The 71,496-nt window shown below is 51.0% G+C and overlaps 1 protein-coding gene across 1 annotated transcript; it reads left to right on the top strand.

Moving 5' to 3' along the window:
- Positions 1-43,907: 43,907 nt before the first annotated feature.
- On the top strand, positions 43,908-51,779 carry LOC132246604 (short transient receptor potential channel 2-like). Its single transcript, XM_059719932.1, has 7 exons — positions 43,908-43,929; positions 45,884-46,084; positions 47,348-47,561; positions 48,092-48,184; positions 48,932-49,124; positions 49,863-49,990; positions 51,572-51,779. The coding sequence occupies exons 1-7, from the start codon at positions 43,908-43,910 to the stop codon at positions 51,777-51,779; spliced, it is 1,059 nt and encodes a 352-aa protein (XP_059575915.1).
- The last annotated feature ends 19,717 nt before the right edge of the window (positions 51,780-71,496 follow it).

The raw sequence follows: 71,496 nt of genomic DNA, 5'->3' as shown, positions 1-71,496 counted from the left end.
GCATATAACTAACCTCGTCTCCCAAGAGTGCATCACAAACTGCTGGGGATCAGGCTGGGACCAGGCAGCCAGTGAACAGGGACTGCCAACAGTGGAGCAGTTTGCGGCAGTTCACAGGCCAGTCGTGGGCAGGAGCACGTGGGGGCTTATGCCAGAGATTCAGGGAAGTGAAGGAGGAGGGGTGCTACTATGGGGTGACACGGAGTGCAGCCAAGGCCCCTGCCCTGCTGCTGCCTCCGGCCCACAGCTCCTGGGAGGCCTCCACCGAGACAGGCCCCTTGGGTGGGTCGGCAGTGCCCTGAGCCCTGTCTGCGGAGGTTGCTGGGCGGGACCTCTGAGGCCTGGGGGTAGCGTGGGGGCCGGGAGTCTCTTGCCTGTGCCACCTGTGCCCGGATTGAGGCCCTGGAGGGGCAGGAGAGGGGACTCCAGGCAGAGGTGAGCAGGCTGAGGGGCATCAGGGCAATTGAAGAAGGGATTGATGGTTACTTTCATTCTCCTGGATAAGGGAGGAGCACCAGGAGGTATGTGGGGGTGGGACGGAAAGGGGCTGTGGGATGGGAGTGAGGGGCACCGGCAGTGCTGGGGGGGCAGGGGGAAGGGTATATACCCCTTCCCCCACCTGGGTGTCTGCTTCTTTGCAATTGCAAAACCCTACCACCATCCCTGCCTTGAAACAAACCTCCCTCCCATTTTCCCCCTATCCCTCCCACTCCTTGTGCCCAACATCCCTCCTGAACATAAATTATATTTGCTTCTGCTCCCCATTCCCACCTGACCCCATCCCTCCCATGCCTGCACCCCAACCCCCCACAGGTTCCCAGTGTCCCCCAGCCTGACGGTGTTATTTATGTCAGCTCCCTTTTAAAAAGCTTTCATTCAGGTCTGAGCCTGCTGCCTCTAAAGAGGCGAGGTAGGCGCCTCCTCTTTTTCTTGATTTCAGCAGGCCCTGGGGTGACAACAAAAGCTGGTTTTCTTCTTATACTGAAGTCTGCATTGCCCTGGCTGTTCATTTCAGAGAACACGTTTGCTCCCTGTGGGAAGACTAGCTCTGCAGAAAGAGAAAAGCAAAGAAGCGTCGAGTGATTTACTCTGGATAGTAGCACTGCAAGCAAGCGTAGAAAACTGGTGAGCATTCAGAGGTGCATGCTGGCTGGACACGTACCACTTTGAAGTCTAAATAAGGTTCTTTCATTTGGTTTTTACTAGTTATAACACCTCCTTTCCCACCAACAGCAAAAGTATGAGAAGATGTTGGACCATCCAAAGTCATGCTTCTGGAAGTCTGAGAACACCAAACTTACCTGTGCACTAAATGAAACAGTTTTCTGGCTCGGAGATCATTGACTACAGACAGTAGCACGATGTATACACACAGGGCTGTACATTTAGGTTGAAAGGCAACCATTTGATTTGCTTCCTTAATGCATCATTTCCATCTGTGGTTTTCTACAGCTTGCATGTGTTGGGTTCTTTATTCAACAAAAAGGTCAAGGCAAATTCCTTTCCATTCAGCTGAGACAACCCCTTTACCTCCTCATGCACCAAGAACAGGGGTTGAACTTTGCCTTTTGGCAGCAGAGGAGATTGCTGCTCCCGGAGCTCACAGATACCTGTCTGCTAGCAATGGGAGACAGCTGTTTTCCAAAGAGGTGCGTGTGTGGGGAGGGGGGACACTGGGATGTTGGGCTGCTGGGTGCCAGAGGTGAGCAGAAAGAAGCCTGCTCAGCCTGGCTTTCTCCCCTCCCTTTGCGTCTTCCCTCTCTTCACTGGCTCTGAAAGAGGGCTGGTAAACCCAGGGCAGGGCCTGATACTGCTGCTGATTTGACGGTGATGATAGTTTGACCTTGCAATGGTCAGGGATTGATGGTAGACTCAAGATACCCAGCAGGTTTAGGGCTTGCCAAACACTGCAAGTGCAATGCCTACAATCCAGTAGCCCTCTGTGAAGGTGAAGCTGTTCTGTGGGGAATGCTCTGGATTTATACAGTGCTTTCCCCAGTAGGGTCTTTGACCATAAGTATGGCTTTAGGCATGACAAGAGTACAAATAAGTAGTAAAGGTTAGCACGGGCATGCAAAACCTCAAACAACTGGTGGCCAGGATCCCAGGGACAGTACATTTAAAGAAAAAAGGAATCGGGGAATTTGGTTGTACCTTTGAGGGAATATTAAGGGCCCGAGGATATGTCATCCCTGTGTGAGGAAGGTTAAGAATCACGTCAACGGACTGGCTTGGCTAAACAGCAAATGCTTTTGTGACTTGAAACTTAACAAGGAATCTCTCAAAATGTGGAAGCGTAGCTACAATACTACAGATGGCAATAAAGGAAAAACCCGGGCAGACCAAGGCACTGTAATACAGCTACTACGAGACCCACAAGCACCCTTTGAAGTTAGATGTCAAGGACCAAAGGAAGTGTAGGTCCATTACTGATTGGGGAAAGGGAATTAAAATTGCTCAATGTGGAAAAGGCAACGTGTTTAATGACTTCTTATCTCAGTCCGCATAAAATGTGTCCTAGAGGTATCAGGACACACCTGATAAGAAGTTGCGTTCATGTTCTGTTCTTGAGCCTGAAGCAATCCAAATCTATAAAACAGGATTCTGGCATGGCGCTATTCTGGCTTTTATAATGTTGGGTTCCAAAATGAGGAACGTAACTATATCCAGGGGATTTTAACTTAATTCTTCTCCTTAACAAATGGATGTTTTTCTCTGGTGTTCTTTAAAACAAAATGTCCTCATTTGAGATGTCAAAACAAATGCATGATGGGGTTGAGGGAAATTCTATCCTAACCCATAAGTCGGAAAAAAGTCGATATTGTCCTCTGTAGAATGAAAAGGAGAGTTATAATGAACTTGATGTGAGAGGGGCTGAAAGGGAGGAACACAACATGCCACTGTTCAGGTCCAGAAAGCCAACAGATAGAACAGGGGCTGGCTACCTGTGGAGAATTGCATCCTAGGCCAGAAACAGATCCTAGACCCAGTTTGACTGTTTGACTTCCAGTACACAGATTCTGGATAGGGGAATGTCTGTGCTTTCTGCTTCTCTTCGTGTCTGTTCTTCATATTACAGAATCGGACCAAGAATGTGCAGATGATGTTTCAGAATGGCTACTACAATCTGGCCATCACAGAGGAACCTGAGATTCAAGTGCTCGAACTCCCCTACGGTAAAAAAGGAGAAGGAGAACTGAGTATGTTCATTTTTTTACCAAAAGATATCAAGGATAACTCCACTGGCCTGGAACAGGCAAATCCTCTGATCTCTGAGGGTGTGTATAAAAGGCTTATATACGCTGCCTATGAATGCACTGATATCTTTGCTCATCTTCAATTACCTGGGCAGTACAGACAGAAGAAAAGGCAATAGTAAAGGTTCTTTATATTTTCTCCCATTTACTGTGGATTTTGAAGATGCCCGTTATTAGACCGAGAACATTCTATTTCATTTCCTTAGACAAAATATACATGGTAAATTGCTAATGAATAAAACTTTGGGGATTTAAAAAAAATTCAACAATTAATCCTGAAAATATGACTTTTTAGTGACAATCTAAAAATGTTACTTTGGGAGTGCGGCAGGATTGAGCATCAGTTGTGCTGGTTAGATATTTCCCACATTTCAAATACAATTTGATATCTTTATCTCAAAAGACACAGGAAAAGATTAAAATATATTTGGAAATGGTCCTACTTCCCATTCTTCATTTGATTATGAGCTGTGTTCTGGTAATCCATTTGTTTTTTGTAATTAAATAAGCATACTAAACATGAAATTGAAAACCAGATTCACTCCACTTGCACAAATTCAGCTCTTTGGTCTCTTTGTTTTTTCATCCTAAGTTTTCTATTCTCCTGTTTTTGCCCCTGTAGCTTGACAGCGCACTCACCTATAAAAAATTTGTAGAGTGGACCACAATGACGGAGATGCATAAACAAAACGTGAATGTGTACCTGCCCCGATTCAAGATTCAGGAAAGCTATGACCTTGGGAAAACTCTGCAGGCTATGGGGATGCTTGATTTGTTTGACACTTCAAAGGCTGATTTATCAGGAATGAACGGAAACCGTGATCTGGCTGTGTCCAAAGCCATCCATAAATCTTACGTGGATGTTAATGAAGAGGGCACTGAAGCAGCTGCTGCTACAGGGGTTGAAATAATTTATACAAGTCCTGGGATGCCTTATGAGTTTAAGGCTGACCACCCCTTCCTCTACCTTATCAAAAACAATGTAACCAACAGCATTCTCTTTTATGGCCAATGTACCTCTCCTTAACTGGAGGGCACTTTGAAACAATATAGGAAGACCTACAACCTTGTTGTAGTGAGGATAAAAGATAATATTTCTCAAGTTTTTTGAAATTTTGCAAATTTGAAATGAGAGATTTTTGAATGCAATGGCTTCTAAGAAAAGTCTCCTAATACAGTGGCTGCAACCATACGGCTCCAGTCTGGTGTGGACCGAGTGCCTTTAGCAGCACATTGGCAGTGGGGAGTTTTTCCTGAGCCCAAGCCAGGGTCAGGCATCTAGGAGCTGTGCCTGTGCCACTGCCACTGCTTCTCTCAGCCCCCTACCCTCTGGCTGGGGGGGAGAGTGCAGCTTCCCACTGGCTGAAAGCTTTGCCTATGCTACAACTGAGGGACGGTGGTGGCGATAAGTGGCAGAGGCCCGGGTGCAGCTAGAAACTGCCCAGCTCTTGCACAACCCCTTGCTGCCTGACCTTGACATGGGGGCAGGTGCAGGCACAGGCAGAGCTCTCCACCGCCAGTGGTTCTGCAGACTGAATCTAAATATGTTGCTGGCCCCTCTTCTATTATGTTATTGTCTTTTGCCTTTATATTACTTAGAACTTATTGTCTTTATATTGGTTATTATAATGTAACCAAAGCAGCTATCTCCTAAATTTGAAATCATTTTGACTCCATTACGTGTTCTTGTTTCCATGTGTTTTAAACTGAGGAAAGTCTGAGTAAATCAGGTGGCCAAGTTGATGCCCCTGTTCATACAGAATGTGGCTGGAGACATTTCCCACAGTGAGTGAGCTGCAATCCTATTTTCTGGCTCCCTGGAGCCTTTCTTATAGAAAACCCAATGTTATGCCTTCCCTCACGTCCTGGCATTACTCCTCCAATATAATCACATCAGCACTGCTTTAAAGAAGGGGTGCTTTCATGTACACTGAAAATTGGCAACAGAAGTAACTGGATAAACCCTCAGGTTTATGAAGTTTTGTAGTCACTCACCATAACGACAGCTACCCGGAGACCTTCTCCTTCACCATCATCCCCGTCCCCACCCTGGCCTTTCCCTGAGCACAGGGAAGGGGGAGATACTGTTGCACAGGTAGCTGACCTTCTTGCTGTGCACATGAGTAAAATCTCCTCCTTCCTTCATCAATCAGGGAGAGATCTCGGGAAAATTCTACAAATGTGGCAAGCGTTCCCATCTCTCTGCCCAAACCCTGGGAAGCAGGATGCCGCCTTCAGAATAACCCAACTTTCTGTCTGAGGACACCTGGGCATAAAGGTGCCTAGACCTAGACAACAGGAACCAGAGGGTTGTCTCTGAAATCCTGCTCCTCCTCAGAGCCCAGGTGCCTGACTCAGGGTGGTACGTCTGGCACTAAAAGGAGCCTACCTCTGAGGGGAAGCTGCAGTCATGTCCACCTTTTGCATAAGCTTAGTGGTTAGAGCACTCTCTCAGGAAGTTGGAAACCTGAACTCGAGGTCCCCCTCAGACTGGAAAGATTGCACCCTCCATTTCCTACTTCCCACAACAGTGAGCTAAGCCCTGACCACCAAGCTGTAGGCAAGGCTGGGATGGGAGATTGGTGACACCCTCGACATCTCCCGAATGTGGCCAATGCGCTGTCTCTAGTGGGTTATGGAATAGAGAAAATCCCACACAATTTACTGATTCGTTTTGATGCACTGGCTGGGGAAGTAGTTAACTGATTGCACGATTTCACAATGATTACACACTTAATTTATACAACACAATTTTATTTTAAAACTCTTTGCTACGTATATAACACTGCTTAGCTTTAAGAAACACCACAAACATTAAAAACACAATAATTACATATATCAGAAACAATGCTCTGAATGCACTTCCTTCCTAAACAATACTATAAGAATTAGTGTTACAAAAACAACTACAATTACAACTAAAAGTTAAATTTGAATCAATACTATTATTTTCATAATATACTTACAATCCTAGAATTCCAAGAAGCCAAATACCAAAATATGGTTTCATTCCTCAGTAGTACGATTCAATGGGTTGGCCTCAGTAGTACAGTTCAATGAAATGGGCTCAGCAATACAATTCAATGGGCTGGCCTCAGCAGTGATAGGACTAAGTCCCCTTCCTTCAGTCCTTTTCAGGTGCTCCGCTTCTTCAGCGTGAACTAAGAAATTCGTGTTCACGGAGAGGGTAGTTTCAGGTGATCAGTCTGAACCGGGCTATACTTGCGATTTTTCCTTCGTTGTTCTACAAGTATAGTCACCTCCAAATTGGGACAGCAAGTTACCGTTTTTATTGAGCGAGTTGCCATCAGCGGGCTCCTCCTACTCAATATATGGTTGCTCCCAAATTTGGGCTCGGATCTGACTCAACAGATTGTTTTACCTTTGTTGAGCATTTTAAATTACCTTTGGGAAACTTCCATATCACTGCAAAAGCCCTTTTCTTACCAACCTGGTCAAAAGGCCTCAGGGTTTGATCTCTTGGAACTCAGGATATTTGCTCTCTTTGTAAAAGATTTCTAAAAGATGAAATTTAAATTAAGACTTTAAGCGAAGTCAGGATCTTTTGCACGTAGTCCCAAAACAATGAACTAGATAAGGAGATAAATCTTATCTTCTTCCTGAAACTGGCTAATGGGCAACCTTTACAAACATTCAAACTATTTCATTCAATATGACATGCGCAGAAAAGAATTCATGAATGACAGGATGGGAAGGGGTCACAGTGTAGAGAGCACTCATCAGAAGCCCAGTGTTGAGCACACGTCTTGCAGAATGGAGAGACAAAGGTTTTTGCCTGTTCCAAGGAGTGGTCGAGTATTATACACTGGAGATTCCCTGGATAACATGGAGGGAAAATAACTTGCGGAGCCTCCCTCCACCCTCGAACTTTTCTGGAGAGCTCCAGCCCAGCCCAGGTGGTATGCAGGGTTTGGGGCTGGACCGCGTGGCTCCGGGGCCGGGGTGGGGAGCGGGCTGGGGCTGCAGGCAGCTCATCCAGGAGGCAGGGTGGAGCTGGCTCCCCACATCTGTGCGCGCTCCCAGAGGGGTATGGGGGACACATACTCCCAGATTTGTGTGCAGGGTGGGGGCAGGTGAGAGTCGATGATTCGGACATAGACACAGCTTTATATATTTTTTCTACATACCTCAAGGTACCAGGTGGCTCGTGAACATCGGGATGGTGGGGCTGACGGAGCATCCCACGGGAGCGCAGGGGGGTCCCCAGCACGCTCAGCGGTGCACCCAGAAGTGGACAAGAAGCACTTTCGGTTCACTTCCAGGTCTGCCGCGGAGCGTGCAAGTGACCCCCCCTACCCCTGGCTTGACAACGAGTGCCTCCTGGGTTGGGGGGGCACCCGGGGTCTACTTGCAGCTGCTCACCGAACTGGGAGATGCGGGGGAGAGGGGTCCCCCACGTGCTTGGCGGCGGACCCGGAAATACTTCTGGTCCACTTCCAGGTCCGCCGCTGAGCACGCGGGCCACCCTCCCCCACGCTCCTGTGGGACGCCCCATCTGCCCCACCATCTCGGCGTTCACAAGCCGTGCCTGGTACCTCGAGCTATGTAGAAAAAACATTTAAAGCTGTGTCTATGGCTGAATCGCTGATTCTCCAAATCAGCACTGAATCTGCAGATTTGGGTTCAGCCAAATCAAATCGGGACAATGATCCAAATCAACAAATCGAATCAGTGTCCCCTGAATCAGGCCGAATGCAAATCCAAATCAAATATGGCCTGCTTCGTACACCCCTAACAGCTAACCTCTGGGATGAAATCCTCAGGGCTCCTTTAAAACAAATCACCTAATTTTCCCAAGGGGTCTTTGTCCCCTCAGTGATTCAAGACCAGAAACAACCCTCTGCTTGGTGCTACCAGTCCATTCCTTTTTTTGGCACCCTCGCCTTTTGGGTCCTGAACCCCCCCAATTTCTTCTCTCTGGCTCCCGTACCTTCTGGCTTAACTCTGGGAGGGGACTTTCCCTCTTCAAGGGGACGGAGCGCACCCAAAGCAAGCGGCTCTTCTTCTTCTTTTCTTTAAAGAGAAAGCAGTGTGTACTGGTCAGCTACAATACACCGGGTGAACCCTTGGGCCCCAAACACCTGGCTACCTTGCAGGCAGTCTCTTTCAGGAAACATCCCTGCTGGCTTCTCACTTGTGCTCTCAGCTTCCTCCCCTGCTGCCTTTCTCTCTCAGTCTCCGTTTGCCTCTAGCATCTCCATTTTCAAAAGGGTCTTTTTTCACTGCCCTGCCCTTCTCTCAGGTGCCTCCCAGGCACAAGAAACAGCGAGGAGCAGGGATCCTAGTTTTCTCTGATTTACAAAACATCCCCAATTTTCAGTTTAAAAAAAGGAACTCCAAATCCACATTTTTCCGTCATTTAAATGAAACACCACTAATATAGAGATGTGTACACAGTGGTGTTGCATTTTAATCATGGAAAAATGTAGATTTGGAGTTACTTTTTTTTAGCTGAAAATTGGGATTTTTTTAAATCCGAGAAAATCAGGATCCCTGGTGGGAAGACTCTTACGTGCAGTTAGGTGGTGGCTGAAGTCCACTTGATGTGGCAGCATTGGCAAATGAGCTCCTTGTTGCTTGCAGGCCCGTTACCTACCGAACACCTAGGCGTATCTCTACAGCGCTGGTTCGAAACACAATTAATCCCTCTTTTCCCTGTGCACAAGCTACTTGGGGAAACTTGCATTTTGCCAGCTACAATTGAGCACCAGTTCACCATTTCCCATCCCCCCCGCCACCTATTTGTCTCACACTTATTGTCCCCCATCCCTTCTGATCCTCGCTGCCACATATTCGCATATTCACAGACCTGCAGTTTGCATATTGACTTCTTTTCCACCATGGAGAACACAAAGCGCCAGCAGATTGTCCCTATGCCTGAAGAAGGGTGTTTGTGCCCGAAAGCTTGCAAAGAACAGGTTTTCCAACTATTTAGTTGGTCGAATCAAAGATCAAGCAGCGTCCTTCCATTCGCACCGCAGCTCAGACTTACCACAGGAAACACCAGTAGCTGGTCTGCGCCTCCATGCAAGCCCCAGGTAAGTACCTGGGGTTTACCCTTTCCCAGGGGGAGTCCATACTCACTGAGAGAGGGTTGGTACTCCTCAACCCCGTCACCCGCAGGGTCGTTTTGCCGACCCCTTTGCAGAGCACTCCTCGATGGCATCATCATCACCGTTCTCCCCCGCGTGTCCCAGGCAGCAAAGTTGTTGGGCTCCTGCGCTGCATTCCCGTCACACTGCCGCGTGGACCAGGCAAGCCTCCCTGGCTTGTGAGGGACAGCTTCCCCTCCATTTTGTGCGATGCTGAGAGGCAGCGTCCCCTCCGTTTTGTGAGGCCGCAGAGCAGGCAGCTGCCCCTCCGTCTGGGAAGCCTTCACAACCCCTGTTACTGAACAGGACAACTCTTGGGCTAATTACCTGAGAAGAAGCCAAATCCAGAATATCTTCATTTTAATTATACAAGGACTCTTTAATTAGTTGTCATTAGTCAGTTATACGTATAGCGAAGGCCACTTTAAATCTTTTAGCAGTTAGGAGATAGATTGTTGTTTCCTGAAGGCTGAGGTGCTCAAGAGGTTGGCTATATAGTAACATTGTTTTTACCTCTAGACATTTCAGCACAGGCATTCAGGGAAGTATATGACATGACATGACATGACATGACATGACATGACATTATTACCACTTGCCTTACTGCTTTGGTTAGTGGATTTTCGTACCTTAGTGAAATTAGTAATATTAACACATGGTCGATGGTGCAATAACAATCTGTTGTAACTATTTAGCGTGTGGAGCGGTGAGTGTGGTCGTGTTAGTTGAAGCCATCAGGGACCTGGATGTGACCAAGCAGTGAGATATTGCTCTGGGGGTTTCTTGGTTACGTCTTGTCTTTGCTATGTCTTGTCCCTCTTTGTCCCCAGGAGCTTGGCAACTTCATTCAATGTACAAAGGGGAGAACTAATGACAATGACTGTCATGTCATGCAATGGGAGAGCACTGAATGAGCCCACCGAAGGGATGAAAATGCTCAGACCGTTACCATCTCTGGACAGTCGGATTGCTTTGTTACAAGGAATGCATTTAAAAGCTGAAGATGATTATAGGCTAAAAAAGCAGTGGGTATGGTCTGTATCCCACTCGTCACGCAATTCTTGAAGCAGAGGTACAGCTATATTAATTCACAAACAGATTGCTTTCACATTCATTAACAGATGGGTCGACTCTGAGGGGAGGTTTGTACCACTAAGAGTAGTGGAGATGCTACCTTTTTGTCATACAGTACCAATATGTCAGCAACAAAGTCCAATCTTTTGGGTGGTGATTGGAACTGCGTATTGGATACGGTGCTTGAAAACTCAGTTACTGTTAACAGAGTCTATCAGAAAACTGAAAACAAGCCCTCTTATTTATTAAAAAGACATAGGATTGGCTGATATATGGAGGCATAACCACCCAGAGGTGAGAGACTACACCTGCTTCTCCTCAGTTCACTTATCGTACTTCAGGATTGATTATTTTCTTATACCCAGTCTCTGGTTTCTGCCCAGTCTCTCGTTCCTTGTTTAGGTGCAGAAATACATAACATCTTAATTTCTGACCCTGCTCCCACTATAAGAGCAATTGATTTAAATCATTGTATGAAGAACAAGGGAAACTGGAAGCTTCATACTTCATTGCATAAGGATACTAAAGTCTGTGAGCGATGGAGAAATGGATCGCTTAGTTTATTGAAGAAAACAGGCATTACCTGTCATCTGCTGTGATCATTTGGGGAAGCTCAAAGAGCTACTTTTAAGGGGATAATGCTTTGACCAAATACTGCTAAATGATTTCTTTGATCAGCTTCTAAAGATTGTTTTTTTTCTTCAGTCAATTCCTTTTTCTCTCGCTTGCCTGTTTGGCAGTCTGTCATGTTCACGTTCGCTAGATGGACTTCTCAGTGTTCTAGACATTTTAAATGTTCTTTCCCAAAATCTTCTTATTCCAAAACTTCAAATGTTTCTATTATAATGACATGCTTATTCTCCCTGCCTGTTGTGATTGGCTTCCAAGAATCGATAGTCTACTGCAATCTGTTACTGGCGGGGACGGTGCATGGGGCGCTGAAAGGCCGCCAAGGCCGAGCTTCCCTGAGCACGGCCAGGCTTTCAGCGCCGCGTGCACCATTGGACCCAGTGGGTGCTGCCTGTGAGCTGGCGCTGCACCAGTGCACCTAGCTCTCAGCCGGGTGGCTGCAGGGGAATCGCTGCCGCCGAGGGAAGCACCTGGGCCCCCGCAGCGCATGTGTTACTTGCTTTGGTGTGGTTTCTTTGGTGTATTTCTGTGATGACATGAAAGGAATCTAGAGTTTTACTTCTGTTTAAATATTGCAGTAAGAGCCCCAAGGGTGTAAATTAAAACAATAATAATTCAGAACTAGATGAAACCAACAAAACATTTGCGATTAAATTTTTATTGCAAAATTATTACTTTAAACACAGGATTTTAGGGTATTCACTGACCAAATGCTTTAACAGAATCAAAACTTCTCACCCTTCAAACGGCTACATGAAGCTGTCCATGTGTAAACACAGGCTTAGGAATACAAACACATATTTTGTCTGACCTTGTGACTTGGTCATAGTCATAGAGTAAGAGGGCCCTTGTACACGTGACTAACAGCTCTTGTATATGTGAGGAAATAGCCCATTTAAGTGGCTTCGTTGCCCATTTTTAAACATTTAAATGTGTAATAATGTACAGGTTGGGTAGCATGTTAAGATTTAAATGAGTTTTTACATAGCAAAGTAAAACACATCCCATGTGTATTAGTTTTCTTCATAACATATTACAGCGCTATTCCTCACATGTACAAGGGCCCTATCTGGAGGAGGCGATGGGGATGGTACATGGGGTGCTGGCAGCCTGGGGGTGCTGGAGGAAGCTCGGGCTTGGTGGGTATCCAGTGCCCTGTGGCCCATCCCTGACACCTTCTCCAGCTGCCATCACACCCAGCTGCCATCCTGTCACCTTCCCAGGGCAGCCAGCCCATTTCCGGGTGGTCCCGGGTGGCAGGAAGGCAGCAGGGACGGTGCATGGGGTGCTGGAAGCCCACCAAGCCCAAGGCTGGGGAGTGAGCTGCCAGTGGTTCATGCAGCCCCTGAGCTGCACGGGCCTCCAGTGCTTCCCTCTGTGGCGGTGGCACCCCCTGGGCAGCACCCACCTGCTGGCACCCCTCCTGGGCAGTGCTGGGGGGGCACCACCACCATGCAGGGAAGCACCAGGGGCCCCCAGCAGCTTAGGGCCCACTGGCACCTCACAAATGGTCTTATTCTGTGTGTCCAGAGCACTTTTGGTTGTTTCAGTTGCAGCATTGTGATTGCCTGCCGAGACAACCAATCAGAGTGCTCGAGACAGACAAAATAAGCCTCTTATGATTATACATGAACATCTTTAACATGAGATTGCATTTCAGCTCAAGAGACTAAATGTGATTATAAGTGGCGTGACAAGGCAGGTAAGGTATTGACTAAAAGACTTTAGGAAGAGACATCAAATAGGCAGATCTCAGCAAGAAATACCTCCAATGATAAGACGCTATTAGATTAGAAGGTATATAAATTGCAGGAAGTTATGGAGGAGATGCATTCCTTAAAGTGCGGGAAAACTCTGGGGCCTGACAGTTTTCCATCTGACTTTTAGAAAACTTTCCTGTACAGTCTGGCAACATTTATTATAAGCTGTGTACAATGCTGTGTACAAGAAAATAGTTGAAAATAGTTGAAAATGGAATTCTGTCTGGAGAAGCAAGAACAGCTTTATCTATTTTTCTACTCAAGAAGTGAAAGGAAGACTTAACATGTGGAGCCTACCGCCCAATCTCATTACTGAATGTTGATAACCAGTTTCTCACAAAATGATGAGCTCTAAGACGTAGTAAGGCGATTCCATTCTTGATACATGCTGTTCAGGTAGGTTTTATAAAGGGTACTTTGGCCTTGGATAGTTTATGCAGCTGCCTGTCTCACCAGCAGCTGTTCTCTCACTACACGCTGAAAAAGCATTTGACAAGATTGATTGCAAATATCTGCTCTTAAATTTACAAAAATTTGGTTTTGGTGAGAAATCCATAAACTGGATATCAATTTTAGCCACAGCTCCCTCCCAGCAGGATCCCCGAATGGTGTGATATCACCTTCCCTCTGCTTGGAAGAAGGGATGCGTCAGGGATGGCCTATTTCTCCACTCTTACTCAGTGTAGCATTGGAGCCTCTGGCAGCAGCTATTAGGCAATCAACTTGCATTGAGGGGATCAAATGCTTTGACATGCAGATGATATCCTAGTTCTTTTGAAAAATCTAGGAAATTAATTATCTCACCTCTCAGCTCTCTTCGAGTCAGTTTGGTGCCTATCAATGTGCTGGTTTGCATTGTAATGAGAATGCTCCAGTGTGGCCTCACCATCACCTGTATCAGCCTGCACAGATTTAAAAATGAGGCCCCTCATTGAATGAGATTTGGATAAAGCATCCTGTGGCCGTTTCTAAACCCACAGAGCCTCAGTGGACATGACTGCAAAGTGTTTTAATATAGCGGCTCTCCAGGAACCGCTCTAATTAAAACGCCCCCTGACTGCCCGCCGCCAAGCACATGTATAGGCATCCTGTGTCTTTAAGCATATATGCTGGGCAGTCTACAAATGGCCTCAGATAACTGGAAAAAACGGGATATAGATACAATAAAATCTATCATTAAGGATGGTAGCCTTGCATCTTATGCTTCTATGTGTGATATGTTTCAGGTACATAACGAAGAGGAGAGATTCTACAAAAACTATGTGCTCAGGTGAATAAGACATGTAGGAATATATGGAGTAATTTATCACAAGGGATCTGAGTTTTCCATTTCCCATGCGAAGACAGAGTATAAAGCGGATTTCCCTCTTTACTGGCATACCGCATCCACCCAGGAGTGCACACAGTGGTGGGGATCTGCCCACCCGCCTGCCTGAGCCTGCAGTAGGCAGGCAGCAGGGGGGGAGCTGGGCTCTGCTCTACTGCAGCAGCCGCTGCCTTCTGTTGGGGCAGGGGGCTATGAACCGAGGTCCCTTGCGCAGGACCTCTGGCAGCTGGTGGCCCCTCCATTAGGGCTGGGGGTCAGGGGCTTTGGATGGGGGTGAGGGACACCAGCAGGACTGGGGGCAGGGAAAGTTGTGGCAGGGCCTTACATTTTAATCATGCTGTGGGAGGTGGGAGCGGGGGCGTGTTTATCAGGGAATTTGAATGTTTCTTTTCAGGGAAAACCAGGATCCCTGTTTGTCTCATCCCTTTCCAATTGTGTATGTGTTATCTTCTAAGGATAGTTCTCACTTTGTTGGTAATGCATACAATAATAATAAAGTTTAACATAGTATAATATCCAGCAAATGTTATCATTAAAGGTAAATGGAGGCAGGATTGAGAGATACTGTTAGCAATTGAGAAATGAGGGTGCGTACAAAAGTGGTCTGTGCACATTTTACAACACTGTAATTTCAAGCATTTTTATAGCACTCTAGAGTTACAGCACCCTTAAACATGACAGACGGGCAGTGTTTGCTGCGGGGATCTTCTGATCCTCTCTGCACTTTCCAGATTTGCAGGTAGGGGGTGCTCCGCACCCTCCTGGAGCTTTTCTGCTGGTCAAATATTTGACATCAGCGTACAAAAGTTATTTAAAGTGCGGTAGCTTGTTAAACTACCGTATAATACAGGGTTCCAAATTCAGCAGCTATTTTTAATGTGCGGTAAAGTCACGCGCTTCTGTTAAATGACAGCAATAAAGGACTTTAAATGGCAAAAAAAGCAACCTCTGTCCACAGCCTGGGATAGTATCTGGAAACCCCTTTGTAAAACGTTTAATTCATTGCCTTAAGGCACAGACAGAAGTGACAATTCTTGCCTGAACTGGGCCCCTGGAAGTGCTCTACAGCCATAACCAAGCAGAAGCGCACAGCTGCAGAGCGCTTTCAAAGGGCCTGATCCCGTGAAAATCAGAACCTTCATTGTATAAGGGTTCAGATGGAGACACTCCAAAACGGAGCGCCCTCCGTAACTTTTGTCTGCGCTGCCTCCCAGCCCTGCTGCTGTTTTCAGAAGGGGAGGGGGAAATGGAACAGAGGGAGTTTGGTATGGGGGGTTTTCAGGCGATGCTAGAGGATGGGGCAGGTGGGTCGGAGCCCCCTGAGGTGTGGGGGCTCCATTCCAACCCCCCAGCCTCCAGCACTGGCTGGGAAACCCCCGAATGATCTTCTGCTCCCTTTCCTCGCTCCCATTAAGAAAACCATGCCAGGTCTGGAAATGGGGGAGTCGCGTTGTGACGGAAGAGCGGATGAATGCTTGCAACCAGCCTAAACAACAGCTGGCTTCTCCAACCTCGGGACTTCTGTTGGGTCTAGGAGATTGTTGTAACTCACGGCACTTCCTGGAAAATGCCATGAGTTAAAACAAGGGGATGATCTTCTGTTTACATCTCATAAGATATTTGTGGAAAGGATTGTTTGTTTGCAGAAAAAGGATTGTTTCAAGCAAATGGTAAACTCCCAGTGTACCTGCATTCTCGGAAGGGTTAAAGAACTTCTGCATGTTGCGTAAATGGAAAAGATGACATATGCAAATAGACATAACTGGGCTCAGCATGAAGAAATAGGGTGCAATATGAATCTTCTCTTAAGTTTTTCAGTTGATTTCTTTTGTGGTTTGGTATCCCTGAAAAGCTAGATGTATGTCTGTTAGTTGTATATAATGTGAAGCTCTCCCCTTCCTCAAGTCTCTACTAAATTTATAGCCTGTACGCTTCATTATCTATTTTTGTCTTGCTTTCATATGGCTTTCTTATTGTACTTTATTTATTAGTTCATATTATCCCGGAGGGTTTTTTTTGGTTTCATTTCATTGTTATAACAGGGAAAGTCATCTTATCATTACAAAAGGAAAGCCTGGGTATGCGCAGATGGGTCAGAGTGTCTGGCAGGAAAGTGTGATTGAAAGTGATTGACAGCTTTTACCTTGGCTTGATTGGCAAAAGTACTATGATTGGAGTTAATAAAGACCCACTGTTTGGGCGCTCGTAGCATTCAAGGGAAGGATGAATGTGAGAGTGCGGGTCAAGTGTTGGCGTGTATGCACAGTTTCTGTATGGTGAGAGGGTGCGTTTGCAGGATTGCTGTGCCTGGCTGCCTCTGATTCTGTGAGACTGGCGAGTATAATTTTCTGTGCTCCCCATGGAGGGTGAGAGGCAATAAGGCTGAACAACCCAGTGCCAGGTGACCTTCCTGCCTATTTGAACCTCCTTGGATTGACGGCCTGGTTTCATCCTCTGGATTGCCATAAATTTCTGCCCCATTCTTAACTGTCTGTTTCCTTGATCCCATTTGCCATTTTCCTGTTATTTCAACTGGGTCTTCCAGTTGATTGTGATATTTAGTAAAGTACTGCATCGGTATTATTGTGTGTGCTTCCCATTGTTTACCTGCCTTGTCATTATCACCCTTTATACTCTTTATTCTCATGTTCCTCTTAGTCCTAAAGCAGTCCCTTTTATGGTTTTGAACCTTAATCTAATTTCAGTGCGTCTCTCGCAAACACCAACCAAATTCAGAGGGGTGTCCCAACCAAGAGGCCTTGAGCAAGACCAGTGCTGCTGGCCAGTCTGATTGAACCATAATCCTCCTATCCACTTATAACATGTGGGCATCCTGGGGCCGGTCAAATCGTTGACCCACCCACTTGTCTCAGGGCTAACCGCCCACCTCCCTCACCTGCCACAACCTTGATGATACAGGTGAAAGATGAGAACATGGCAGGAAGCTGCCCACTTATTTGCACTGTGTAACAGGAGGCCCTTCCTGCCCACCTATTTCTGGGCTAAGTGCCCACCTCTCTTTCCTGCCACACCTTGGTGATACAAAAAGATGGTCTTAATTAAGCGGGAGGCTGTCCATCTCTGGCCCCGATGCCAGGGGATGTTATCTGCAGCTCCAAATCCTCCCCTATGCTGCAGTTCATGTCTCACAGCTGGCATCCCAGTTCTTAGCATCTTTGCCCCATCCTGGGCCCCATAATCCTCCAGTCTGGACCCCAACTGGCTCCTTCCAATCAGGCAGCCTACTCCGCCCTCATTCTGGGCTGTCTACCTCCCTGCATTCTTCCCCCTCTCAGGTGTGCCCCACACCCCGGGACCTTTGGCCACACAGGCCCTGGCCTCCCCTCCAAGGCCAGTCAGAAACCCCAGGCCCTTGGCTCTGGGCGTCCCTCACAGTGGGCCCCTGGCCCTTTTGACCCTTCTGGTCCTGGCCCCAGCACTGACCAGCTGAGGGTGCCTCAAGTCAGGATTGTGAGCATCTAGTCCGCTCTCTCACAGGGGTCCGCCGTCTCAGGCCTACTATGGGGTTACCCACCTGGTTGTGGGAGCTGGGGTTATTAAGGCGCCCCGACCCGCCTTTCACCGGGGTGGTAACTGGCCTGGCATTTCCTGGGGGCTCCCACGCCACTAGGAGCCCCACCAGGACACCCATTCCTGGCAGGGTGCAGTTTTCGGTCGTGCCCAGGACCAAGAGCCTCCTAGCCATCCCCATAAGCTCTTTCCCTTACCGCCTGGTTGTTCCTGCTGCAGCTCAGCGAGGCAGTGTTTCTGCCTCGGCTGGCAGCAGCAGACTGCAGCCTTTATATACAAAGTTGTCAAAATGACTGCTGCCATCAGGCACTTGCTGGATGCCTGACCCAGCCCTGAAAGTGGCAGGCACTAGCAGTATACCTAGGGCTTATATACACGGCTCCGACCTCCCCTACACCGTGTCCCATGCCTCGCAGTTGGCATCCGTGGCCTCACACCCAGCCTTTGCTTGCATCAGGATGGATGGCGCTGCTGCGGAGAGATGGGGATCCTCGAGGCACTCTCCAGATGACTGTGCCTCTGCAGCTCTTTGGGCAGCTGATGGAAGCATTTCAGGATTAGGAGCTTCCTCAGTACCCTGACGGGAATTTCCTTCTCCTGCAAGGGTAGAAACCAGTCAGGGACTCCAGGGCCACCAGGGACAGTCAGGTAATGACATTGGAGCCAGCACAATCCCAAACCAGCCCGGCTTTCAAAAACAAGAATACTATATAGTCAGTCACAATAATTACAATACTATATAAAGAATAATTATGATATAGCAGTACTGCAACAATAACGATTAGCTGATGCCCAGCCCAGGGTTTCTAGCGCCCATTCAACTGTTTTAGAAGCTGGATATGCAGAGCGCGTTTTGCAAGCCCAACAGATTTTAAAAGTCATTTCATTAATGTCATAATACTGTTAAAAATCATCTTATTAACGTCAGGATAATCATGCACCGTTAGAATGAGAAATAATTAGACTAGTAAGCAACATGAACGTTAATTAGCAATATGTAGACGTACGATAATTAGTGAATAGCCACGTGTACAAGGTAACTCCAAGCATCCAGGAGGCGCTGAGAAGGAGGGGTCCCGGCTGTTCTGGGACTGGGGTCGGGAGGGAAGGAGCAGGCGGCCCCGGGGCTCCTGCATGCCGGCTCGGGGCACGTGCAGCGCCGTGTGGGCGGGAGGGCGGCTCCGCGCTGCCTCCCCGGGCGGATCTCAAGCCCCTCCTCCGCGCCCGCACAGCGGGTCCCGCGCACCCTTGCCTAGGCCACGCCCCCTGGGACGGAGCTCCGCGCTCCTCCGCGGCCGCTCCTGCACTGCGTGTCCCGCGCACGGCGCAGGCGCGCCTTCGCCCAGGCCACGCCCCCGGGCCGGCAGGGCGGGGGCGGGCCAGGGAAGGGGCGGGCGCTTAATCTTTCCATGCCGGCGTTCACTGGCTGGGAGGCGCTGCGCGGGCCGGCAGCCGATTGCGTGCGGTGGACGCCCGTCTGGGCTGAGAGCTTTTAAATACGACTGTAGGCCGCCATACCACGCCACGCAGTCGGGGAAGCTGGTTGCGGGCGGTTGTTGGAGGTGTGCTCCAGCGGCTCCGGGGCCCTCGGCTCGAGATGGGCTCAGGCCTCCAGGAGCAGAGTGACCAAGTGTTTCCCCAGCGCTTGAGCGTCCCCCAGCCCTGCTGCGGCAGCGCGGCTGTGCGGAGGGCGCTTTCCTTAGTCACCGCTGCAGTTAATTTGTGGATTAAACTCTTTACTCCCGTTAGATGCTGCGGCCCGGGGGGGAGGGGCAGACGACAGTCGCGGTGTCAGCTCTGCACGCCCAATTCGTGAGCTGGGCTGTCTCGTAGGAGCTCAGAGAGTTCAAATTGGTCTGAGCTGTCGGGGCTTTCTTTTCCTTGTCAAAAATTCAAGTGAAGCGAGTGGCTTCCCTTGAGCCGCAAAGAGGGGATGCCCTTGAGCTACAAAGCTGCGGGGGGCGCTGGCTGAGCCGCTGCTGTGGAAACCCCCGGTTGCTGTGGTGCGCGAAGGGACTTTGCTCTCCACTTCCGTGATTTGAAAGAGACCCCCTTGACTCTTAACCGCTCGCTCCAAAATGTGCGTGCCAGTGTACCCCAGCCGTACAGGGACTGTTTTGCTTGTGCGTCGCTCAAAGGAAAGCTGCTTTTAAGGGAAGGAGCCATGGCTTCAGTGTGCAACCTCTAACACAAGGCATTGCTATTAATGAGGACCTTGAAGCCATACCATGAAGCAAATCACAGATAGTAACTTACGCTCTGAGAGGGTTGATTTTTATTTATTTATTTACTATTTTTAAGCATTTCTTTTCAAAATGTGGATTGGAAGTTTTATCTAAACCAGACAGGGGCCAGAACGTCCTGTTTTCCCCACGCCGAGCTGTAGACGAATAAAGAGCAGCCAGGAGAAAAATGACTTTGTGGGGGGATGGGCAATGGAGAGTGGCATTCTTGGTAGTGCCAGGGACTAGTACGATCAGAGAACCTAGATGATAAATGCCTTCGAGGTAATGACTGCAAGCTCTTATCAGGTGTAACGGTGAAGCAGTGCAAAGCCTCTAGGGAGAGAGAATATGGTCAGGGTTACCCAAGCAACAAACCTTTAATGCCAGAAAGTAGGAGGCTGCAGTACATATTGGGCCATGAAGACCTAGACACCAGTCAATAATGTGGGTATCAAAGTAAAAAAAAAAAAAGTTTTAGTGATTACTCCAAAGAAGGCAGCAGGTTTTGCCATGATCTGATACAAGGGTCCAGAACGGCAGTTCTGAACCTTTTTCAGTTGACGTACCTCTTGGTATCAGAGTGAGACTTCACGTACCCCCTTTCTATGGGAAATTAATTTTTATGTCAAACTACGTCGTGGAAACACACACAGAGTACTTTTGGGTCAGGTCAGCAGAAGCTTTTATTCAAAAGAAACTACAGCTGTAGGGGGAGTTCCAAAGTGACATGGATTTCCCAAGCACTTGGAAGGGGTCCCCCCCCAACAGCAAAATCAGGAGGCTTATATACTTTTTAACAGTCGCTTACAACTCACGTGATCATAAGTGAAATTAGCATGAAAAGCGGCTATAATATTACTTCATTATTTCTTTGCTGTTATCAGGATGGGAATTATGGGGGAGATAGGGTTAGTTCACAAACCTCCTTCTTGCACCTGGAAATCTACTTTGTACATACTTTTTTTTTTTTACCTTCAAGGCCGCGGTGAGCGAAGCATTTGCAGAAGAGTTACAAAGAACAAACACTTGCCCTTATCTGTTCTACTGTACCGAGCCAGCAATTCTACACAAAGCGGTTATGTCATCTTATAACTAAAATAATCAAAGTTTAAGGCATATATTTTTTCTGATTCCACACCACAGACACACTCTGACACCTTACAGACACATTCTAACATGCCATAGACACACAATGTCATGCCACGGCCCCGGGGCAGCTCCTTCAGGTGTCAGAGCATGAGGAGATGTAAGGGTTGTGTGAGCACAGGGGATTGCAGAGGTGGCAGAACATCCCCCCACACAGCAAGGACATGCCTTGACATATCATGGACATGCTATGAGGGCACTGGGACATAATGGGAGATCCTGAGGGCACAGGGAGATACTGGGAGGGTATTGGGAGATAGAGATACTAGGGCTGGCATGCAACTCATAAGCAATAGTTTAGAACTATTTAAAAGAAAAGTTTCTTCTGAGTTATTTGTTTTATGAGCAAAGAAGCAGGAGGATGCGTGCAAGCCCCAGCGCTCAGGAGGCACAGCTGGGCAGAGCGATCAGACCACTATCCTGCCTGGCACTGATGAAAATACAGAGGGGAAGGGAAGGGGGGCCAGCCCCAAGGGAAAACATTGCCCTTATTTTGTGGTGGACCCAGCACCAGACCCATGCTCCGTGGGTGCCTCAGGGTTGAGCTGGACCTCTGCTCTCACCCCCCAGCCCCCTCCCTGTCCCCTGCCAGCGAACCCAGGCATCCCAGCCCCCACCCCCCTCCCCTATAGAGAACCCAGGCATCCGAGACCCCAACCTGCCTGCTCTCTCCCGCACCCAGCGCCCCCAAGAGAACCCAGGCATCCGGCCACCCAGCCCCGCTGCTCTCCCCCCAGCCCCTCCCTGCACAAAACCCAGGGGTCTGGGCTCCCAGCCCCGTCCTCTCATCCCCAGGCCTCTCCCCTCCCAGAAGAGCCAAAGGTCTTGGCGGCTGTGTGTGCGTCCTCTACACACTTTCGTTGCATGTATGAACATTGAGCCACTCGAGTCACAGGACACTGAACGGTTGTGCAGTTTCTGCGGTACTCTCAAAAACCCACAAAACCAGGTGCTTGTTTCCTGGTCCATGTGCAACAGAAACACATTTCTGTGCAAACACTGAACACAGGTCAGCTCTGCAACCAACACACACAGACACAGAGACCAGTTCCCTGAGACGCACACGCACTCACACACAACCCAAGTCTCTCTCATGCACCCCCAGTGTGTGTCTGACACCCATACATCTCTTCTATTCTCCCTCCAACTCTCTCTCTGTCTCCCTTTCTCTCTCTCTCTCACACACGCACACATGGATGCACAACTGTTTACGGCTGGAAGAGCCCTGGTGAGATCATCGGGTCCAGCCCCCTGCTCTGGGCAGGAAAGGCTGCGGGGATCAAATAACCCAGCAAGGTGTGCGTCCAGTCTCCTGTTGAAGCTCCCCAGGGCAGGTGCCTGCCCCACCCCGCTGGGAGACCAGATAATGTCCGCTAAGACCTGGACTCCTGAGGGCCCTGTTGCCCCACAGCTCCTGCATCGTTACCTCACAGCCGAGACTCCTCTCGCTCTGTTGTTTTCCATAGCAATACTCCAGATTTCCAGGCAATACCCCCTGCATGGCCAGGAGGACCCCTGGCCCCATATCTCAGTCCATAGAGACCATGCACAGGTCGGCTACATCAGTGGTACCATTTACTTCTGTGCCAGGCCTGAATGCCAGTCCTTGGACCCAGCAGTGGGAGAATTGCTGAGATATCTGTAGTCCATCTTGGATGCGAGAGGTGGGATTACAGGGAGATTCAGGGTGGTGTAAAATTCCTGTCCCAGTGAGTGAAGCCCAGCAGGGGATGAGTGTCAGGGGCCTGGTCAGACAAAGCCGAGGGGGAGCTGGTGCTTTGTCAGCCCTAACCTGCGGTGAGACTGTGCCAAGCTGGGTGCTGTGGGGACAAGCCCATGGGCAGACCCCACTTAGCAATCCCAGGAGCTGCCCCAGGCTTGTGTGTGTGTAGTTGTGAGATAACAACGGTCAGACACACAAGCACCCAGACACGCAGAGGGGCAAGTCTGGGCTGCTGGGAAGGGAGGGCTGAGAACTGAGGCCCCAGACGCCAGGGCATGGAGAAGTGATGGCTCCACGGTGACACCGACTCCCCTGGTAAGCTGCAATGTGACACCAAAAGCTCACCAGAAAGGACCACGGCCCGGACTCCCCCTTGCCCCAGCTCCGGGCAGCCCCAGGGGTTTGGTCACTGGGAACAGCAGGCCTTGCCTGTGTCTGTGCTGGGTCCTGCTGTGGTGTCTCTGCTGTGTGAATCCTCACCTCTCTGCTCTTGATTGCAAGATAAGAAGAGTCTGAGGACACGCAGGTGAGTGACCCTCACCCCGTACCAGTGACCCCAGGCCCCTTCCCTGGAGAGCTGTGCTTCCTGCAGCCACTTCTCCCACCACCGCAGTGCCCCACACATGGACTTTGAGCCTGTGTTGAAACAGAGTCACCACATTTCTGCTGCCTTCTCCCCTCCACCATCCCTGGACTCTGGGACTGGCACAGACTTAGCCTACAGGGTCCCCGGGTGGTGGTCTTGGCTGCTTACCCCTAAAACCAGCCCAGATGGCTGTGGGTGTGCAGAGGTGCCCCTGCCTGTTCCCTACATTAGTGTGGCCAGCCCATGCATGCGTGCCATGAGGGGCATGGGCAGTGGCTGCGTCTGGCATGTGAGCCTGGGTGCAAGGTAACCGGAGGTGCTGGGACAGAGGCAGAGACACGGGCATCGCAGGGATCAGAGCAGCACTCAGGGAAGGTCTAGGCCAGAGTGTCTCTAGTGGGTTATGGAATAGAGAAAATCCCACACAATTTCCTGATTCATTTGATGCACTGGCTGGGTGAGTAGTTAGCTACTTGCACGATTTCACAAGGATTACACACTTAATTCATACAACACAATTTTATTTTAAAATTCTTTGCTACATATATAACACTGCTTAGCTTTAAGAAACACCACAAACATTAAGAACACAATAATTACATATATCAGAAACAGTGCTCCGATTGTACTTCCTTCCCAAACAATGCTATAAGAATTAGGATTACAAAAACAATTACAATTACAACTCAAAGTTAAATTTGAATCAATACTATTGTTTTTCATAATATACTTACAATCCTAGAATTCCGAGAAGCCAAACACCTAAATATGGTTTCATTCCTCAGTAGTACAATTTAATGCGTTGGCCTCAGTAGTACGGTTCAATGGGCTCGCCTCAGCAATACGATTCAATGGGCTGGCCTCAGCAGTGATAGGACTAAGTCCCCTTCCTTCAGTCCCTTTCGCGTGCTCTGCGGCTTCAGCGTGAACTAAGAGATTTGTGTTCACGGAGAGGGTGGTTCAGGTGATCAGTCTGATCCAGCCTACACTTGCGATTCTTCCTTCGTTGTTCTCCAAGTGAGGTTACCTCCAAATTGGAAGAGTAGGTTACAGTTTTTATTAAGTGAGTTGCCGTCCTGGGCCCCTCCCACCCAAACCTGTCACTACCCCCAAATCTGGGCTCGGATCTTACTCAACAGATTGTTTTGCTTTGTAATCAGTTTCTTTTGTTCATCATTTTAATTACTTTGGGGAACTTCCATACCACTGCAAGTGACCTTTTCTTTCCAATTTTTTAAAAATGCTCTAGGGTTTGATCTCTCAGAATTTAGGATATTTGCTTAAGGGTCATTTTTAGGTTCTCTTTGTTAAAGGCCTCTAAAGATAAAATTCAAGAGTGAAGACTTTGAGCAAAGTCTGGACTTTCCGCACGTAGACCAAAACAATGGCCTAGATAAGAAGATAAATCTTGTCTTCTTCCTGAAACTGGCTAATGGGCAACCATTACAAACATTTAAACTATTTAATTCAATATGACATCCCCCCGTGCCCATTAGGCAGTTTGATTACAATTATATTTCATTACTAAGCCTTGCAAACTTATTACAGTAATTCCATGACAACATACACAACTTTAATTTTCCTAAAATGATTAACCCAAACAATCCTATGATACTTACTATAACACATATCACCCATTTTCCCGAAAATACAATCTTTATGGTGTTCCATAGTTGTTGTCCTATCGATCCTATTTCATGTACAGTAGATTTAACACCATTCCCCACTGCATTTTATGGTGTTCCATAGTTGTTGTCCTATCAATCCTATTTCGTGTATAGTAGAATTTAACACCATTCCCCACTGCATTTCCAATCATGGCTAGTCATTTAATTTTACTTGGTTGGTATTTACTTGCGTGCAATTATGCTTGGTACACCGCATGGTGGGTAATGTACCTGTATGTTTTCCCCCAATGCGGGTATGTACTGTCCAACCCGTTAGTGGGTTCACTGAACAGAGCCATTGTACACTTCCCTGATTTTCATGACTAAATAGCATAATTATTTGACTATGACATTCTACATGAGGTATATGTCCAGCATCTGTGAATTTCTTCTTTAAATTTGTTACAATAAGTTGTTCAAAGGTGTTGGATTCATGAAATTGTGTACAGGTGATGAACTGTAATCTAGCTTGGATTTTCCTCATGTCAGAATTAGTGATATTTTAATTTTGTTCAGTTAATGTTAGGAAATTTTGCATTCTTTGTGTAATGTTTTTTGTAATGGTCACGTGTGTAGTGGCAAATCCCAAAAGTGACATGAATTCAGGTTTTACTGTTTCTTCCCATTCTCTATCTTGATTTTGCTGTGCCCAGTCTGTCCAGACTGACCTGCGCTTTCTTTGTGGTTGCGTGCAGTTAATGTTATATGTAATGCGCATGGCAGTGCGGGAATATTCAGGAAATTTTAAATGCCAGGCTACTGTGCTTTGTTCTTGGTGCGGTGGATCCCTTATCATTAAGAGATAAGGTAATATCCCTTTTCTAGTATGTCCTATAGTCCGACACCAAGTGCTAGTGGTAAGCCAGCCACTGTTCTGGACAGTGTTAGGTTTCCAGAAAAGTTTATTCCACTTACATTGGATGATACCATAGGGGTCTATTGTAGCATTTTCAAATAACCCTACTGGGATAATAGTTAATTTTACCCCAAATACACCCTTTTCTGGGTGTGTTCTCACAAAACCCCATGGTGTTCGATAGTACTCAGTTTCATTTCTCCCTGCTTCTGTTAACTTAATGCCATATGGATATGGTCCATTAATTATATCCCGAGGATTTAATAATTTGGAGGGGTTCCATGGTCCTTCCCAAGGAATATTACATTTAAGGGAATAAACTGGTATTATGAGATTCCATACGTCAGCATTATATCCCAGAATCACATTGGGTGGTCTAGGTACTGGTCTGCATAATGTTGCATTGGTTAGCCACATCCAGTGCTGTCCTTCAATCCAGTTGGGCGCTGTTTGTGCTGTGTGCTAGGGTGCAAACCTCAGTTCTGGATTTGGACAGATCCCAGGCAGGTGACATGACACGGGCTCTTTAATGTGCCTTTTCTAGTGCCCTCCCCACACAGGAGAGGACAGTTAATCTGAAATAGGCCTGCTCGGGCATAATTGCAGCTACCTAATAACACTCCTGTCTCAGTTCCAAGTACAAAATAACCATCGTACGGTCATTGTCTCGGTATGCAAAGGTCCGTGATGAGAGGCAGGTCTGTGACTAGGGGCTTCAGGTAATGGCTAGAGTGTGCCCCTGTCGCCACTCACCCATCACTGTGGGACTTGCTATTGAAGCAAGAGGCTTGTGCATGTCTTCTCTTAACGTGGGGATGAAATGGCACAAAAGCAACCAGACAGTACTTCTCAGGAGGGAAACCTGAATCCCATGCCAAGGAAAACCGAGAGCACTGAGGATATCTTCTGCTGACACCTACATCCGTCTCTGCCATCGTGAAATAGTCTCGCTTCATCGGCATGTTCCACCATCAATCACTTTTATCTTGATTTTTGGATCACTCTAAGCCTGGCAAGCTCGCTCTCCACTTTGCGAACATGGGTGACCCAAGAAGAAGTACAGAACAGCAGACAGCATCGCTCTTGATGTCAACGATAGCAGACAAGCCTCTCTCCATCACATCACAGTAGCGATCATTGTGAGGATGACTCGGCAGGAGAGACCTATGCCTATAAGCGAGAAAAAGAAAGCAGAACAAAAAGCCCACATGAGTGAAATCCCCTGCGATTTCCACATCAGGACAATGAAGCTCTTTCTGCAAGGCACTTGGGTGGGCTCATTCTGTGCAGCTTTCTTCATGTAGCCATTGTTAATAGCCAGCGTATTGCAGACTACATGGACACAGACACTTTGCCCATCACTCTAAGCTTTGGGAAAGGCTCTTGTGGGGTTGGTGCTTGCAGGAGAGGCCAGAACTGGAGCAGGATACTCAGCAAAAGGGAAAAAGTGAAAAACACAAGCTCCTCTCCCACGCCAGCCACAGCCTTCCCACTGTAAGCTTTGGTCACAGCTTAAACAGTGCCCCAGTGTCCCTCCCCAGCCCACTTGAGGGATGAATGCATGCCCGTGTGCAGGGTGGGAATGGCGGTGGCAGGGCTAACTGCCCTGCCCAAAGTCTGGGGCCTTGAGTTGCAGCACCCCACTATGACTGGGATTTCCTCCAACTGCCCATGCAGCAAAGTGCATGTGAGGAGAGAGCAAAACTGACAGAGGATCAGCCTAGACCCACTGTGCTCCTTCAAGCTCTCCAGCCTACTTGGGAAGACCTGAGATACTGGGCAACACTCCCTCTCCCCAGCAGGTCCTGTCCTCCATGGTCACGTCCATGTTAGTATGTCAGCCTAGGAAGTACTGTATTTTTCAAAATACAACATACCCACTTTCCAAACAAAAAACAAAAAAAAAACCACTGCTGGCAATCCCACTGCTTGTTACGTGCAAGCCAGAGGGTGAGAACAGTTCCTGCCAAAAGCAAAAGTCCACTCTTCATGTGATCTACGGGGTGCGGAGCAATGAGTGGGCTCAGGCTCCGTACCGTGCTCCCCACTTAGGTACTACAAGTCACGATTTTTTTCTCTTCCTTCCGACTTTCAAGAACAAGGTGTATTTGACATGTTGGTGCATGCTGTATGTGGCGAACTATGATATGCACCTTTTATTTGCACCATCCTGCCCGACTTGAATGTCACTCATTCTGTACGTGAACCTTTCCAAATGAAAAGACCAGTGTCATTGAAACACACTCAGCATACTTTTGGGTCAGGTCAGCAGAAGCTTTTATTCAAAAGAAACTACAGCTGTAGGGGGGATTCCAAAGTGACATGGATTTCCCAAGCACTTGGAAGGGGTTCTCCCCCAAGAGCAAAATCAGGAGACTTATATACTTTTTAACAGTCGCTTACAACTCATGTGATCATATAGTGAAATTAGCATGAAAAGCGGCTATAAACATTACTTCATTACTTCTTTTCTGTAATCAGGATGGGAACTTATGGGGGAGGCGAGGTTAGTTCACAAACTTCCTTCTTGCACCTGGAAATCAGAGTTGTACATACTTTTTGCTATCTTCAAGGCCGCGGTGAGGGAAGCAGTTGCAGAGGAGTTACAAAGAACAAACACTTTCCCTTATCTGTTCTACTGTACAGAGCCAGCAATTCTCCACAAAGCGGTTATGTCATCTTATAACTCAAATGATCAAAGTTTAAGGCATTTATTTTTTTCTGATTTCACAGTCTCTGCCTTTGAGACTCTTTAGTCTCACTTGAGCCTTAAACTTCCGTTCTCATGAGCCCCTCTATTTCCTCATGCAGCCTTTCATGTTTACTTTCAATCTGCTCACACTTTTGTAACACCATTATTCTAGACTCTGCCGTGGGTTTTCTTGCTTTGCTAAAGCTTCTATTGTGGCTGAAATGTTAATTATGGCTAATTCCAATTCTCTTATTTCAAGCCACGGTATGAAGGCTCTCACAAATTGATGGAACCCTGTGTTTCTGGTAGCTAAGGGGTTAACTGCCCTTTTCATGTGATGGGTGAAATTTTTTACTTGTTCCAGATATATTGCACTATGCATTTTAAAACCACGGATAACACATCAAAGAGTGCATGCCCCCACCCAATTCCAGGGCAAGATTTTATGAGCCCTGTTTCCGCAGAGCCAGTAAAGGCCTGGGGCAGAAAGGGTACTCAAATCTGGACAGGTGTTGTGCCATATACAGCACTTTCGATTGATATGCATCGTATAGGACGGACCACGTTCGGCTGCTATCCTGCTGGACCGAGATATATTACAAGAAGTAAAATTGGAGTGAATGTCAAATTCTGATCTGTTTGCAATGAGAGCAACATGAGGTTCCTTAGAAAAGTTGTAGACCATGAATCCTGTACAATTGAGAGAGGGTACGTTACCCAACAGGATTCCACTGGTGCTATTAGGGCTATAATCTAGAGTAGTTAGGCAATGAGGGTAGTGTCCTACAGGTGTGGCTTTATTATAAGCTCCGGTGTTGTTGGATCTGTAACAGAAAGGCGCCTCTACTCTTGGGGAGATTATCCAGTTAGCAGGGACAGCCCTCCTTTCCTTAGGAGTGGATTGATGGGCAGCTAACGAGTAGTGTCTAAGGAAGCTGCCGTTAATTTTTCCCCATTCCTGGAGGGATATTGGCACTCCGATCATTGGGATTCCTTAGTGTAGGTGCGCTGGGCTGCGAGAGCATATCCAGCAGTCACTTTTATTTCCAGCTTGAGCCACCGTAAGGGAGATCTGCAAGTACAAATTTTTCTCCCACCCCCCTTGGGTGATACTAAGATACCCAGGTGTGATGTATCAGGATATCAGTGCCATTTTTAGAGACAGGAGGGACAAAGAATTTCAACAACAAACATAACCAGCACCAGTAAGAAAAAGAAGATTACCAGCCAAACCCAGGATGGCAGACAAAGTCTTTCTTCGTCCTCTGGGCTCAGGTTACCTAAAGGACTGAGAACGTCGGCTCTTGGTCTTGATCGAGGTGGTGATCTTCCGAGTGGGAGCATTTACTTTCTTCGAGGCCGGAGATGATATCTTTGTTCTTCAACTGATGAATCCGGCTGGGCTGAGGTGCTGGGTTCAGGGGAGAGGATACTAGCACTTGCACCCTGATGCTCCTCACTTGCCTGAGTGAGGTCCTGAGGGTCTTTGTCCTTGACCTCAGGGAAAGGTCCCAACCTGGGTTGGAATTCAGCTGCTTCGGGGTCCAATGGAGGTGATAGCTTCTTGCAGTGCGAGGCGTGAGTCCATGTTTGGTGACCTTGGCAACGAACAGCAAAATTAGTGGTCAGAAGTACCTGGAAAGGTCCCTTCCACCTGGGTTGAAGTGCGTTTTTCCGTTGATAGACCTTTACGTAGACCCAATCTCCTGCTTTGAGGTTGTGACAGGGAACATCCGGTGGTTGAGGTAAGGCTTCTTGGACCTGGGCTGCAGTCTGATGTTGAACCGGTTGTTGCTGATGTGGGAGTCCCAGGACAGCAGGGTTCAAACAAAGCTCAAGGATATCCTCTGCTGGCTCCCGCGATGGGGGCGCCCCGGGCAGTGCTGGATACATTGGAGCGGTGGCCGGCATGTAATTTGGGGGAGCAGCCAATTTCTCCCGAACAGCTTTTAACTGCTGTTTTAATTTTTCTTGAGAGTCTTTTAGACTTCTAGTTTGAGATTCTGTCTGCCTTTTGGACATTTCATCATACCAATAGAAGTACATGTCCCACTGGTTTTGTGGTGTTTTGGATCCACGGGACTCTAAAGCCCCTCTTAAGTGCACTATTTTATCCTGATCACATGTTCCTTCCTGTGGAAAATGCTTCACGGGATCATCCCTAGTATACCAGTTCCACTTATCCAGGTACTTGCAAGCCTCGGGAGAATAGTGTGTGTACATGAAGTACGCCAGAGTCCCCTTAGGGGGGATGGGAACTTGTTTAGACTGACTTGTTCCCATTTTCAGTCACACAGGGAGACGTAGGAGAAGCTTATTTAGGATGTCCGGGCCGCTCAGTGCCTTGTCCCGCAGTTTTTCACCGCCCAGACAAAAGGCTTCTGACCCGACACCGGCTCATAAAATGGAAATGGGGAGGGAAACACAAGAGGGATCTTTTCACTCCTGCTCTCGGCAGAAGCTACTGGGACAAGGGGTTTGGAAAAGACAGAATCACTCAGACGGCCTGTCCACTGGGTCACGAGGTTCCAGCTGGGCCCCTTGCTTTCGATGCTACCTTTGTAGGCAGAATCGGGGCGGCTAGACCCAGCCTTAGTCCCAGACCTGGTCAGTGGCTCATTTTTCTAAATACACACACACACATTCATTCAATAGCCAGATAGAAAAAGACCAAATCACTGGGAAGCCCTGTCCACTGGGTCACGAGGTTCCAGTTGGGCCGCCTTGCTTTCAAAACTGCCCTGTCAGGCAGAATTGGAGCGGCTGAACCCAACCGTAGTCTCAGACCTGGTCAGTGGCTCATCTTTCTAAATACACACACGTGCGCATTCATTCAGTCAGCCAGACCTCCTCCACCACACCGCCTTAGCTAATTAACTACAAGCCCGATGTGCTGTTGGATGAAGATGCTTCAAACAGTTTCTCCCTGAATAAAACGTACGTTACCAGACACAAAATTGGATCCTTTACCAGACAGAAAAGTTTAGCCGGCAGTAAGGTTCAGACTGACCTGGGTCTTGTCATTACCCCTGGTGACATGTCGGCATGACGATCTTGTCTTTTCTTCTCTCTTAGGTGTCTGGTGAGACTTGAGACCCCAAGCATTCTGCTTCTGCCTTTCATGTTCAACTTCACAGCTCAACAGGTAATGGAAGTTAAATGGCTCATACTGGCCAGCCAAGTAAGGCAACGATGCTGCAGAAGCAAGATGGGAGTGAACTGCTTCCCTGGGCATGCTGGCCTTGGGGAAAACCACCAGATCCCTCCTGGCTGGGAGGAGAGCATCTAACAAGTTGACAGTGTCCCAGTAGAAGCTCGCGGGGGTGCCTCCATCTGCAAGCCCACTTTTCACCCGTTGCAGCCAAGCCCTTAGCCAATGGGTGAGGCTCCACTGTTCATCCCGTGGACCCATCCTTGCAGTTTGGGTAGGGGAGGAGGAAGGGAGGGGATGACGGGGGTGGAAGGGGAGGGGAGGAGTGCAGGGCTTCACCTCCTCAGGGTGAAGCAGCACAGGAGCAGCCAGGCGAGCTGGAACCTGCAGGAGAAGGGCAGAGTCAGGGGACGCTCAGTGTGGGGTCCTTCTGCTCGCCCCCGGGAACAACCACGGGGTAAAGGAGCGTCTCCCCAGCAGGGAGCAGGACGTGGCTCTCACACATGGCTCAGTGGGGCTTTCTGTCCCAGCAGGCCTGGCCTGGGCCAGAAGCTCTGATTCCCGGGATGAACCCCTGGCAACAGGGTCCTGAGGCCCAGAGGTGGGCAATGAGGGGCCAACCCAGGAGATAGCTGGTCCATGCAGGGCACTAGGGCCCTGGCAGAGAGGTGGCATGGGTCATCCTGAGCGGCCTGGAGGCGGGGGCCCCCCAATCATCATGTGGGCTGGTGGAGGGGCAGCCCCTCAGGCCTGGGTCTGGGTGGGGTGCAGGGGGGAAACTCACCTCCTTGCTGCCCCCGACCTTCTCCTCCTCCCCTCTGCCACAGTGTCAGCCCTGCAGGTGGGAGGCAGAGACACTGGTCACCTCCCATTCACCCCAAGCCCCCAGGCTCCGGCCACTGCCACCACCCCATGCCCAGGCCTCCCCTCTCTCCATCACTGCCTTTGTACCAGGGATCGGCCCTGGGTGTCCTGCCAGATCCACCTCCCTTCCTCCCGCTGTGCTGCCTGCGCCTAGGTCTGGTTCCTGGCTGCCGTCTGGACATATACAACAGGGACGGCTCCCAGCACACAGAGCCCAGGCCTGCAGCGCCCCTGTCCCAGCCCTGCCCCACCTAGACACTCAGGGCGCTAGGAGGGACTTGCGGGCAAGGCACTTACTGAAGACACACTAGTCATACCCCTTCACTCACCTCTTCCCTTCCTGGGCTCCTGGCCCCCACCCCGTCCTTCTCCCAACCTGCGAGACCCTCCCCAGGACCAGGAATGGGCTCTTGGCTCCAGCCCTCCTTCAGCTCCCCTACTGATCCCACGCTCACAACCTAACGCTAGCGAAAGCATCATGTTTGCCGGCTGTAGCGCCACTCATGGCTCTGGACTGACTCACGGAGCTGGCTGATTTGGTTTGGAGCATGAAACATTTCTTTAGAAAACCCCCCAAAAAACTGGGAACATCATCATACCTTTCCCCCTGTCTTGTCGTCTTTGGACCCTGCAAGGCTTTGGTCCACAGGGGCAGGGGGTCACAGCCCACATCTACCAGGCAGACGGTCCTTGTCTGTGTGGAGGCATCCTGATTTTGGGGACCCTCTGCCTGGGTGCTGGCTTCCACAGTGGGGGGAGCACTTGTCTGCGTCCCGGCCTCAACCCCCTGGGAGGGGCGTTTCCGCCTGATTGCACAAGAAGCAACTGGTCAGAGATGGATCATGGACTGAATTCAAACCCAACAGGTCCTTTGACGAAGAACTCCCTGACCTGCAAACACCCCTGCTCCCAGCCCGCCAGCCTGCCCTGCAGCGGGAACGCTGCACGTGACACCCCCAGCACCCCCACACACTAGCAGTATAAAAAGTATCAAACCTCTCCCTGTGCCCCAGTCCTTTAGGACAGCGGCGAGCCTCTGTTTGTGCGCTCGCTGCTGTCCTTGCCAGGGGTTCCCCCTGGCAGCCCGCATCAGCCAGGCAGAGGGCCCTGGTCTGGGTACCAGCGTGCTCCTGGCAGGGGCCCTCTGCCTGAGTGCTGGCCCCCACGGTAACGGGCGGGCACTCCTCCACGACCCCCTCCACAGGAGGCTGTTGCAAATGAAAAAACAGTGGCAGTGAGGAGAAAATGCAAGCCCCTGGTACAGTGCTGGCAACCTGGCAGAGTATGGGGGAGAGGACAGCCAGCCACGAAGCAGGGGAGGTCCTCGCAGCACAGACCCAGACCTGTCACCCCACCGGTCCCACAGTGTGACACCCACAAGGCTCACGTAGTGCCCAGCACCGCACACACATGCCCTCCACCAATAGAGCCGGGGCAGCACCCAGCCCCTCGAGTGCAGGGCCTGGCACAGCAGAACACAGCCTTGCCCTGGGCACACACAGGGCCACACACATTCCCCCTCTCCCTGGGCAGGGGCATGCAGAGCAACTCACCTCTGTGGGGCTGTCCTCCAGAGCCTGGCCCTGCTCCCTGTGTGCCTGGAGGGCCAGCACCAGGGCGCGATTCTCCTGTTGCAGCTCCTCCACTTGAGTCTGCACCACAATCACCCCAGCCCATCAGACCATGCCCACGGCTGCACCGAACATATCGGGCACCCAACAGCGGCACCTCCCAAGGCACCCGTCAGCCCCACCTGTCCCCACACGCAAGGTGCCAGGACTCTGTTTCCCGCTTTCATGTCCTCTGGGATATACCCAACCAGCCAAGCTCGGCCTCAGCCTGCTCCCTCCCCTGCCCCATACCACTGCTGGCCTTGCCCCCGCCCCCCCAAGTCACCAGGAGCTGCTCTTCCCTTTGCCGAGCACTGTGGGGACAAGCACATTTGTGGGCTCAGGGAGACTGATGGTGCCATCCCACAAAACAGCCCTTCCCAAAGGAAAGACTCGCACAGAAGCAGGGATGGTCCCTTGGCTTCAGCCCCAAGCCCTGCGCTGCACCCCAGGAACAGCCCGGTGCCCCCCAGCCCCACACCTACTGGGACAGGAAGACTGCTGCGTCCTGCTCCTGTTGAGCCAGGCGGGCCCTGAGTGCCTTCAGCTCCAGCTGCAGGAAACGGGACCGTGTGGGTTAGAGAGGCCTCACGCCACTGCCCGTCTGTCTGCGCACGGAGCCACCTCTTGCCCCATCTGTCCCTCTGGCCCTGCCTTCACCCTCCATCCCACAGTCCAGCCACAGGCTTGTCCCTCTGGTCCACACCTCCGTGCATCCATCAGCGCACTTGGTCTCCTCACAGCCCCCAGCCCTGCTTGGACCCGTTCACCTGCTGCTGGTGGTACTCGCCGCAGGGTTTGTCCTCCTGGAGAAAGAAAGAGCGTCTGGGGCGATGGGCTCCCTTGGGCAGCAAGGGCCCATCTCCCCGTGATGCAGGGTTGGTGGCCCCCTGGGGCCGGGCAGAGCTCCTAGAGCTGGGCCCGGGGATCCCAGGGGTTGGTTGTTACCCCCTGTCCCAGGTGAGTCCCCACCTCCCAGCCCCAGGTACCCCCAGACACTTGTATTCAGGAAGGACTGTCCCTGCGATTGGGGGATGAGTCCACGACCCTACCTTAGTCTTGGAGGGCCCCTGGAGTTGGTGGGAAACAGAGACTTTCCCCCAGAGTCCCATGTGCTGCATGGGGCTGGGAGGGGCACGGGGCACCTGGGGAGAGACCCCCACCCTCACAGCTGCCTGTCCCACTCCCTGGGCAGGGGAAAGACTCCCGGCAGCGGCAGGCTGCAGCCACATCTGGCCCCTCACCTGCCAGGAGTCCTGCGTGCCACATGGGCAGGGCCTTCCTCCACGGGGGTCGGGTGGGAGTCCGTCCGGGGAGCAGGACCTTGTCCCCTCCCCATGCAACCACGTGAGTCCCTCCACCGCTCATGCCAGTCCCAAACTCACCGGGTGCACGGTCCCTCCTCTCCTGCACTTGTCCAACGGAGGGGACAGATGGGGACTCTAATGGGGGGCAGTTTACTTTTGGCCCATCCGTCTGTGCCCAGGCTGGCATCTGGTGCTGAGAGGACATGAGGGCTGAGCGTCAGGCTGGGTGGCACAGAGCACCACTTTTAGGATGGGGATCCCAGAGCCCGTATGAGCACCACCTTGCAAGGGAGCAGAGGGCAGCAGGGCCATTGCCAGGAGGAAGGCTCCCAGGGCTGGGGCATGGGCAGGTGCTGCAGGGCCAGGACCTGGCCCAGCGTGAGGAGCCCATGGGGGCCAGTCCCGTTCCCCTTCCCCAGGGAACTTGCTGGTGAAGAGCAGGGGGTGACAGTTTGGTGGGGGTGGCACAGGGCGGGGGCTGTCCAGATTGCACCATGGACAGCGTGGGCTTAGCCTGCCAGCCAAACCCTGCCGGGAGGGGAAGCCACACAGCCCTGTGGACTCTTGTGATGCCCAGCCCTTCTTGCTCCCATGGCGGGGCACGTGCCCAGGTCTCACCCAGGTTGCTGGAGTGCAGGCACAAGGCGGGCAGCTTCTCCCGCTGCAGCATCTGCAAAGAAACACGGCCCTGAGCTGAAGGAGGGAAAGAGGAGCCGGACTGCCGAGAGCAGGGACGAGGCACAGGGCCGAGTGCTGGGCCCTTGCCCAACCTCAGCCCCCGCTCACAGCTTGTCACATCTCCCAAAAGTCCCTGGGACGGACCCGTGCCGTGTCCCCAGGGCCGCCCCCACGGCTGAGTGAGAAAGGGCACTCATGTCTGCAAGTGGTGCTCGCCTCCGACGCCCGGATAGGAGGATGGACTAAACCTAATTACCTAACTAATGCCTAAGGAACTACTAATCTAACTCAGAAACAAACAAACAACTAACTAACGAACTAATGAAATAACTATCTAACTATTGAACTATCTAACGAACTAACAAACAACCTATCAACTAACAAACTACCTACCTAACGAACTAAGAAACTACCTAGCTAACAAACTAACAATCTAACTGGTTAACGAACTGAGAAACTACCTAAAGAACTAACAAACTACCCAACAAACTGCTAAAGTAAGGAACTAACTAACCAACAGAGATGAGGCACAAGGACGCAGAAGGGCAAGTGGCGCGGGTGAAGGGTGGGAGAGCAGTGGGAGGAGCCGGTACCTGAGAGTGAGGCTGGGCATTGTGATGTCGCTGAGTACAACAGCTCTGTTTCCATGACAACCAGGGGTCTCCCCCCCACCCGGGCAAGGTGGTGAGTGCGGGGGCTGTGGGCACCTTTGGCCTGGCCTGGCCTGGCCTGGGGGTGCTCCCGCCCCAGATGACCTGATCCCCTGAACTCTGTGGGCGCATTGTCTGTCCTTGTCCGTGTGGCCCAAGCAGTGACCGCCCTGGCTGGAGGGTCACAGCAGTGAGCGCCCTGGTGCAGGGGGTCCCGGTTAAACAGTAGCCCCCTCTGATCACTGCCCGGTGGGGTGGGGCTGGGAACCAAATCGCTAACAGAACACATGGCTCCTCACATGAGCCCAAGTGCCAGGGATGGGCCCAAGGATAGTGCTTGCTCTATGGCATGGGTCCCAGGGATGAGGCACTCACTCAGACCCCCATGCCTTTGGGGTCTGTCCACGAGTCACCATTCGGCTGAGACCCGGCAGGGGGGCAAACAGCTTGATCTTTATTAGGAACAGGATTCAGCAACTCACAAGCTCACAGCTTGCAGGGAGAACTACAACTACCCACCAGCACAAACCGCACCTGCAGGGCATCACGGGGAGAGACTGGGTCATCCCACTGCTGGCCCCTTCAAGGGACCTCCCATATACCACATCCCCGTCCTTTACTCGGGCAGCTCCCTCTTAGCTACTTGGATGTTCATCAGGCGCTACTTTAACTGGTGTGGAAGAAATCAAACTTGCGTTGTGGTTGTATTAGAATTGGCAGAGCCATCTAGGTTTATTTAAAACTATACAAGTGATCGCAGGGAGAGTTCTCAAAGGAACTCTGACCTCTACAAATGTACAAGCGTATTTATACTTTAGACAGCGAGAAAAGACGCAGGGTTCAGGCAAAGCAACCTGGGGAGAAACAGAAAGATGTTGATCATTTGTTTGTCACACGTAAGCAGTTTACTTATTTAGAAAAAAGCTCTATGTTTTGGGAACAGTTCTCAGCTTCTGATTCGGCAGAAAGGAGGAGGTTAACATCTGCACGCAGACAAAACAAGGCATGAAGGTTTCGCCTTATCTTAGAACATGTTAAAACACATAGCATCTGCATCAGCACCTTTTTTCTTCTCTTTCTCTCTCCTCTTAATCAAGGAAGAGGCCTGGTTAAACTTATTTCCACTTTCCCCGTTTTGGGCCTTTTTGGCCCAACATATTAGATATTTATAGCCATGAGCCTTTTAACTTCTAATTTTTCTTTCTTTTAACCTTTTCACTGTTTTAACATACATATCACAAACGTCATCCAATTTAGGGAGAAAGCGATCATGGGCACCCCTGTCATTGTACTAGGAGGCAAGTGGGGACATACCCAACATTTAGAAACATTTAAATCCTTTCCATATTGATAAGACAGTTGAAGAAAAGCAGAGATGTAGGTCCAATATTAATAGTCTTAGTTGGGGAACTATTCAGGTTAGATTGCCTATGCATTTTTCTTTTTTTTTCTTTCTTTTTTTTTTTTTTGGATCACTTACTGAAATCTAAGTCTTCTGGGTTGAAATTACCCAGGCTTCATTTCTACCTAAGCCTGTATATTATACGTATGTACACTATCATTTAATTCTGGACTGACTTGGGAGGGAATTCAATGCACAACTGGATCAATTTTATAGAGTCCCAGTATAAACTTCTGCAATGTAACTTTATGCATTAATAAATAAACTGTTACATCTGCCTGATCATCTGCACAAATACACCAGAACCACTACAGCGTTAACCCTGCATCATTCAGTGTCAGTCAGGGCAGTTCAGCCAGTGTGCACCACTGCAGGCTGTGCCCACTCCTGAACAGCTGCTGCCTTTGTCCTTTTCAAAACAGCTAAGAAGTACCTTTGTGCCTACCCATAATCTCAGTCTTTTTTGTAACCCCCTTCCCCCACCCCCAAGAAAACAAACAGCTTCAATGGCTGGCTAGGACATGGGAGTGGGGGTTTGGAGTGGGGGCATAAGGGAAAGGTGGTTTGTCCTACACCCTATACGACTTGCGGCTGAGCATTTTCCCCTGGGATCTAGGCAGCACCGTTCTGAGACATCCAGCTCTCCCCACGTACTGCTTATGGAGACTAGGGACCCAGGTCTCCTTCCACCTGCTGGGCACTGCCATGGATTAGGCCACCTAGCATCCACCTAGTCCATGCTGCAGAAAGCCCAGGAAAAAACACTAAAGTAAGAGGTAAGTGAACACTCTTTCTGTTTTTCCTGATTAGCCTTAAGGCAAAGACAACCGTGTGTTACATACGTAGATACCTAGCAGGGGAAAGAAAAATCTGGCCCTAGGTGCCTAGATCGCTGTTCTGGATTCCACTCCATGGGCCGGGCGCCCGCAGGGAGGCACTCTGCAACTCAACAGAGCAGCATCTAAGGACTACTTCTGAAAAAGGATTAAATGTTTTTGCCAATATAATGGGGGAAACCTGTGGTGGAAATGAAAGATGAACCACAGTCTCTCAACCCCCTGGTTAGCACCCTTAAAACTGGGCCACCTTTGTTCTTCCTCCATTCATAATCTGACTAGTCCTTTCATTAAGATTCAGTATTTTACACCTCAGGGTTGCTGTCCCCGGGATTACTTACCACACCTAGGGCTAGACTGTGCAGCCTTCAGCCCAGGACTTGGTTTGCTCAAAACTGTACCACAAAAAATACAAACATTTGCAACAAAAATCCAACATTTTTACATTGCCTTTTTGAAAACTGATGGCTTAATTCAATTCAGTATCGTGCCCTACAAGGTACGCATCCAAAAACTTACTTGGATATATGGATTATCAGTTATCAGGTCTCCCTTCTCATCATAAGTAAAAACTGGTAAGTCCTTGGCTATGAACTCTCTAAAAACAAAGATAAGCATTTGATGGATTAGAAATGCAAATGCACATTATTAAAGACAGGACACTTACTCTAATTCTCCATATGTGTACAGAAGGGAAAACAAAGGAAAATTAAGCAAACTGGCAGCATCCATGATGAAACAGTGACATTTCCTGACCAAGTCTGGAGAACCCGCTGCACTCTGGAAACAAGGTGCAGCTCACCAGGATGGCTGTGGGGATTATCACCAGATCCTTGTGCCAGGAAGGAAGGCTCTGGGGAGGGAGGGCAAGGGGCCCAGGAGGCAGAATGGCAGAGATTTCCAGCAGGCCCACCGCTTTCACAACACCGTCTCATCTGCAGAAGAAGAATGCAGTTGCTGCTGGCCCTGCGACTGGCACTGTCCCTCATGAGCCCCCACTGAGTCTCCCAGCAACCCTCAGCCCTGAGGACCCTCACCATCACCGCCTCAGCATCCATGGCTGCAGGACAGGTCTCCTCAGGTCCATTTGGACAGGGGTGAACTCTGTACTATTCCTGCAGAAAACGTACATGACCCCACAACTGAAGCCAGGTGGCAGCTGGAGTTGGGGGACAGGGTCTACTTCAGCCACCCCACAGAGACAGGATGGGGCAACCCTGTTCTCCCCAGGGCTGCAGATGGAAATCCTGCAAATGGCTGAGGCGGTGCTGGCTGCCTGGCCCATCTCTGGGCCCAAACGCAGGGGCTATCTTGAACCTGGCTAAGGTCGGCACCCCCACTCACAGCGCTGATCAGCAAGAACCCACTACCTCAGCACCTTGAGTCCTCACAAGTGCCTGGTCCTCAGCGCGCATGTTTATATGTCCATGTGCATGTCTTAGATACTGTGCATTTATTGTAGTACTTGCTTAATAAAGTACTGACTAAATGCTCAGTACCTGGAGTTACTGTGCAGTAGTGCCAGCGCACGGTTATTTAGTGATGCTTACTGCGCATTAGCCTCATAGCACAGTAGGTGCAGTAGGTGATTAGCACAGTTTGTGCTATGATGCGCTACTGCGCAGTGTTATTAGGCTAATGTGCAGTAAGCGTCTTGGGTAGATGCGCCCCATGAGGACTTCAACGTGAGCCTTGGGGCACAGGACTGGACCAGCAAGAACTTGAGCATAGACACCACAGACATCAGCTCGCCATCTGCTTGGGAACTGATTACCCAGAATAATTTTGTACCATATGCAAACTTTCATATTTCACTGCACACTCCAGTCTCAATTTTTTTGTTTCACTGAGATTCAAAAACTAGACTGAAAATGTTCTTTTCTATGGTCTGGGAAAGCGTCAAAAGTAGGAGTGGCAAGGGGGTAGCTGGAAGTTGCCTGGCCCCAGTGCAGGCACAGGCTTGGCACAAACAAAGCCCTGGGATTCTGTGGGCCAGATCCAGATCCAGTTGCTCCACAGGCCAGATCCAGCCTACTGACCCCTGGTAGGATCCTATTACAAGAATACTGTGTTCTTGTTAAATGAGCACAGCATGCTCAGTGGAAATGTATAATCACTTGTTGCCAGTCTGGGCCATTTTCAAGAGGCCTGTACCAAGCTACAGAACTGAAGCTTAAGCAGGAGTGAACTTTTGCAGACATGACAACTAGCCTGGTCAATGAAAGAAAGCAATTAATACGTCCAGAGAAAACTAGAGCAAAGAGTCACAAAGATGACATAATAGTAAGGAAGGCTTACAACAGATCATTGAAAAGCGATATATCACACCTTTAGTTTGATAATGTTAGTAGGAATGACTGTTAGAACCAAGAGCACTCAATATACCAGTGGCTTTGCTATAATAGAGGCATTTATTTTAAATGTCTTAGATAAACTTTAGAAACAAAGCAGCCTGGTCAGTGAAGCCCATGAACAAAGGCAAAAAGAAAACAGGGGGTTTGCAAACAGTGATAGCAAAGGAGGAGATAAGAAATCCTCTGCTGCGGAGTTGTAACTTCACAAGGACATCAATCCCAGCTAACTGACATCTTCTCCATCCCCCAGAGGACTGGTGTCATTCCAGGTGCTAAAGTTTCAGTGAAACAAAGAAATCTGAATGAATGTTTTAATGTTTATTAAAACATTAAAATAAGCTCCCTGTAAATATAGGATGTGAGCTGGAAGGAAAATTGGAGAATTCCACAAATGAAGATGACACGCTGCATGTCGGCAAGCTGCTACCCCACTTCCGCTCCCCAAATATCCCCAGCTGATAAAGGTGACAATCTATATTGCACTATTTTACATAGCTAGATAGGCACTGAAAAAAGTGTATATTCTTTGAATTTTGGGGTGTGAACAATAAAAGGGCAGGCTGTAGATCTGTCTTTCGCCTCTTTTCTGACCTGAGCGGCGACCACTGAGGGAACTGAAGCTGTACCTTAATTCTGTTAGATTGCAGAAAAGGTCCTGGTCACAGACAGGCTGAAGTCTGTGTCTTTCTAAACACTGAATGGTCACCACTTTGGGGTAACAAACTGTAAGTCACTTGGGACAGATTTCTTGTTTTCGTTTCTCTAACTTGCCATGCGCACTTATGCTTTCTACAAAAAGAAAGGAAAGGTTGAAAGAAAGCACTTGCATTTTTTGTTGTAGATGAACTATATGATGACTTCCTGCTATTTTGATTAAATAGGACTCCTCCGCCTGTAGCAGACAAGACACAAAAACATACAATTTAATATTTTTTTAAAACTTTTGGGCAAAGCAATTCCTACCTTTCATCAAACAAAAATAAAATTGGCAACATTCAATCAGTCTGTGTTCAGAGCATATCTTTCTTCTCTTATCTGGAACCCTGGCTACAAAAGACACCACAGTTGACAAGGAGCCCCAAAACAGACAAATCTAGAAGCTTGATTAAGAATGTGTTAACATTAAAATTTTACAGTGCTGCGATTCGAGTTATAAAAGAAACAGGACCCCACACATGGTAACCACATAGGTATAAATTTGTGGGATGTTAAAGTGATTTTTATTGTTCAGTTAATCATGAAGCCTATGGGCTTTGTCATACACTATACTTGGGGCATGTTAACTGCACTTTAAACACTAGTGTCTGAGATGTCAAGCAGTAAAACACGTGCTAAGGGCCATCAGAATAACGAAGGAGGTTCTCCAGATGGTGCAATCTAACATGCGTTGAGCTAATGTCTGACTGCCCCGGGGATAATACAGTCAGGAGACTCTGATGTGGTGAGGAGGCCAGCACCAACAACTAGCTGTTTGTGCTGCAGGGCCTGGGACTGACAACACTACAGCGTACAGCAGTCTTCAACGGCTCCGGCGCTTAGGACATGTTTCACTTAGATCATAGCAAGCATTACTGCCTGACTGCTCAGAAAACTTTCTACCTCATTTTATTTTGATCGTAATAAGCAAAACTATGAGTTACAAAGTTTTCTGAGCAGTCACAAGGAAAATACTTACTACGTGCTACATCAAACGTGTCCCAAGTATAAGCATGGAACGATACTCATCCAGAATAGAAATGTGCTTGGAAGGGATATGACCCCACATAACCATCTTACTCCATAGTTGTAGGATTGTAAGGCAATCTTAGGCACTGACTTCAGCATCGAAAATGAGGTCAATTCTCCTTAAGTACAGCTATGCATCCCACAGAAGTTTCGTTTTATGAAAGATTTAAAGAACTCAAAATTTGGCTTTTTTTCAGAATCAAAATAAAAACCACAGATTTTGATTTTCTGGCAGAGGGAAAGTTGAAAACTAAAGATGCGTCTTTTTTAATGCTTAAAATAATTAGTTTTAACCTTGAAATTCTACGTAGCAGGAATATAAAACAAGCTTTAAGAAAGTCTGAACATAAAAGGATCTGGCCTTTGTTGTAGCGGGGAAATGCCCTTCCAGATTATACAGATCTAAAAATGATTTGTGCAGAAGTCACCGTCCTGATCAAGAGCCCTTGGACTTCACTACAGAGCTGAATCACTGTTTGCTCAAGATTGGGACGAATCCTCCCCGTCCAGCAATCCCAGGCACCCGAGACAAGGTTTATACACCGCTGGTCTCTCAGGTCAAATCGGCTCCGAATCCTGTCGAGGGAGCAGGACTCGACCGTACGAGTCTGTGCGGCGCGACTGCCTGCAAGTACTCTCCTGCCCAGACTCCTCAGCCCGGGCCTGCAGACACTCCCAAATCCATGGCAGACATCCTACGTGCGTGCCCCAAGCCCGGACCCCTGGGCTACCTCAGGGCGACAATGTACATTTTCTTGGCGAGCGGTAGCGCATGAGTGCCTTGCCACCCCTTGCTTCTACCGTCCCTGCACCGTCGCCTCGGGAAGAGAGACCCGAAGTCTCAGAAACCGTGAGAGTCATAAGCTGGGAAAGCAGAATATTTTAACAGTGGACACTGACTGGGCAGTGTCCTTCCCTCTTGTGCAGTCACTCTGCAGTTTGCTGCAGACGACTAATCCAGGAGGTACAAGAGGCCTGATATCCGGATCTCAATTCAGTAGTCTTTGTAAGCCGATTTCCATGCCTGGCTCCTCCCTTCGTTTTCATTCGCTGTCCCGTCCCCAAAATTATTCCCCAGTTCTCGCCCCGCCCCAGCAACAGCAGCAGCAGCAGCGCGCGCAGCGGCCCTCTGCCTCCAGCCCCGCCCCCGCCCAACGGTCAATGCCCCGCGCCCAACGGTCAACGGTCAACGCCCCGTGCCCAACAGTCGCCAAGCCCCGCCCCCGCCCCACCCAATGGTCAACACCCGGCGCCCAACGGTCACCAAGCCCCACCCCCACCCAATCCCCATGGCCCAGCAACCCCGCCCCTTCCCCCTGCCCATGCTCCAGGCCCCGCCCCCTCACTAGGCAGACGGGCCCATTTCACAGCAGGAAGATCGAGGCCGGGGAGCACAACATTAGCAGGCGGGCAGCGGGTGGGAAGCACTGACCTGGGGTACCTGCTGCAGCTGCCCCGGCTGCCCACCGGGCAGGAGCGCCAGCAGCGCAGGCAGGGGAGAGAGGGACGGGCTCGTGCTGCCTGGTCCTGGCTCCTTGGGTGCATGGGCTCGGCGCTGCTCCTTCCAGTGCATGGGGTGGGCACGGTTGCTTAGTGTGCATGGGGTTGGCACCACTCCTTGGGGTGCATGGGGTGGGCGTGCTGATTAGGGTGCATGGGGTCAGTGCTGCTCTTTAGGGTGCATGGGGTCAGCATGCCTCCTTAGGGCGCATGGCGTCGGCATGCCTCCTTAGGGTGCATGGGGCCAGTGCCCCTCTTTAGGGCGCGTGGGGTCAGCGCTGCTGCTTAGCAGGCCACGCACAAGTCTGCCGGGCGGTTGTGTGTCTTGGAGCCCAACGCAGCCAGGCCCCACGGGTGTCAGGACCTGGATTGGGGCGTGGTTGGCTCTGCAGTGGTGCTGAGAGGTGCTGAGGGCTGCAGGGCTCTGCCCACCCTTGGCTGTCAGTGGGAGCCATCCGGCTGTCAGCTGTGCAATGATGTGATAGACCAGCAGTAAATTATACCGGTATAAGATGCACCGATATAACTGTTCCATCTGTCCATTCCCATATTGGTCTAACAGTTCCAGTACCTTCACCCACTTAAACTGGGGTAGGAGTGGACAAACATTACAGTTAAATCACAGCAGTGCAAGCCCTCGCCTCCCCTTTTTCACATGGTTTTGACGACCTGCCTTTCCTCAGCCTTGGGTGGCTGACGTCCCTTTTTAAGCAGGGAGCCAGTAATTAATTATCTCCGAGGGGAGCTGCTCACTCCTCTAGAGTCCGGTGAGCTGAGTTAATAGGGTCGGAGACCTCCAGTGAGGACCAGCACTGGACCTGGTGGATGCTCCCTGCCCGGGTGGCAATGATTTTGTTTCTGAGCCTGCTGGAAAGGGCGTTGTTGTGGCCATAGGGAGGCCTCCATGGTAGATCATGGGCTGGGGTCTCTGCCCCAGCAGGGGCTAGGCTCGCTCACACAGCTGGTCCCTGCCAGTCCTGTGCCTCTACGTATCCCCCAGGCCCCCACTGGATGCTATACAAGCCGCTAGTCAGAAGCAGTTTCTGTCCCAAGGAGTTTCCAGCCCAGGCAGACTCCCACCAGAGGAAGGCTGGATCATGGCGCCCACGTTATAGGTGGGGGACCTGAGCCCAGCCCTAGCCAGAGCCTGAATTCCCTCCCTGGAGAGATGCCAGAAACAAGAGACCCCTTGCTCCTGCCCATCCCCTCACCCTGCCAGGCTTCTTCTGGTACGAGTGCAAGGAGGTGTGGATCGAAGGGCTGCGCAGCTACCTGCTCGACTGGTGGAACTTCCTGGACATCGTCACGCTCAGCATGTACCTGGCCTCCTTCGTGCTGCGGGTGCTGGTCTCCGTGACGGGCCAGTACCACTGCTGGGACGCCCCCTCCTCGCCCGAGTGCTACTACTTCACCAAAGCCGGTGAGCTCCCATACTGCTGCTGCTGGGGCTCCAGCCTCTCCCCCTGGGGGACATGCCACCCCCGCCCTGTCCAGCAGGTCCCCTGGTCTGGGACGGCAGCTGCCTCCAGTCACTTCACTCTTGCCAACACAGAGGCCAGCGAGTACAAGCCAGGACAGTGCTTCCTGTGCAAGAACGGGGCTGAGACCCAGCAAACTCATTCCCAGGGGCAGTGACTCTGATGACTCCCAGCCAGGCCTGGGCTCACATCTACAGACTCTCTCATTACCCAGCCCCATGGGGCACCCTGTTCCCTCGGTACTTCTGCCTCTTTTGGGGAGACCGAAGGACCCCAAAGTCCCCATCTGTCCCACATTCCTACAACCCGTGTTCAGAGAGATTTTCTAGCACAGATGACCTCTCATCTCCCTCCCTCCCCTCTCATGCCCCAGTGGGCTTCATGGTCCCCCCAAAACACTCCCGACCATCCCTTCCTGCAGGTTATATGGGAAGATGGGAGCCAAGATATCCCGGGCTCAGTCTGTTCCCTGCCCTGAGCCCCCATTGCCAGGTTGTGTAGGCTGGTGATGCGATTGCAGGGACATTTTTCAGTGATGTGCAATGATCCTACTATAGCAAAATGCTGAGAGCTTGCGTATCCTACTGAGCCAAAGCATTGCCCCTGCCTGCCACGAGGCGTCAGGGCAAGCCCGTGTATCCAGCCGTGAATCTCCCCAGGAATGCCCAGGAGCAGGAGAGGATGCTGGCAGAGTGTTAAGACAAATCTCAGCAATCCTCATCCTGGGGATGAGCCTGAGAGAGCAGCTACTTCAGCGCTAAGCAGAGGGCAGCTGCGGCGCTGCAGTAACAGCAGTCGTGATAAAAGCTCTTAGCTCTGCGGGAAAAGTGCAAGACAGGAATGCAGGAGCAGCCCCCTCGGCCAGCGAGCCCAGCCCCTGCGTGCTGCCCCACGAGTTCCCCCCACACCCTCTCCCAAATAACAGGGCATGAAACCCAGAGCACCTGTAACAGCCCAGAGCTGAGCATTGGGATGGCCAGTGCTCTGGTGTTGCAGCCACAGGGTCAGATCCTGTCCCAACTACCAACAAAGGCAACCCCCCACCTTGCGAAAGACCCTTATAAAGGTCAAAGGTTATAGACCCAGGGCACAAGGAGGGGAAGGGACAGGCCAGGGAGTTGGGGACAAGACCCAGGCCGTGGCTCTGGCTACGCTGCTGCATTGCTACCCCTGTCAAAGCCCCCTGTGAGGGCTTCTCTGCTCAGCGTGGGACAGGCAGTCTGCTGACCCCTCTCACCTGCCCCCACTGTGCCCAGGGCACCATGAGTGGCATGCCGAGGACCCCCAGTTTGTTGCAGAGGTGCTTTTTGCAGTGACCAGCATGCTGAGCTTCACCCGTCTGGCTTATATCCCGCCAGCCCAGGAGTCACTGGGGACCCTGCAGATCTGCATTGGGAAGATGATCGATGACATGATCTGGTAGGGACTGACCGCCCTGCCCTGAGGCCCAGGGTCTGAGGCCCCTCACTATCCTGGCTAGCCTGAGTTGGCAGGAGTTGGCAGGCATGGAGGTGCTGGGGCACAGCTGATCAGGGCCCGAGCCAGTCAGGTGTCCAGCACCCCCAATTTTTGTTGAAGTCAGTGAGCCAGCCCCCTCACCCCCGCCACGGGTGCTTCAGCCCCTGAACATGTGTGCTCAGACTGCAGGGATGGGCATGGGATGCAGGCCTGAATAAAGTCACAGAGGGCCTGGAGAGGGCACCCTCCTGGTGCTAGATGCTAGACAAACACATGGTACAGGCTGCTCCCTGCCTGCAGGCAGCATTGTCCAGCTGGAGCCCGACTGCCCAGTGGCATGGCCCCCTGCACAGGGAAGCAATGCAGCCTCCAGTGCTCAGTCTCAGCTGGATTCCCACTGGGGGACCGAGAAATGAATGCCCTTTGCATTGCAGCCTGCCCAGCCCAGGGCTCCCTGCCCTCTGACGCCTTTCCCTGGCTTCCCCTTGCAGGTTCATGTTCATCCTGATGATCATCCTCACTGCTTTCCTGTGTGGGCTCAACAACATCTACGTGCACTACCAGGAGTCCGAGCGGCTGGGCAAGTACGACCACCCCCAGCCCTGCCTCTGCACCCAGGGTCTGGTGGGGAGGGGCGGACAGTTCTCCACTGATTGGAGCCACAGGGCAGGGCACAGGGCCTGGGAAATGCAGAAAGGAAAGGGAAAGGCCAGCACAGTCGCAGGCATGTCCAGCAGAGAGAGGGCAGCGTTAGTGCCGTTGCACCAGGTCCTTCTGTGGCCACGGCTGGTGTAACGTGTATGGAGCTAGTCACCCGTGGTTAAGGAAGCTGGAGTCGGACCACAGCAGGGGCAGGGAGGTGCTGCTGGGTGGTGAGAGGGAGGGAGAGCCTGTCGTGAGAGCTGGGCTCGGTTTCCTTGGTGGCTGGGTGGGGAGAGGACTCCTGCCTATAAATCTTCCTGGGAGCAAGCACCAGGGAAGGGAGGAGAGCTCTCCAAGGCAATGCACACCGCTGGCCCAGGAGCACACGGGCACAACCCGGTCACGGATCAGTTTAGATAGGAAATGAGAGGATGTATGGCTAAACTCCAGAGCGCCAGGGCTTTCCCCCAGCAGGGTGTCCTTCCAGTAGAGAGGGGGGGATCATCTCAGAGTCAGGTGGGAGGGTTGGGGTTGGAAGGGTCTTCCCAGTAGACTAGGTGTGCGGGTGTGGGCAGGGCTCTGCGGGGCCCCAGACTCGCGGTGGTCGATGGTCCTGTGCCTACTGTAGCTCCAAGCTGGATCAGGCCCGTTCACATCCCACTGGTAACCCACTACCCGCTCTTCGGCAGCTTCAATGAGACGTTCCCGTTCCTGTTCTGGACCATGTTCGGCATGGAAGAACACCGTGTGGTGGACATGCCCCGGTTCCTTCTGGCCCAGTTTGTGGGCTGGGCACTTTACGGCATCTTCACCATCGTTGTGGTCATTGTCCTCCTCAACATGCTCATCGCTATGATCACCAACTCCTTCCAGAAGATCGAGGTCAGCCCTGTTGGGAGCCCGGCCCATGCTGGGGGAGGGGACCAGCCAGGAGCGAGCCCCCCTGAGTGGATGGGGCAAAGCTGGCAGAAGCCCCAGCCTAGTCCTTTGACAAGGAAGCTGTTTCACCCCACTCACCCCTCCAAACAGAATCCATGCTGTGCATAGTACAGACAATCAGTATATGCCACCCCAGAGCCAGCTGCATTTCTCTGTCACAGGGGCACTTGGGATCAGTCAGGGTGAAACCCAGGGGGCCCAGATACCACACCTCTGCCCGGGGCAGACCCCCATCCTTTGGCCCTGCTGGTCCTATCTCTAAGTTAAACCCCTCCGGCACGGTGGGGAACAGTCACTGGCTCCCCTCAGACAAGGATCCCTTGGAGGTTTATGCCAGGTGGGCACCTGGCAGACCTAGCCTTGCCAATCCAGTATTTGCACTGAAGAGAAATCAGCACCCTGCGAATGGGGTCAGGACCCCTGTGTCTGCCTCCTCCTTTTCCAGGGTGGATTCCCCCTGCCCCGCTCATGTCCCAGTGCCCGCCACCTGCCACCACGCCCCATGCTACTCTCCTCATATACTACCAGCATGCAAGGCAGGACAGGCTGCCCAATGCCAGGGCCATGCTCAGTGACCCAGGGAAGGGGTGAGCGTAGGCCAGCTGGTGAAATCCTGCACGTGCCCTGCAAGGCTTGCATGACCCCACGGCTCTGAGCTGCTCCCCCCGGCTTGTGTTGCAGGACGATGCCGACGTGGAGTGGAAGTTTGCCTGCTCCAAGCTCTACCTGTCCTACTTCCGGGAGGGCCTGACACTGCCTGTGCCCTTCAACGTCATTCCAACCCCCAAGTCCCTCTTCTACATGGTCAGGTAATGCCAGGGCCCTCACCTGTCTCAGGGCATGAGGCACCTCTATCAGCTCACCCACCACCTGGGAGACAGAGACCAGCAAGGCCCCGTTTTGCAGACAGGAGCTGAGATGCACAAGGAGGGAAGGACTTGCCCAAGGTCCACACAGCCATCACTGACAACTGAACCCAGAGCTACTGGCTCTTCATCCCATGGCTGAATTACCACACTGTCTATCCACCAGCCTTTTTTCTCTGTGCTGCAGGGAGAGCGGCTTTGCAAAGAGAGCCCTCAGGGGCTTTCCAAAGAAAAAATGCCATGTTTATTCGCATACCACACAGCCTCCCAAAAAAGTTATGCACCTTGTTCTGGGAAGGCAGAAGGAAGAGCAAAAAACCATTGGCTTTTATCCAAACTATTCAGAAACAGTTTGTTTTTTTTATTTAAAACACCCCCCAATTTTCAGTGGGTAATTTTTCAGCAAAAAGGTCAGTGTGAGATGTGAATAATATGGCACTAATCTGTTTTCTTCCAAATGACAGGAAAGGTTTGGGAGGGAAGGGTTAGAAGTTTTCAGATTTTGGTTCAACAAATGAAAGCCAGAAAACAAAACAAAAATAAGTTTGAAAATACTGAATTTTCCCTTTTTCTCCCCCCACCTGCACCCCATTTGGGGACAAAAGGAAAAATAAGCAGAAAACGTCAATGGAAATTTTAAAAGACCCCACCCTGAAGATAATTAGCATTTCTGTCTTTCTCTTTAGTTTGACAGTCTGAACATCTCTACAAATCTTTGCCACGACTTGCAAGAAAAGAGACTTTCTGAAACTAGTAAACACGAGTTGTTCAGACAGAAATTTCCATTGCTTGATGAGGTCTCTGGAGCAGAGAGAGGTTCTGGAGAGAGGGAAGGGGAAGCAGTCTGTTCCCACTGGTCAGGCCTTCACGGGGAGCTGGCTCACAGACTTCAAGGCCCAGAGGGCTCATTAGATCACCAGGCCTGACGTTCTCCACCACGCCAGCCATTGCATTTCGCAAGAGTCCCTCAATACTGAGCCTGGTATCTTGTGTCTGGCTAAAGCAAGACTGCCAGACAGGAGAGAAGCAGCCAGCATGGACCGGGGGATGTGAAGGGATGCCCTGGGGCTTGGTTCCTTACAAATGGGCGCCTTTATTTCTCATTTGAATTTGCCCGGTTTGACATCCAGCCACTGGCTCTCTTTCTGCCTGTTTCTTAGTGGATTAAAGAATTTCCTGGCCTCTGGCATCTTTTTCTGTCCCTGGAGACACCTCTCCATTGCACTCAAATCACTCCTTGCTCTTTGCCTTGATAAGGTAATATATTGAGTGAATTCAGGGATAAAGCCACTGGTGCACTGCAGAGAGCTGGCATACAACATGGGAGACAATCCCCCTGAATTCTGGAGCTGTTTGGCTCCCAGTGCCATGAAATGGGCTCATCTTTCCAATGGGCCAATACCAGGAAGCAGGCCCAGATGTTGGAAGGGTTTGGACCTGGCTGTGGGCTCCAGCGTGGATTTTGCAGGGCTAGCTCTGCTTCCGCCTGGCCCCTTGTAACCCACGTTCTCCTGTCTTCCCTAGGGGCATCTTCCAGTTCATTTGCTGCTGCAAAGCCAAGAAGCAGCAGGACTGTCCCTCGATCCCCACCATTGTAAGTGTCCCGCACAACACAGCGGCTGGTAGAAGCTACATTGGCTGTGTGGCCGTTGGTAGAAGCCACGTTGGCTGCGAGGCTGTTCTGCGAGGCTGGATGAATGGTAAGCAGCACCGTTCCCTGGTACCTGTGTAATTCCTCTTCCCCTTCCTCACCCCAGGCTACCTCAGATGTGGGAGCGGTGAGAGACGCGCGGGTGAAAGCTCGCTGCGCCCCCGCTCCCCCGAAGCCCCCCAGAAACCCTCCAGCAGCCACGGAGCCCCCTGCCGACCCCCAGCACAGCCGGGGTAAGCGGGGCCCGTGGAGAGAAGGGGCTAACCCCCTTAGTGTGTGTGTGGGAGGCGGCAGCTGAGTGGAGCCGGGCCGGGTCAAGCCCCGCCCAGGCCCCTACTTCGCCCAGCCCCCCAGGGAGCCACGCGACCGGAGCCGCGCGAACAGGCTGCACAAACAGGCGCGCTTCTCTGCCGGCGCGTGAGTTAGCGCGGAGTTCGCGCGGGAGGGCGCCAGACCCTGCCTGCGCACCCCCCAGGGTAGACAGCCCCAGCCGTAGCCAGCCTCCCAGAGGCATGACACAGATGGGCTCGCACCGCACCCCGAGGGTCCCCTCGGGCTCCGCAGCCCCCCCCCCCCCCCCCCCCCGGCACCTCAGAGACGGCCACCCAGACGGAGCCCCTGGTTCTGGGCTCCACGCAGACGGAGCCCCTGGCTCTCGGCTGTGGGGGCTGCCTGTCCCTTTTTCAGGCTCTGGGGCCTGGGAGCATGGCGACCTCCCCTTGCGGGGTCTGTTCCCTTGTGGGGTCTCTGGCACGCCAGCTGGAGGAGCTCCAGGCCACAGTCCAGAGACTGCATGCCATCAGGGACTGCGAGCAGGAGATACACTCCTACTGCCAGGCCCTTCTCCCCTGGGAGGCAGAGGGTAGACCACAGTCTCCCTCCACGCCAAAGGAGGACTCTGGGACCTCCTGCTGTGTCCAGCCAGGGGCATGGACCAAGGTGGTCAAGGGCCCTAAGGCCCGCCGCACCAAGGCCCCTCCCCCACCAGAGCTGAGCAACAGGTACGCGCCTCTTGCTGCCCCAGCGGAGCCTGCTGAGTTGCCGGCCCCCTCGGGCAACATGGGCCCAACTGCAGCTCCCGCCCCTGCTCTCCCCAAGACAAAACGTATGGCGTTTGTTGTGGGAGACTCCCTCCTGAGGGGGATGGAGGGGCCAATCTGCCACCCCGACCCCTTAACCCGGCAAGTCTGCTGCTTCCCAGGGGCCCGCATCCGGGACATTGCGGAGAGGATCCCCAAGCTCCTCAAACCCACAGACCACTATCCCATGCTCCTTATTCATGTGGGCACCAATGACACTGCTCGGAGCGCTCCCAGCCACGTCATGAGGCGCTACAGGGATTTGGGAGCGGGGCTAAAGGGTCTGGGGGCACAGGTGGTGTTCTCGTCGATCCTCCCAGTCTCAGGCTATGGGCTGAGAAGGGACAGGAGGATCTATGTGGTCAACCAAAGACTGCGGCGCTGGTGTCGTCAGGAAGGCTTTGGCTTTCATGACCACAGCCCGCTCTTTGGCGAGAGAGGCAGCGAGCTGCTGGGAAGAGATGGTCTCCACCTCTCTCCCCTAGGGAGGAGGCTTTTCTCAGCCAGACTGGCTGACCTGCTCCACCGGGCTTTAAACTAAGCCCGCTGGGGGACGGGGGGACTACCGCCACTGCTGGCCCGCTGAGCAATCCTTGCAAAGCCAGCGGATCACGGCACTCAAGGGAGCTCACCCTAGCCCCAGCCCCGGTAAAATCTGTGGGCAAGGAAGGAGCCCCCCAGGGGGCACTTGCCTGCCTGTACACAAATGCCAGGAGCTTGGGGAATAAGCAGGAGGAGCTCATTCTCCTGCTCAGTGCAAACAATTACGATGTCATAGGGATCACGGAGACCTGGTGGGACTCCACCCATGACTGGACCACAGGGATAGATGGCTATACCCTGTACAGGAGGGATCGTGTAGAGAAAAGGGGCGGGGGTGTAGCTCTCTATGTTAAGGAGAGCTACGCGTCCCTGCAAGACGATATTGGCGACCAGGGTGGACGGCTGGAGACCCTCTGGGTTAAAATCCTTGGGGAACACGGCACAGGGGACACAATGGTGGGAGTCTACTACAGACCTCCCACCCAAAGTCCTGAGCTAGACCAGGAGTTTGCCCAGGAACTGGCTGAGGCAGCTTGCTCCAGGACCATGGTTGTCATGGGTGACTTCAATTACCCAGACATCTCGTGGGAGGATCGCTCAGCAAAATCTGAGCGGTCGCAGAGCTTCCTCTCGTGCGTGGATGACCTCTACCTCACTCAAGAAGTCTATGGGCCAACGAGAGGCAAAGCGCTGCTCGACCTGGTGCTGGCTACTGGGGAGGACCTAGTCAGCGACCTAGTGATCGATGGGAAGCTGGGTGACAGCGACCACGAGCTGATCACTTTCACCATCCGCCGAAAAGCTGGCAAGTCAGTCAGCAACACGCAAGTCCTTGACTTCAGGAAAGCCGACTTTGACAAGCTCAGGAGGCTTGTTAGTGAGGCCCTAAGGGACTGTGACCACAGGGAGAGGGGAGTTCAAGAAGAGTGGTTGCTCCTCAAGGGAGCGATCCTCAATGCACAAACTAAGTCTATTCCATCTCGGAGGAAAGGCAGCAAGAGGGCACAGCAGCCCCCCTGGCTCTCCAGGGACCTAGCAGACCTCCTGAGGCTAAAAAGAAAGGCCTACAAAGGATGGAGGATGGGAGTCACCTCCAAGGAGGATTATTCTGCACTGGTCCGGTCCTGTAGGGAGCAGACCAGGAAAGCCAAGGCTGCAACTGAACTCCAGCTAGCTTTGAGCATCAAGGACAATAAAAAGTCCTTTTTCAGATATGTGGGGAGCCGGAGGAAAAGCAGGGGCAACGTTGGACCCCTGCTGAACCAGATGGGGCAACTGACAACTGACGCCCAGGAAAAAGCCAACCTATTAAATAGGTACTTTGCGTCAGTCTTTCATCAGCCCCATGGGACACCCGTGCCCGCTACAGGGCCGGGAAGTCCGGGTGAGGGTGATCCCCTGCCCTCCATTAATGCTGACTTTGTGAAGGAACATCTTGAGAAGCTGAATACCTTCAAGTCAGCCGGCCCTGACAATCTTCACCCCAGGGTACTCAAGGAGCTGGCGAGCATCATAGCCCAGCCTCTAGCGCGGATCTTTGAAAACTCTTGGCACTCTGGTGTAGTGCCCGAAGACTGGAAGAAGGCCAACGTGGTGCCTATCTTCAAGAAAGGGAGGAAAGTGGATCCGGCTAACTATAGGCCCATCAGCCTGACTTCTATCCCGGGGAAGATCTTAGAAAAGTTTATTAAGGAGGCCATCCTTAATGGACTGGCCGACGCCAACATCTTAAGGGATAGCCAGCACGGGTTTGTTGCGGGTAGGTCTTGCTTGACCAATCTCATTTCCTTCTACGACCAGGTGACCTATCACCTGGACAAGGGAGATGAGATTGATGTCATATATCTTGACTTCAAAAAAGCCTTCGATCTGGTGTCCCATGATCGTCTCTTGGAGAAACTGGCCAATTGTCGCCTTGGGTCCTCCACGACCCACTGGCTGGAAAATTGGCTCCAGGGTCGGACCCAGAGGGTAGTAATTGATGGAAGTCACTCATCGTGGTGTCCTGTGACCAGTGGGGTCCCCCAGGGCTCTGTCCTTGGACCCATACTGTTCAACATCTTCATTAATGATGTGGACACTGGAGTCAGAAGCGGACTGGCCAAGTTCGCCGATGACACCAAACTTTGGGGCAAAGCATCCACACCAGAAGACAGGCGGATGATCCAGGCTGACCTGGACAGGCTCAGCAAGTGGGCGGATGAGAATCTGATGGTGTTCAACGCCGATAAATGCAAGGTTCTCCACCTTGGGAAAAAAAACCCGCAGCATCCTTATAGGCTCGGCAGTGTTATGTTGGTTAGCACTATGGAAGAAAGAGACTTGGGGGTCATCATTGACCACAAGATGAACATGAGCCTGCAATGCGATGCTGCGGCTAGTAAAGCGACCAAAATGCTGGCTTGCATCCATAGATGCTTCTCAAGCAAATCCCGGGACGTCATTCTCCCCCTGTACTCGGCCTTAGTGACGCCGCAGCTGGAGTACTGCGTCCAGTTTTGGGCTCCACAATTCAAAAAGGATGTGGAGAAGCTTGAGAGAGTCCAGAGAAGAGCCACGCACATGATCAGAGGTCAGGGAAGCAGACCCTACGATGACAGGCTGAGAGCCCTGGGGCTCTTTAGCCTGGAAAAGCGCAGGCTCAGGGGTGATCTGATGGCCACCTACAAGTTTATCAGGGGTGACCACCAGTATCTAGGGGAATGTTTGTTCACCAGAGCGCCCCAAGGGATGACGAGGACGAATGGTCACAAACTACTACAAGATCGTTTCAGGCTGGACATAAGGAAGAATTTCTTTACTATCCGAGCCCCCAAGGTCTGGAACAGCCTGCCACCGGAGGTTGTTCAAGCGCCTTCATTGAACACCTTCAAGATGAAACTGGATGCTTATCTTGCTGGGATCCTATGACCCCAGCTGACGTCCTGCCCTTTGGGCGGGGGGCTGGACTCGATGATCTTCCGAGGTCCCTTCCAGCCCTAATGTCTATGAAATCTATGAAATCTATGAAACCTCAGCCCTGGACGACACTATCCTGCAGGGAGAGAGCCGTGGCTCCTACAGGCTGCAGGTGCTCAAGGCCTTGGTGCAGCGCTACATCAACACGGCCAGGCGGGAGTTTGAAGAGAGCAGGAGGAAAGGTAACCCATCCCCTGCCGCCATCTGCCCCACAGGGCAGGGAGTGCCTGGTTGGGACCTCCCAATACAGGTCTCAAGGCAGGGAGCACGTACTAGGTCCTCTTGTAGCATTCACCTTGCCCCAGGGGTGCCAGAGTAGGTTGGATCCAGTTTGGAGACACGTTATCTGCCCTGTGGGGCTGCTCGCAGGGCCAGAAGTGTGGTGGTGGGTCAAGCAGCATTAATTGCTGTGGTTCCTGGAGCCACGTTGGCCGCTGCTTGTCCTGAAGTCACATTGTTGGCCCACAAGCAGCCCTGCAGGCCAGGCGACACAGCGCTGTGCTCTGGATCCGTCCCAGTGGGACGAGCGGCAGCAGCGTGAATTGCCACAACTCCCAAAGCTGTGGATATTAATGCTGTCACTGCTCACCCCACCACCCAGGACCTAGACCCACAGGCCAGACGACATGGCTCCGCAGGCTGGACCCATGCTGCTGTATTTTTGACATGCTGGATTAGAGAGACGACTTGTATAGTGTGGTGGGGCAGTTCTTATATTCCTTCAAAGAAACAAAGCCAGCTCTGCAGGCACAGACAGTCTGAACTCTCCTCGTTTCACATGCAAAAACCCCACAACATCCCAATATTGGAAATAGCAAGTTTGGTTACATAAATGAAAATGCGTGCTAAAACTTTCATAAAAGCTGAGGAATGTGCATTTAATACTGATGCTAATACACATCAGAAACACTATCTACATAGTCTTACGAAAATGAAAGACTATCTTACAGGAGTAATTGTGCACGGTCAAAGTGTACGCGGGATTTAAGGAACCGTCTAGCCCATGGAGTAAAAACAGTGAAAAGCATGGTCCAGTCAATGAGTAACTGTTATGTGGTCCACTTCTGTCCGTGTCTCAGTTCCAGTCAGAGCAATACAAAGATTAAGTGTCTTGTACATCTGCAAATAGAACAAGCATTAAAAACAAGGTGCCATCTACTTGTGGGGTTTTATAGTAAATGATTGCCATATACTCGTGTTGATGATGTTTCAGAGACCTTCTGCTTGACCCAAGATCTTTCTGCAGTTTGTTCATGTATATTATTAGTTAGAAGAACAATATGGACTACAGAATATGTATTTTCATTTGTTCACTTTATTTGTTATACCATTTCTCTTCACATAAGATCTTCCTCTGCCCGGGTAGTTCATGATTACATTCCCTCATGCATTAGCACATTGACATCACATGCATGCAGTACTCGGGAGGGGAGGAAGTTTGGGGGGGCAAGAGTAGGGAGCTGAGGTGTGCATACAAAATGGGGAAGGGGCTTGCCATTAGCAACCAAAAAATAAACATACTGGAAGTAATTAAGTAGCTCCCAAATCAGGCACTTGAAAGGGGCATAAGAACAAAAGATGTGCCGTACTGGGTCAGACCAATGGTCCATCTAGCCCAGACCCTGCTCCAGCAGTGGTAGAAATGTTCACTATAGAGGTAACGAATTCAACTGGATATAGCTAGTGCAGTGGTTCCCAACCTGGATCGATTGGAGGAACCCCTCAGAAAACATCAGCTCTTCATTTTTACTCTTTTTTAACTACTGAAAAACAACACAGCAGTTTTCTGTTGCAAAGAACTCAAAAAGACCACAACTCTGGATTTCTGTTGGAAATCTCTGGGTGCATCTTGCGAATCAGATTTGCCCACCTAACGGTGCTGATAGGTGTGGTACCCCCGGCTCCCTCGAAAGGATCTAGCGTCCTGGTGGGGGAGATTTTGAGGGGCTCAATGTGAGTACCCTTTGCTATAGATAGGTTCATAAGTGGGATACCTAGGAGAGCAGGGTGAGTTGATATTACAGTCTTTTAACAGTTTTGTTGCCGATGTGGCACACTGCACCTGAAGGTCACTGAAGAGGCATGGAGGGAGCAGGAGGAGGAAAGCAAGAGTCCCAGGGAGAACAAGGGAATGGCAACGGCACAAGAAAAACTGAAGGGAAGCAGTCTGCTGTGCTGGCTGGGACATGGCATTCCTCCCTCTCCCCTGTTGGCTTAGAAAATGGCATTTAAAGGTTTGCTTTTGGGAATTGGCTTATAGGTATCTGTGTATGCATGAGAACGGTTCAGAAAGGGCAGCAGGGGTTACCTGGTCTCTAGGAGTGCGGGTCACACAGTCACAGCCGTGGGAGCAGACAGGCTGTCTAACGCACAAAGGCCAACAAGGAGGCAGGGTCTCAACACCGCTTGGAAACCCATGCCAGGGTTGGCTGTAGGGGTCCATCAGGTTAGAGACCAAACAAAACTTTCTGGGGAGTGCCAAGGAAGAGCTTTCCTTGGAAGAGGCTGATTCCTTACATAAGCTCATAAGTAGTAACTTCAAGTCGGGATGGGATCCTGAAGTTTGCTTGCAGGTCTCAAGTAATGAGACAATGGAGTCAGACAACCATCTGCCCCAACCTACTGTAGCAGTTGAAATTCAAGCCGTTGGGAAAAGGTTAAACAACTGAGAGTGGTTAGGCTGTAGAAAAGGAGATGCAGGGGAGGTATTATTGAAATTTATGGGACGAGTCATTGGACTAAACTTTTAACATGACCAGTTGGTTGAAGCACAAAGTGGGTACCAGAGCAGAAGGGAGGCACTGAGAGCAGTGCCTCGGTTTACAAGAAGTGGTGGCTCCCAACAGCAGGACCTTGAATGTGTGTCACACAGGACGGGACACTGGCAGGAATCTGTTACGATCCCCCAGATCAAAGGAGAGAACAGAACGAGTTGTTCCTGAAGTGCCCATCTGCAAAGTGAAGAAAGGGAATAAATATGCATTACCCACAGGATATACAGAGACAAGCAGGAAAACTAGTTCTGAAAATTTGAGATCATTTTCTAAAACAAAAGATATCTCATCCATTACAGAGTAACATGGTTTTAGACCACATTGTGATGATGGCTGGAAAGAGGTTGTTGGAAACATGCTGGCTACACACCATGACCTCACTACCATGATTTTGGAAGAATGGAAAACGTGTCCAAACAACTCCCAATGCTAAAAAAAGTAAATTTATGTTTGGAAAATGTGGGAAAATGTTGGGAGTTTTTCAAAAAGGGTTACTATAAAGTCTTGAAATCTCATTTCCTCATTACTTTCCTTAAAAGTCCAGCTTGGTTAAGAGGAGAAATGGATAATACCGGTGGCAGGGCAAAGGAACAATAAGGAGATTTTAATGCTCAAAGGAAAAGGAAAGAGAGGAATGATGACGTCCCATTATATGACTGTTAACAATCATGCAGGGAGCCGGAGGCAGAGGAAGCCCTTGGGCTTTAAAACTGTATTGACTTGCCCCAGCTCCTGTCCATGCTGACAGGAGTCAGGGGCAGTAGGACCAGGACGAGCCTCAGCTGGACTAAGTAGCGCAGCCCGTCCCACCCCCAGCAATTGCACGCCCTGCCTGCAGCACCCCCCTGCTAGGGGGTGTGTGTGTCTGGTGTGGGCGTGTCATGGGGGTGTGTATGTGGTGTGTAGCCAGGGGCAGAATGGGTGGATGGGTGTGGCTGTGGAGCCAGGAGCACAGTGTGTGGGTGGGTGGGTGGGGGTGTGCAGCCCAGGGCACAGTGGGTGGGCGTGCGCGTGTGTGTGTGCGTGTGCGGCCACGAGCAAAGTGGGAGGGTGGGTGTGCAGCTAGGGACATAGTGGGTAAGTGGGTGTGGGTTTGCAACCAAAGGAAGGGTGGGTGGGTGTGGTTGTGGAGCCATGGGCAGAGTGTGTGGGTTGGTTGTGGGTGTGCAACCAGGGAAGGGTGGGTGGGTGGATGTGGGTGTGCAGCCAGGGGCAGAGTGGGTAGGTATCATAGTATCATAGTAGCTAGGGTCAGGAGGGACCTGAACAGATCATCTCGCCTGACCCCCTGCCACAGGCAGGAATGAATGCTGGGTTCACAAGGCCCCAGACAGGTGATCGTCCAACCTCCTCTTGAATTTGCCCAAGGTAGGGGCGAGGACCACTTCCCTGGGAAGCTGGTTCCAGATTTTGGCCACCCTAACTGTTAAATATTGCCTTCTGATCTCCAACCTAAACCTATTCTCCATCAGCTTCTTATCATTGTTCCTCGTCACCCCAGGTGGTGCTGGGGAGAAAAGGGCTCTACCTATTTGCTGTCGATCCCCCCGATGAGCTTGTAGGCAGCCACCGGGCCCCCCTCAGCCTCCTCTTGCTGAGGCTGAACAGGTTCAGGTCCCTCAATCTCTCCTTGTAGGGCCTGTCCTGCTGCCCTCTCACCAGGCGGGTGGCCTCCTCTGAACTCTCTCCAGGCTGGCCACATCCCTTTTGAAGTGCGGCGCCCAGTACTGGATGCAGTACTCCAACTGCGGCCTGACCACAGTCACATAGAGGGGGAGGATCACCTCTCCGGACCAGCTTGAGATGCACCTTTGGATGCATGACAAGGTATGGCTGGCCTTGCTGGCTGCGGTCTGGCATTGGCAGCTCATGTTCATCTTGGAGTCAATAATGACTCCAAGATCCCTTTCCACCTCTGTGCTTTCAAGAGGGGAACTCCCCGGCCTGTATGTGTGCTGTGGATGCCTTCTCCCAAGGTGCAGCACCCTGCATTTGTCTACGTTGAACCCCATCCTATTCTCATCTGCCCACTTTTGTAGTCTGTCTAAATCTAGTTGCAGCCTCTCTCTCCCTTCAAGTGTGTCCACCTCGCCCCACATCTTAGTGTTATCAGGTAGGTATGGATGTGCAGCCAGGGGCAGCATGCATGGGTGTGGGTGTGCAGGCAGGGGCAGAGTTGGTGAGTGAGTCTGGTTGTGGACCCAGGGGTAGAGTGCGTGGTTGGGTGTGCGTGTGCAGCCAGGGGCTCAGTGGGTGGGTGTGGGTATGCAGCCGGGGGCTGTGGGCGTGCAGCCAGGGGCAGAGTGGGTGGGTGGGTGTGTGTGCGCGCATCCAGGGGCGGAGTGTGTGTGTGTGTGTGCGTAGCTGGGGCAGAGCGGGTGGGTGTGGGTGTGAGTGTGCACCCAGGGGCAGACTGGGTGGGTGGGTGTGGGTGTGCAGCTGGGGGCAGAGTGGGTGGGTGTGGGAGTGCAGAGAGGGGCAGAGTGGGTGGGTGAGTGTGTGCGCTCATAGGAGGAGTCCCACACACACTCCCCACCATACACAAGCACCCACACTCCCCTCATACTGCCACACATGCTGATCCCCACATCCGCACCCCCTCACACAGCCCCCCACAGACCACATACCCACCCAGACCCCACATATCCACACACATACACCCACGTGCTCCCTCACCCCACATGCCCACACACCCACAGCCCCCCACAAACCTATATGCACCCCCCAATATACAAAACTAAAACTGCATTTCAAGCCATTGTGCAATCCCCTCTGTGTGCACGACACAAACACGTGTAAACCAGGACAAAAACAGTTGGAAATCGAATTCATGAATGCTGTAGAGGTTTCCTTTTTCGAATGGAATTTGGTATTTTGCTGGCTCCAAGACGGCAAAACCCCTTGCTGGAAGGGTACTTCCGGGGGCAAGGGGACTGACATCTGGTAACAAAGGTCAGGGGTTTGGGGGCGGGACTTCCGGTCACAAGACAGTGACCAGGGAGTGGGGCACCTGCCAGGGGGTGGAGCTACCCATGCAGCTTTCAACAGCTTGCCAAAACTTGATAAGTCATCCTCCGCCCAAAATAATTACCCCTGGTTTACATGACCGGCCCCAAAGAGTGTGGGGTGAGGGCATGTCAGCTCCCCCTGAAATGCTCTATCATTCACGACGGGAGATTGGCTAGTAAAGCATAAAACAGCTCTTACTGGAGAAAACCCTTTTGAAATGAGTAGGGCTGGATACCCTGAACCCTGTGGTATTAGAGCTGACTACAAAGATCTGCATCCTGTTGCTGCTGTTAATGGGGAATATTTTAAATGCGACTAAAATAAGATGGAAAGAAAGCTTGTATTAGTCCAGTTTTTAAGAAGGGCAATCAGAACAAGGAGGAAAATTATAGGTCATTTAATATACCAGCAATCTCAGCCAAAATAATGGAAAAAGGGGACTAAAGGATTTGTAGTTTTTGCTTGGTTTTTTGTTTTTTAATTATAGGGGAGACAGGTAAAACAAGAATTAAGGTTTTGCAGGTTAAAACTGGGCTTTAAAACAACCCCAAACACCAAGGTGGATTAACCAGTAAACCAAAGAGAAGTGGTAGGGTCTCTATCCCTTTCTCTTTTCATATCTAGACTGGATGCCCATCTCAACGTTACCCTTCAGTCAATTATTCCCCAATAACTGTGACCAGTCGTAGACAGCATACCAGATTAGACAGACCACTGGATTAGCACAGAACGGCAACTCTTCTGGTGTTAATATTTCTCAAACTAGTAGTTCAGTTGAAAAGAACAGAAGAACAGTTTTTCACTTACAACATATATTTAGGAATTAACTTAGCGTTCAGTATGCTGGTCAAAAGGAGCACTGAGTTTAGCACCTTGGTTTCATTTTCCTCAAGCCTTTTGTACTGCAAGAAGGAGAAGAAACCCACAAAACACCTCTGGAAACACAGCACTGACCAAAGATCCAATTTTCTTTTTAGTACTTCTTCTTGTACTAGTGTGATTATGCATCTATTCTGTGTCTCTATTATGCAGGAAAACTCTTCAGAACCTGCCTCTCTGGTTTCCCACTCAAAATCCAGTTTTTCACATCACAAAACATGTGCAGAGCCCAGGCCCATGCTGGGCCTTATCTGGATACACGGGTCACAGCCACATAGGGAAGGAGGACTTGTGTCTATGTAGTGGCTCCTAGGGGACACCACGCCTGTCCAGGGAGAGAAAACATACACTACACTTCCAGAAATACTGAAAAAAGATGTGCTTAAAAGGAGATGGCAATTACTTTTCTTCCAAAGATATCACCTGCCTTCCCCTGCCTGCTACTCAAAAAGGCTAATGCCCGCAACTCTCCCTGGTTGATCTGGGCACGCAGAGACTATGCTGACCGATTGAGTGCCCCTGCCTTCATGCTCTCATAGGCTGTCTGCATTTGGAGGTGAAGTCTGCACAGTTATGCTGAGAAATGGCAGAAGGGGGAGCGTCATCTGCTACTTCCTCCTCTAACACACCTCTTTTCAGGGGCCATTAGTCAGCCCCACGTGGCGCCTTATGGTTGGTGAGGGGCGCCTTATGGGTTGGTGTGGCTTCCTTGCTCCTGCCTTGGCCAGTGCGAGCAGTGTCTAGTTGTGGACAATTCATTGCAGTCTCAGTCACAAGCTCAAACGTGTCTGTGCTCAGAGGGCAATCCCAGCATGTCTCAGCCCTGGAGCTCAGGGGACAGGACTCCTTAGGACTGGGAACAGCGGAGGGTGTGTGACCACTGAGCCGCCCTGCCCGAGACTTCAGATTGCTTATGGGCAGGAAATGCCAATGCCCCGTATCCAGCGTGCAGCATTTTGCAAATGCCTTTTACGTTTGCAACTTTCCTCTAAATATCTTCTGATTGAAATGTGAAAAGGGAAAACTCCTGGTAGTAAAAACGATTTCAAATAAAAAAACCCCCTAAAACAAAGGAGTTTTTGTTTTAAAACCAAAGATTCCAACGTGAGCAACACACAATTTTTCAGTGAAGAGTTAAACTTCAAAAAACATACCGCCCAAGTGAATATACTAGACTAGATCTTTTACTTTGGTTCAACGTGAAAATATTTACTTGGAAATATCACAGCTTTAGTATTTAAACACAAAGCACTTTTTGTTTTTTTTAAATGACACCGCCTTTCCCAGGACAGAAGGGGCAGCTAAGAGCTATAAATATTAAGTGTTTAGGGACACTTGTACATGTGACACAGTTTAATCCTCATGAAATTAGACCGGTTTATTAAATTTAAAATGACTTGTTTTAAATCAATGCATCAGCGTTTACAGGTGATAGCCTTTCAATTGAACTAAGCTCAGTGTACTATTCACATTAAATTACAGCAGAGGGAAGCACATAACTATGCACCCTGCTGATGTTTTTGGTACTCGATTAGAGCCGGGGCCACCGTCGAACAAGCAATCCCTGAGCCAGCGGGGGCAAGCACTGTCCGCCTGCTGCAAGGGACCCTCCAGCCATGCTCTACGCCCATCCATGCCGGCAGCCCTTGCCCCAGCTCTAGCCCCAGTTTCTCCTCACACCCCTACTGCACCCTCAGCCCATGCAGCCCCCCTCCATCCCACCACGTGCCTTGCCCTGTGCCTGCACCGCACAGCTTCCCCCACCTGCCTGTATAGGTGCCCTGCACCTTGCAACCCCCAGCCCCACCCAGCCTGTCTGCATGTGTGCATGCATGTGCCTGTGTGCATGCGTGTCTGTTCATGAAGGGAGGGAGAGTGTGTTTGTGTCCATGTGCATGTGTGTGTCTGTGTTCATGGCAGGTGGGAGAGTGTGTTTGTGTCTGTGACCATGTGCAGAGTGACACACACACACACACACACACACACACACACACAGACCCAGACCCACATAGACAGACCCACACACACACAGACACACACTTGCCCCTCACAGGACCTTCCCCCTCCCCCACTCTTGATCACACGGAGGCAGCCCCCCGCCCTCCCTCCCCCTGCGCCCCCATCCCTTGCCGCGAGCTGCCCAAAGCTCACTCTCGCTCCCCGCCTGGCCCGTTACACTGACCTGCAGGGAGCTGCAGCCCGGCTGTCCCGTGCAGCCAGGCAGATGTGCCGTGTCTCTGCGGGCGGGCGGCAGCACCGGGACGGGGGGCTAGGATGAACTTTTTAGGGCTACAGCTCTCAAGGCCCTCCTAGTACCACTGCCCACAAAGGTTGGGGTACAGGTGTCCATACAAGCGAACAAAGATTGATTCATGTTGGGCTGGGTGGACCGCATCATCTGGTGTGCAACGCAACGTGTCCGCAGAAACACATTACACCCAGTTACTGAAAAAGTGCAGGTATCCTCTTCCCTGTCAACCTCCAATTTTGGAGAGACATCTGGGGGACAAAGGGGCTCATTACAAGTCTTTGAGTGCATTTCTGTTTTCACGTGATGAATCCATGGACGCATCGGTTTAATTCCTGGAGATCCAAACTAAAATACATCGGAATGCGTTTTGCTTTAAATCGCCAAAAAGACTTTTAAATCGCCAGAAAAATCCACACGTGCAAACTGTAATGCCATTAAATTGGCAAAAAAAAGGCAAATTTCATCATGGGAATGAGCATCCTAGGAAAGAGAGCTAAGCTGGGGCGTTCTTCAAGGGGGAGGGTCTGTTTTTATGCTGGTTCTCAACTTCCTTTTTGACCTTGTTTTGCTCTCCTGGTCTCTTTTCTACGTTATTTTATTACCTGATGATTAGCTGCTCTGAGCCTTTGTAGGAAAAGTGGCCTCGTTAATGCCAAGTGGCCGGGGCGCCCTACTGTGTAGAGCCCAGTGCCAGAATGGCGCAGGTACAGGGGCCGGAGGGCCCAGTGCCAGAGGGGCACAACAGAGAGGGACGTGAAAGGGACCCAGCTTCGGGCTTGGAAAGGGCTCAGTGAGTCAACTGTTCATATTATATCTGCGAAGCATGGGGCATGGTAAAGGGGAGGATTTGGAGCCACGCAATTATCCCATAAGGCTTGAGGAACCGTCTGGGAGCGGGGCCCAGTGAGCCAGTATGGTCTAGCAGGGTTTAGTGGGACGGGGAACTGTGCAAAGTCTTGTGGGCATCCTCCCTATTTATCACTTTACCAACAAGGCGTGGCGGGAAAAATAAGGCACCCTTGGGCTGGAGCTGGCCCTGTCATGGGAATGTCATGGCCAACCCTAGGACCCCCACTTGCCAAACTGGTCTGAAATTTTCCTTCAAAAACTTCTTTAATCCCAGCTGCTTCTGTGCTGTGGCCCTCACGGGCTTGGGGCTTGCATGTGGGATGCCTGCCATGGATTTGGGAGTTTCTGAGGCCCCAGGCTGAAGAGTCTGGGAGGGAGGAGACTTGGCAGGGCAGGGGTAGCAGCACGCACACTTGAATGACTGAGCTGTGCTCTGCTGATAGAATTTGGAAATGGTTTGGCTGATTTGGCCTGAGACAAGAACGTTTAAAAAATAAATTAATAATAATAAAAATGCCCCCACCTCAGCTAAGCTTTGGGTCAGGATCAGTGTTGCTGAGGTTTTTTCCCCCTGCCCAAGGGGAGCCTTTCCCTCCCCCATAAGCATGCAGAGCTGCTGGTGAGATCAGCTAACATCAGTGTGGGTGTGTCTACATGTGCAATTAATGTGCACAAAAAAATCCAGGGCTTATTGATCCAGCGTGTTTTTGCTCCTGGCCATGCTGTGTAAAATGTGCACCCTGGAGCAATAAACTCCAGGGGATGTTGTCCCAGGGCTTATTCCTGCACAGCACATTGAGCCCGGTCACAACAGCCCTGGCTGGCAGCAGCCCATGGCTGCTCCCACCCTGTTGCAACGCGCTGCAGAAGGGCTGGGCCGGGCATGAGCGTGCTTCATTGCAGGGCTAGCTGGCAGCCAGCCGCAGCACCGAGGCACCTTCATGCCCAGCCAACCGGGCAGCATCCGCATGTGTGTTTCTGCACACAAAAGATGTCTGCTCCCCGCCTGGCCCGTTATACAGACCTGCAGGGAGCTGCAGCCCGGCTGTAGTATTTGTATTTACAAGTACTTGCCTGCTCCAGAGTTTATTCATTTCAGGCACCCTAGGAGTGGCACCTGTGTAGACACAGACACATTTACTGCAGAGCCACGTAGACAGCTCTGCAGTAAACGTCTTGTGTAGATGCGCCCTGTGGGGGGCAAAACTGGGCCTTTTATGGCCTCATCCCAGCAGGGCAGAGGGCTGTGGCTGCCTGGGGGGCTGTAGTGGGCTCTGAGGGCAGGTCTCTGGTGCCCAAGGGGCAGGAGGCTTTTCCCTCTCACTCCCACTTCCACCTGGGCCCCTGGGGTCTAACCCAAGGGTGACAGAACAGACAGATCTACCAAACCTAAAAGGGGAGCAAGGCTAAAAGGGGAGCATATAAAAAGTGGAAACAGGGAGAGATCACCAAAGAGGAGTATACCCCCTCTGCTTGCGCTTGTAGGAAGGCAGTTAGATGGGCCAAAGCTACCATGGAGCTGAGGATGGCATCCCAAGTGAAGGATAACAAAAAAAATGTTTTTTTACATATATAGGTAGTAAAAGGAAGGCCCAGGGAGGAATAGGACCCCTACTCAATGGGCAGAAGCAACTGGTGACAGACAAGGGGGACAAGGTTGAACTCCGCAACGAGTTCTTTGCCTCAGTGTTCCTAAGCGAGGGGCACGACAAGTCTCTCACTGGGGTTGTAGAGAGGCAGCAGCAAGGTGCCAGACTGCCATGCGTAGACCCTGAGATGGTGCAGAGTCACTTGGAGGAACTGGATGCCTTTAAGTCGGCAGGCCCGGATGAGCTCCAACCGAGGGTGCTGAAGGCACTGGCTGACATCATTGCAGAGCCACTGGCGGGAATATTTGAGCACTCGTGGTGCACAGGCCAAGTCCCGGAGGACTGGAAAAGGGCCAATGTGGTCCCCATTTTCAAGAAGGGGAGGAAGGAGGACCCAGGCAACTATAAGCCAGTCAGTCTCACCTCCATCCTTGGCAAAGTCTTTGAAAAAATTATCAAGGCTCACATTTGTGAGAGCCCAGCAGGACAAATTATGCTGAGGGGAAACCAGCACGGGTTCGTAGCAGGCAGATCATGCCTGACTAATCTAGTCTCTTTTTATGACCAGGTTATAAAACACGTGGATGCAGAAGTAGGGGTGGATGTTGTATACTTAGACTTCAGGAAGGCCTTCGATACAGTATCCCACCCCATACTGGTGAACAAGTTAAGAGGCTGTGACTTGGATGACTACACGGTCCGGGGGGTGGTGAATTGGCTAGAGGGTTGCACCAAGACAGTCGTGGTGGATGGGTCGGTTTTGACCTGAAAGGGTGTGGGCAGTGGGGTCCCGCAGGGCTCGGTCCTTGGACCGATACTCCTTAATGTCTTCATCAGTGACTTGGACGAGGGAGTGAAGTGTACTCTGTCCAAGTTTGTGGATGACACAAAACTGTGGGGAGAAGTGGACACGCCGGAGGGCAGGGAACAACTACAAGCAGATCTGGACAGGTTGGACATATGGGCAGAAAACAACAGAATGCAATTCAACAAGGAGAAATGCAAAGTGCTGCACCTAGGGAAGAAAAATGTCCAGCACACCTACAGCCTAGGGAATGACCTGCTGGGTGGCACAGAGGTGGAAAGGGATCTTGGAGTCCTAGTGGACTCCAAGATGAACATGAGTCGGCAGTGTGACGAAGCCATCAGAAAAGCTAATGGCACTTTATCATGCATCAGCAGATGCATGACAAACAGATCCAAGGAGGTGATACTTCCCCTCTATCAGGCGCTGGTCAGACCACAGTTGGAGTACTGCGTGCAATTCTGGGCACCGCACTTCAAGAGGGATGTGAATAACCTGGAGAGGGTCCAGAGAAGGGCCACTCGTATGGTTAAGGGTTTGCAGGCCAAGCCCTATGAGAAGAGACTGGGGCACCTGGACCTCTTCAGCCTCCGCAAGAGAAGGTTGAGAGGCGACCTTGTGGCTGCCTATAAGTTCATCACGGGGGCACAGAAGGGAATTGGTGACGTTTTATTCACCAAGGCGCCCCTGGGGGTTACAAGAACTAATGGCCACAAGCTAGCAGAGAGCAGATTTAGATTGGACATTAGGAATACTTCTTCACGGTGAGAGTCACCAAGGTCTGGAATGGGCTCCCAAGGGAGGTGGTGCTCTCCCCTACCCTGGGGGTCTTCAAAAGGAGGTCATCTAAACCCAGCACTCTTTCCTGCCTGTGTGGGGGTTTGGACTTGATGAACTATTGACGTCCCTTCCGAACCTAGCATCTGTGAATCTAGGAATCTATGATGCAAGCAATAGGAGGGGATAATATTGCCACTTATGGACAAATACAGAACAACAGGGAAGAGATTATTGGTGACTACATCAATATAAAACTGAACCTCATTAGGAAGGGGAGAACACAGATAGTCATTTCCAAACAAGCTGTCTCTTCCCTTTTCTGACCTGTGAGCAGAACTGTGGGACAGAGGCAGGGCCCGAATGGACTGGAAGCTGACTAGGGATGACTCTTTGATAGCTGTTAATCTAAAGCTGGGATTTCCCTTCGTCACTAATGGGCCTGTGGACTCAGCTCCTGGTCTACAGAAAGGGATTCCTTTTGCACAGCGGAGCACACGTCACCAGGAATCAGAGCGGAGAAGATTTTGTCAACTCCATGGCTCGAACGACACTATTTGCAGACACTTCTACCCGAGCTAAATTTTATGCAGCCTAGGGCTATTCCAGCTGGGGAAATATATTTCTGACCTTTTAGGCTTTGGCAAAGGAAGACAGAAGGTGATGAACAGGGATCCACAACTCAGTTCAAGGAGCTTCCAAGAAGGAGCGCTCTAAATCTGCTTCGCCCCTCGCCAAAGGATCTGGTGGCAGAGCAGGGCAAGAATCTCCATCCTTGGAGGTTTTGAAGACCTGGGTAGACAAAGCCTTGGCTGGGATGATGTCGCTGGAGATAGTCCTGCTTGGAGCAGGGGGCTGGGACTCGGTGACTTTCAGAAAGAGAGAAATTGATCTCAAATGAATGACTTACAGAGAATCAATAGCAGCCCCCTGCTCCTTGCAGCCGCTGCACCCCCACCTGCCACCACCCCGCACCACTGCTTTGCAGCTCCAGGTCTGGTCTGGCCCCGGGGGAAGGAGCATGCTGGCACTTCAGCCCCAGCCCAGCCATCCAGCAGTGGTAGCTCTGGCCCAGGCCCTGGCCCCAGAGCGGCCGCTGAGGAGCTGGGCCGAAGCGATGATGTGCCCTGAAGCTGGAGCCTCAGATGCTGTCGGGGAGGGAGCAAAGACAATGTGGGAGGCAGCCAGCCTGGGGAGCAGGCATGCAGGGAGAAAGTGCTAAGGAAGATGGGCACTGAAGGGGGCAGGGGCAGGATATGCAGGCACTGGGGGAGGGGAGAGCAGGTGGCAAGTGGGGGCAAGCTGGGGGGAACAAGTAGCAGGGGCCAGGGTCAAGTCACTTGTCTCTCCTGCTGCCTGCCCCACTCCCCCCGCATGCCTGACTTTCCTCACATCAGCAATGGGGAGGGGGAGAAGAAATTTAAGATAAACCTCCAGTAGTCAGGTGCCATACATGGAAAATTATAACCAATTTATAAATTTCCCATGTCTAGAATCGAACTGGGGCTTGTCTTAAATTCAAATGCGTCTTGAACTTGGGTAAATATGGTAACTACTTGGATGGATGGAGGGGATGTAGTGGATAGTGTGAATCTGGACTTCGGCAAGGCTTTTGACCAAGTCCCGCATGACCTTCTCACAAACAAATTGGAGAACCGCAGGCTGGACAGGACTGCTAGACACCTGGCTTAACAGCCACAACCAACAGGTAATCATCAACAGATCCATGTCAGAGTGGCAGACGGCTTTGAGTGAAGTCCCACTGGCATCTGTCCTGGCTCTGGTGCTGTCCAGTGTGTTTAGTGATCATGTGAATACTGGCAAAGACAGCTTTTTGAGCAAATCTGCAGACAACACAACACTGGGAAGGACTATGAAGTATTGGAGGAGGGGAGCCCAATTCCGAAGGATCTCACCAGATTGGAAAGCGGAGCTGGAACGGGCAGGATGAAGTTCAGTGCAGACAAATGCAAGGTGCTGCACCTCGGGGAGAAGAATCCAAAATACCAATTCAGAATTTGACACCTAGCTGGATGGCAGCACTCAGGAGAAGGACTGGGGAGTCCTGGTAGATCAAAGACTCAATACGAGTCTGCAGTGGGATGCAGCTGCACAGAAGACCAATGGTTTTTTTGGACGCATCAACGGAAGCAGTAGGTGCAAGTCACGGGGACTGATAGCGATAGTTAGGCTTCTTTACTCGGCACTGGTTAGGCCCTGCTTGGAATACCACGTGCTGTTCTGGGCTTCGCATGTTTAAAAGGATGTGGAGAAGTTAGAGAGGG

The sequence above is a fragment of the Alligator mississippiensis genome, chromosome 16 (assembly GCF_030867095.1).
Source record: "Alligator mississippiensis isolate rAllMis1 chromosome 16, rAllMis1, whole genome shotgun sequence".
In the NCBI taxonomy this organism is placed as follows: domain Eukaryota; kingdom Metazoa; phylum Chordata; order Crocodylia; family Alligatoridae; genus Alligator; species Alligator mississippiensis.
Note: the sequence above shows the minus strand (reverse complement) of the source record. Positions and strands in the feature narration are given on the sequence as shown.

Excerpts from the sequence above, each read along its gene's own strand:
- LOC132246604 (XM_059719932.1), top strand. The coding sequence starts at position 43,908 with ATGTACATTTTCTTGGCGAGCG. Across the intron at positions 49,125-49,862 it reads ACTCCTTCCAGAAGATCGAG|GACGATGCCGACGTGGAGTG; the intron begins GTCAGCCCTGTT and ends CTTGTGTTGCAG. Across the intron at positions 49,991-51,571 it reads TCCCTCTTCTACATGGTCAG|GGGCATCTTCCAGTTCATTT; the intron begins GTAATGCCAGGG and ends TGTCTTCCCTAG.